General features: G+C 39.6%; 1 protein-coding gene across 1 annotated transcript; it reads left to right on the top strand.

The window, feature by feature from the left end:
* The first annotated feature begins 30,078 nt into the window (after nucleotides 1-30,078).
* Nucleotides 30,079-60,113, top strand: GORASP2 (golgi reassembly stacking protein 2). Its single transcript, XM_060106494.1, has 10 exons — nucleotides 30,079-30,274; nucleotides 43,333-43,413; nucleotides 45,189-45,392; nucleotides 46,306-46,392; nucleotides 47,169-47,299; nucleotides 50,262-50,394; nucleotides 52,091-52,214; nucleotides 56,304-56,390; nucleotides 57,393-57,503; nucleotides 59,069-60,113. Exons 1-10 carry the CDS (start codon nucleotides 30,212-30,214, stop codon nucleotides 59,407-59,409), a joined length of 1,362 nt encoding a protein of 453 aa, XP_059962477.1. The 5' UTR covers nucleotides 30,079-30,211; the 3' UTR covers nucleotides 59,410-60,113.
* Nucleotides 60,114-60,948: the final 835 nt, after the last annotated feature.

The raw sequence follows: 60,948 nt of genomic DNA on the forward strand, positions 1-60,948 counted from the left end.
CCACTGTAAGTCCAGGGCCAAGCACACAGTAGGCTGTCAGTATTTGCGGAATAAATATTGTAAATGAAGTGGGTCCCATTAGCTATGACTAAGGAGTCCTCACTAATGGCCCAACAGATGAACACTGGGCCAGGGGACCCAGATTCTACTTCCTTGTTTTCAATAAACCAAATGCCCTTTTCAGGGTGTTTTTAGCTCTTCCAAGGTATCTGTAGGACAGGTCGATACTCACCTAATGAAGAGGGCCCCCAAGCCCAGGGGGTTAGCTGTAAGAGGCCAAGCCGTTAAAAAGCCTTGGATGAGCTGGCTGGCCACTGACTGAGAATCACCAGCACCAGCTCTGACAGCCCTCGGTCCTCCCACTGATTCGGTGTACCTGGCTTTCCAGCCATTTTCAGAGCAGCAGGTCTGACCGTACTCCCAGAGTGTTGGAAAGATTTCATTGTCACTGCACCTGGTGTGGGGTTCCTGATGTCCTTTCTCTCTCCTCCCCCAGCCCTCTCAGCGCTAGAAGCTTTTCCCTCTCCTGCTGTCCTCCCTGGGTCCACAGGAGTGCGCTCTTCCCTCGTCCCTCTCATTCCAGCCTCCCCCTGCCGGGTCACACAGTGCCTCCCCAAGGGCCTCACTCTCCACCGTGTTCTCAGACTCAGTGGTGCCAGTAGAACTGCCCCAGTAACTCCCATCTCAAGTCTCTAATTTACCTCTTAGAATATTTATAGCTTCAGTGACCCCCATCCCGAGGATCACCCACAGGTAAGGTGATTTTTCCTCACAACTAGCCAGGACACAAAGCAGGGCCTAAACCTGAGGAGGACACAAATGACCTCCTGAAGAGTAGCCATTTCTTGGGCGAAACCCACGGCTTATGTGGATGAATAGGTAGCCGCAGCTATCCCTCATCCTCTCTCTCTCTGTACCCCTGCCCCCCTTTCCCAAGACCACTGGTCTCATCCTCCCTCTGCCACTCTTTCTCTCTGTGCATCTACTCTTCCTTTGTTTTTAGTCTCAACCAACTTCCTCTGTTAATTTATACAAAGCCCACCCTGTACTTCATTCTTACTTCATCCCACAGGTTACTGGGATTTCCCTCTGTATCCTTCAGCTCTAATTTTCAAGACAGCTTGTGAGAATTCGTATCATCTTTTCAGGCCAAGCTATGCCGATCCGAGGGCAGTGGCTAACCTCTGCACGGAGGCGTCAGAGGCCATCAGGGGCTGGCAGAAGTGTCCTCGGCAGACTGTGGGCAGGTACTCTCCGAGAAGGGTGCAGTGTGGGCAGGCCCCCTTAAATGCCACTGCTCCACCAAGACCTGCCCCTTAGGAGGGAAAGTGTGATTTGAGGGTCACCCAACAGCCTAAATACCTACTCCATCAACCTTTGGAATTCAAGGAATTTTCTCCAGAAAAAACACTGATACTGGAGGATGTTACGCAAGCACAGCTTACGGTCTTACAAAATGGGACTTTAGAGACCAGGAATAGCAAACTTATCTCGTGCCAACTCGCCAGCATTGTATTACAAAGAACTGTGTCCTCATCATTCTGTGATGTTTAGGTGTGAGGATTTGCTGATATCTGCCTGGATGTATTGAGTCACTCAGCATCATTTCTTCGAGGAAACCACCCCTTTCCCAGTGTGCTGGGCTGGAATGTCCCTTATGGTGTCCTGTCCCTTCCATCCTCAGTGGTGGGCACGTGATCCAGGCTGAATCTGTTCTAACCTGGCCTCAGGGATTGGTACAGAGGTGGATATGGGACCCCCAGAGGACCATTTAGTCTTTTCTCTGATAGATGTGTTTTGTTAAACTAACAAGCCCTGAGGCTTCCACGTGCCCTCTTCCCCATGACCTGAGAAAGCCTGCAGGCAGGCTGAAGACAAGGAAAGTCCTGTAGAACACAGAGATGGAGAGAGAAAGAGAGAGGAAGGGAGAACCTTAATAATACAATTTGACCTACTGGATCCAACTGTGCCCAAAGAAGCCAGTTCATTCCATTTTTTTCCCCTTAAACTACAGTAGTCCCCCCTTATCCGCGGTTTTGCTTTCTGTGGTTTCAGTTACCCGTGGTCAACCTCGGTCTGAAAATATTAAATGGAAAATTCAGGAAATAATTCATAAGTTTTCAGTTGGGTGCCTTTCTGAGTAGCATGATGAAATATTACACTGCCCTGCTCCGTCCTGCCTGGGGTGTGAATCCTCCCTTTGTCCAGTGTATCCTGCCCTTTAGTCACTTAGCCATCTCCCTTACCACTATGCTTGTATTCAAGTCACCCTTATTTTACTCACTAATGGCCCCAAGCGCAGGAGTACTGATGCTAGCATTTTGGATCTGCCAAAGAGATGCTACAAAGTGCTTCCTTTAAGTGAAAAGGTGCAAGTTCTCTACTTAATAAGACAGATTACATGCTAAGGTTACTAAGATCTTAGGTAAAAATCAACCTTTATGAAATCATGAAGGAGAAAAAAAATTTGTGAAGTTTTGCTGTCACACCTCAGATTGCAAAAGTTACGGCCACAGTGTGTGATGTGTTAAGATGAAAAAGGCATTAAATTTATACAATAAGATATTTTGAGAGAGACCACATTCACATAACCTTTATTACAGTATGTTATAATTGTTCTATTTTTTATATAGTTATTCATTTCTGTGCCTAATTTATAAATTAAGCTTTATCATAGGTATGTGTACATAGGGAAAAATATAGTATATATAGGATTCAGTACTATCTGTGGTTTCAGGCATCCAATGGGGTTCTTGGAATGTGTACCTCACAGATAAGGTGGGGGGGACTACTGTAGTTTGAGCTGGATTTTCTGTCACATGCAACTAACAGAATTTGAACTAATAATCCCTACTATATTTCAGACTTGTGCTTCTAATATATATATATATGCTTAAGAAACGTTACTGATGATGATGAGAGCATATGCCCCTTTGCATTCCAGTTCTATAGCAGGGGTCACCCTCCCAACTCCCTTCCCACTCCCAAATGTCAGACAGAAAGTAATAGACTGGGTAATGCAGTTCCATGGAAGAAAAATGAAAAGTGGTGGCAACTGTTGTGAACTGGAAAACACATCCACCTAAAAGAGAAATTGTTAATTCAGCTCCAGCAAATTGTTAAGTAAGAATATCAGCTCCATGTTGACAGCTTCTCCACTTCTCAAAAGCTGAAAATCTGTGTGTTAAATGTACTTTTGAAATGTCAAGCCAACATTGTGTGTTTTTTTGTTTGGGAACATGTTGAGGTCAGACTCTTTATCTGTATAATCCCATTTCATTTTACAGAGGAGACTGGGAGTCCAAGAGAGTAACTGATTTGCCTAAGACCACTCATCTAGTTAGTTATATGGCCAATCAGAAAGCAGGTTCTAAAAGACTGTGACATGAGCCACCTATCCTTCTGGGTCAGAGAAAAAGACCCTGTTGAAAGCTACCTGGATGCTGATTCTGTCACTAGCTCTCTCCTCCATTCCATGTCATTGGAAAATTTGATAAGCATCCTATAAATGTCTAAGCTACTATTAATATTCTTAAACAACACTAGATCCTAACCACAGAAACCTCCCCCCATTATGACAATGACCCACTGACCAATCTTTTTTTTTTTTTTTTTCTTTTTCGGTGTTAGAGCTCTTTCTTGATTCTTCTAGCAAGCCTGACACCTACATAGTAATCCAGACACAAGATTTTCCACTGTACTTCTAACCTTTGGGTCTACAAACACTGAATTAAGTTTGTTTTGTTCTTTTCTGCTCCCTTAAAAAATGACATTTTCCCATTTTTTAATGAAATTCTTTTATCCTATTTTTTTAACATGTTTATTGGAGTATAATTGCTTTACAATGGTGTGTTAGTTTCTGCTGTACAACAAAGTGAATCAGTTATACATATACATATATCCCCATATCTCCTCCCTCTTGCATCTCCCTCCCACCCTCCCTATCCCACCCCTCTAGGTGGTCACAAAGCACCGAGCTGATCTCCCTGTGCTATGCGGCTTCTTCCCACTAGCTGTCTATTTTACATTTGGTAGTGTATTTATGTCCGTGCCACTCTCTCACTCCATCCCAGCTTACCCTTCCCCCTCCCCATGTCCTCAAGTCCATTCTGTACATCTGCATCTTTATTTCTGTCCTGCCCCTAGGTTCTTCATAACCATTTTTTTTTACATTCCATATATGTGCATTAGAATACGGTATTTGTTTTTCCCTTTCTGACTTACTTCACTTTGTATGACAGACTCTAGGTCCATCCACCTCACTACAAATAACTCAATTTCATTTCTTTTTGTGGCTGAGTAATATTCCTTTGTATATATATGCCACATCTTCTTTATCCATTCATCTGTCGATGGACACTTAGATTGCTTCCATGTCCTGGCTATTGTAAATAGAGCTGCAATGAACATTTTGGTACATGACTCTTTTTGAATTATGGTTTTCTCAGGGTAAATGCCCAGGAGTGGGATTGCTACGTCATATGGTAGTTCTATTTTTAGTTTTTTAAGGAACCTCCATACTGTTCTCCATAGTGGCTGTACCAATTCACATTCCCACCAACAGTGCAAGAGAGTTCCCTTTTCTCCACACCCTCTCCGACCAATCTTTTGATACAGCTGTTTGATTGCTTACTAACCCACGAATTTTACTATTGTGCAGTCTACACCCTTGCTATTCAAAGTGTGGAGTCTGGACTTGGGCAACAACCTGGAGCCTGTGAAAATGCAGACTCTCAGGCCCTACTCCAGACCTTCAGAATCTGCATTTTAACAAGATCCTTAGGGGATTCACTGCACAATAAAGCTTGAGAAGCATGGATCTTCCTTACCTAAGGATCCTTACCTTAACACAAACACACATACACACTTTTGCCGTATGCCTTCTGAAATTTAATGAACTTATACACACACACCCTTTATCTAAAAATCAGGCAACCCTGTTGCAATAAGGAATATAGTTAGTTTGGTGCATCGTTTTCTTGCTGAAGCTGTGCAAGTACATATGGGTCCCTGCTGTTAAACCATAATTTTAATAAAAAGAAATATTGCTGAGGTTTAATGCCAGAACTACAGATTAGAGCACCTTCTTTTTTTTGACTTTTTGAATATTGGGATCATATTTGCCCATCTCAAGGCTTTCCAAAACCACTCCTAATATTCTTCCAACACATTCTTCACAGTTCCTTAAAGATGATCAATGGAGTTCAGCGATTTCATTAGCAAGTGTTTTCAGTATTCTGGAACTCCTCTGAGTCAGGTCATTCAAGCTAATTTAGAGCATCGAGGTCAGTGGATTTCAACCCTGGCTGCACATAAGTGTCACCTGAAATAGCTTTAAAACTACCGGCACTTGGACCCCTCAACAGGCCAATTGAATCAGCATTGCAGGGTGGAGCCCCAGCAGGGCATTGCTTTTTTAAGCACCCCCAGGTAATTCTAATGTGTCACCAGGGTCAAAAGCAATTGAACAGAGTGGTTTCTTTTAATCTAGCGCCCAGGGCCCATGGAATCAGAATCTCTGTGGCTGAGGCACAAGCATTGATAGTTTTAAGCCCCCCAGGTAACACTCAGATACAGCCAGGACGGAGAACCACTGATGAGAAACTGTTGTCAGTTTAAGCCAGGTATGCGTATTCTTCTGTAAATGCAGCCTAACCTAGCCCAAACTAATGCAAGTAGGGCTCACCATTTGGATAAGTTCCCCAGACATCCTTGAGCCCTCCTAGCCCAAGGTCCCCTGGAAAGCAAGGAGAAACGATCAATTCAAGGAAAAAGTACAAAAGACCAGTTCAGGAAAAATATATAGCTGCCAGATCAACTCAGTAACTGAAGGTTTTATCGTTATTGAGCTGAAAATATTCCTCTAACCAGCGCAAAGATGTTAAGATGGCTCTTTGCCTGACCAGAGGAAAATGATTTTAAATCTTACTGGATTTTGGTCCAAGTCCCTGGAGGAAGCCTAAGGGGGCTGGGAGTAACAGGAAGGGGGAGGCTGGGTGGAGGGATGAGGGGAGGGTGCCCTGCCTAAGAGCTCCACCACATGTAGGCTAATTGCCCCCTATATAGATGTAAAGATGCAGGGATCAATTCAAAGTGTCACCCAGATCCCAAAGCTGAATTAGTGAGGCCTCTCGATGTCACCTCAAGAACTAACCTCATGGCAGGGGCAGCACACATCAGTAAGAATCTCTAATTACTTTTTTCTTTTATTGATCTTAGCTGATCTGTTCATGTGATCCAACCTGCACTGAATGGAGGCTGGCCCGTTTAGTCTCCTCCTGGCTGAGGGGCTTGCTTAATTATTCTTGCCATCCACTTTATCACCTCTGAGCCTTCCTTATGAAAGATGTCATTGACACCTCAGAGAAAGGAGTTCTTTATAATATAGCATTTTTCGGGAGAGGATTTCATCTGCCAAATGGGAAAATACAGCTTGTCAGGCAGACTGGTGGAGCATTTTTCATGCTCTGAGAGTTTTCTTTCAGCTGTTCAGCAGCCTGTGGTCTGGGTCATTTTCAAGATCTACTGAGAGCCAGTGAGTGGCTGTGCCTACAGACACGCAAGCCACACAAGCCCTCCTGGCAACACACGTGTGTTCGGGCCCCCTTCAGAGGTACCATGTCGCTTTAGAAAGAGCAATGAGCTGCCGCTGGGTTCAGATTCTGACTCTGCCCCTGTGCGGTTGTGATGTGTAGTAGAAATATGTATATTGGTCTCTGCCCCGGCTCCCACCCCCCCTGCAATCAGGCAGCTCTGGGTGGGCTCCTGGATGGCTCCTGGATGAGGGCTGGTTACCAGAAAGACCAAGCCCATGATTAGAAGCTTGGCATTATCAGCCCCACCCCCATTCCCTTGAGAAGAGAAAAGGGCTGAAAATGGAGTTAGTGATTGATCATGCCTATGGGATGAGGCCACCATAAAATCCCAAAAGTATGGAGTTCGAAGGGTTTCCAAGTTGGCAAACACAACCACACAAGGAGGATGACGCACTCCAACTCCATGGGGACAGAAGCTCCTGTGTTCGGGACGCCCCCCCCCCGCCGCAGACTTTACCCTTATGTATCTCTTCATCTGGCTGTTCTACTGTATCCTTTATCATCTCCTTTAATAAGCTGGTAAATGTGTTTCCCTGAGTTCTGTGAGCACCTCTAGCAAATTAATCGAACCTGAGGAGAGGGTTGTGAGAACCTCTGTTTTGTAGCCAAATTGGACAGAAGTTGTGAATGATCTGGGGACCTACTACTTGCAATTGACATCTGAAGTGGGGTGGGAGCAGTCTTGGGGGACCGCGCCCTTAACCTGTGGGATCTGATGCTAGTGTCAGAATTTAGTTAAGTTGTAGGATACCCAGCTGGTGTCACAGAGAATTGCCTGGTGTGGAGAAAAACTTCCACATATTTGGTGACCAGAAGTAAGGTATTCTGGGTGAGAGTAAAGAAAGACTCAAGAGTAGAAGAGAAGACATATTTTTTTGAGGCAGGAACCCTCTTTGTCCCCCTTTGCCTGACAAAGTAATAAAGCTATCCTTTTCTACTTAAAAAAAAGAAGAGTAGGGGAGAACTGGATTTTTCCCAGTTCCTAAGAGGGGAAAATTGGGTGGGTTTTTCCTTTTCAGCCCCTCACTCTGACTTGGTCTCTAGGTGACACTTTGGGGCAAGTCAGTTAACTTCCCAGGGCCTCGGTCCACTTATTTGTAAAATAAGAAAAAGTATTCTTTAAGAAAGCTTTCAGCTTTAAAATACTATAATTTTGTGGGTTTTCTTATTAGAAATAGAAAAATGAAAATGTATATTTTTCACTACACGTGAGCAGTTATTTTTTATTACTCAAATAGCACACATATTTTGCCAGAAAGTAGAAATACATATTAGCAGAAAGATTAAACTGTAAATCTTCTGTACTCTCACCACCCTGAATATTTTGTATATATCCTTCCAGACTTTTACCTAACCAAAACATGCTAGAAATCTTTCTGCAAAAATATGATCCCTGGGCCTCCCTGGTGGCGCAGTGGTTAAGAGTCCGCCTGCCGATGCAGGGGATACGGGTTCGTGCCCCGGTCTGGGAGGATCCCATATGCCGCGGAGCGGCTGGGCCCGTGAGCCATGGCCGCTGGGCCTGCGCATCCGGAGCCTGTGCTCCGCAACGGGAGAGGCCACAACAGTGAGAGGCCCGCATACCGCAAAAAGAAAAAAAAAAAAAAAAAAAAATATGATCCCATCCAACCAACTGTTCTGTGGTCTGCTTTTTCACTGAGTACAATATTTAAAACATCTTTCCATGTCAAAAAAAATATATATATATATATGCTAAGGATTACATAGTATTCTAAGAATGTAGCAAAATTTATTTAACCAAATTCCCATTTTTGCTATTATAAATATTGCTGTATTGAACATCCATGGATATACACTTCATCTCATTTCTTTTTCCTTAGGAAAATTCCTAGAAGTGAAATCCCTGAATTTAACAGTAAACTTCTTTTAGGGATTTTATACATAAAATTGTCCTTCAGTAAGTTGTATAAATTTACATTCCTCAAACAGTATTTTGCATTTTCCCCATCCTCTCCCTCAGTCGTTTTACTTTTTGTCTTTCGTAGGTGTATCCTATTACTTTTTTTTTTTTCCTTCGGTATGCGGGCCTCTCACTGTTGTGGTCTCTCCCGTTGCGGAGCACAGGCTCCGGACACGCAGGCCCAGCGGCCATGGCTCACGGGCCCAGCCGCTCCGCGGCACGTGGGATCCTCCCGGACCGGGGCACGAACCCGCGTCTCCTGCATCAGCAGGTGGACTCTCAACCACTGCGCCACCAGGGAAGCCCATCCTATTACTTTTAATTTTGCATTCTTTGATAAGCAGTGGGATCTGTTCCCTCTGTTTATTTTTCTTGGAGATTTGTGTATTTTCCCCTAGAAAACTGTCTGTGTCCTATGTCCATTTTTCCATTGGGGCTGTCTCTGGACGCTCTTGTATAGGCATAGCTGCTGCCACCTTAAAAGTGACAGATGGATGAGATGTGACAGGTGAAGGGGTGAAGAGGGAGGGAGTCACCATGGAAGGTTTCTAGGGTACCTAGGGCTAACAGATAGGCCCATGTGCCCCCCACAGCCGCACCCTGTACCTCTAGCACCTGGATGACCCACAGCAGAACACAGAGGAAGGGATGCAGAGCTTAGGCTCCTAACGATGTGGGAGGAACTGAAGCAGCTCTCCAGGTGACTAATGGAAACTTGGCTGTCATAGCAGGATCAGGGCACAGAAGGATCCAGAGCAGTCCAGGAGGCATCATTGAGAAAAAGTGGCCAGAAGACAATGAGTGATGGCTTGGGCTTGGGGCATCTCCAGAATATCTAGCTGCATCGCTGATACCCACCACACATTTCTGCTTTAGTTATTTGATAAATATTTATTGAGTATTTACTATGAGCCAGGGACTGCACTTGCCAAAATAAATAAATACAACAGAAATATTGTTACGTATATAACTATTTGGTTTTTGTTTCTTCGAAAAGATTTGATTTTCAGCATTCAGGAGACTAGGGCTATTTCATTTGAAATAGTTAGAAAACATAATCAGAACACTAAAGGGAATAGGATCTGAATGGATGGAAATGGACTCCTCTGAATGATACATTGTTTTTATAGAACCATGTGATTAGACAGGACCTGGAGATGACATGCCTTAAATGGTTTCCTTGGAGTGGGAAGAAGTGATATTACCTTATTCCCAGCCAACTCACCAGAGGGGAATATGCTTTCACAAAAGGCAAACTTATCAAGAGTTTGTGCTGGGTAGTGATGGAAGTAGTACTAACAGTGGTAATGGAACATCTATCCGTTTTTACAGTGATGTGTGTTATAAGTTTTTAATGTGAAAATCTCCAGACTGCTGACATGAGAGACATGGAAACTTCCGGATGTTCCCTGTGGCAGCTGTCTAGTAATTCACTACAACGGACTCAGATTTCAAAATCAGTAGAGTTCAGCCCCTCTTCCTTGCCTGCCCCCAAATACCTGGCACAATCCAAAATCAATAATTCAGTTATGTGGATTATCTCAAAGGTATGAAGTAGCACAATAAGTAAGTCCCTCATTTTGTGTGTCTCTGTATTTGTAAGGCAAGTTTCACATTTCACCCCGGGCATATCACTTGCCTGGCCAGATTTTCCTTTCTGTCTGTTTTGTTCCATAGGACCAGCGGCTAAATACCACAGCTTGCAGGAGGTGGGTGGAGGTGGGAAGCAGATTTTGCAGTATCTGTAGCAATCTTCCAAATAAATAATAGCTATTCAGGACCATAGACCTTTGTTTCATCAGTTCAGGAGAACTCATTCTCAGTAGAGAAAACTCATTTGCTGGTGGCAGTGATTCAAGCTGCTAACTTCACAGAAAATATTGCAGAAGCCAAATTCTTTCTCAGTTATGGAGGTCAGAGGTGAGGCAACCGTGCTTACAGGGCAAAGCTCTTTTATGGATTCCCTTAAAAGAAGCTTTCTGCTTTCTTCTTTACAGCTGATTAACACCCAACGGCCATTTCTTTAAAAAAGAAAAATTCAGTTCCTCAGTTTAATTAACTTTCCTAATGCAGTATTCACCACAGCCTGCCAGAATTCAGATGATAACTTGAGAGATTTCATAATACTTGATTTCAGTTCAAGATAAATGGTTGCTGTAGTTCGCTAAATTCCAAATATTGTCTCAGGGCTGTGTGGTCAAGATCAGGCCTGGACTTAACTTGTGGCTGGCCCATGTGAGGACTCTTGAGTAGTGCATCCATCGTAGGTGATTTTTGGAGAGCCTAAAACTTTTTGTCTTGGTTTGACATTTTGCCTTGACTTCATGGTCAAAGCTTTTTTTAAAAAATATTTATTTATTTGTTTGTTTGTTTGGTGGGTCTTAGTTGCAGCACATGGGATCTTCATTGCCATGTGTGGGATCTTTAGTTGCAGCATGTGGGGTCTTAGTTGCGGCATGCGGGATCTAGTTCCCTGACCAGGGATTGAACCCAGGCCCCCTGCATTGGGAGCTTGGAGCCTTAACCACTGGAAACCAGGGAAGTCCCCAAAGCTTTAAGATCAGTCTTCCAACCCTCTCCAACGCATTCGCTGCCAGCGTGGGTTTTGTTATTGTTCATTTTAAAACACTGTGGGGTACTTTTTTCTACCTCATTCTTAGAACTATCAATAAACAAATGTTTATTGAAAATCCAGGGAGCATGGTTTACTTTGTATGTTAACTGAGTAGCTGTGTATTTAGACAATCGTATGCATTTCTATTCTTTTATTATAGCTCTTCAGTATTATATGGTAGAGGCAATAAAGTATAATGGCTAGGTGCATGAATGCTAAGTCAAATTGCCTGCGTTCAAATGTAGCTCTGACATTTCAAAGGTATGTGATCCTGGGCAAGTTAACTGACGGCTCTGTGCCTCAGTTTCCTCATATGTAAAATAGGGATAATAACAGGATCTACCTTGGGGTTGTTAAGTAGTAAATTAGTTGATAAATGTAAAGCAGTTGGAACAGTGCTCTGGCTTATAGTATGTCTTCATAATGCTCACTCATAGTGAGCATTTATTAAAGAATATCACTACTGAAAGATCATTATTTCATTGAGAAGGGAAATTGTAAATTGTCTACAACTAATTGTCCTGTCAACTATCGTTAGTCTATTACCTGTTTTGTGCAAGGCATGAAGCCAGAGGTGAATCCTGCATAAATTCTACCCTCAAGTTGGCTGGGAATCTTGCATGTACATCACAATTGTGTAATGAGTTGCTGCGTGAAGAAGTCTCTCCATCGCACCAGCTGGGCTATGACTGAGTCAGGACCCTGTACATCACACGATAATATGAAGTGTCACAGGGCTCTGATATCTAACTCATTATTTCCTTTAAGGCTTTCTGAATTACCTTACCTTTGTTGGTGATCTCTGCTCTTGGGAAAAAAAAGCCTGGGGCACAAGAAAAGAAACAATTCCTAGTGACCTTTAAAAAGGTGTCATTGTACGTCACTGATTCTAAGGCACACATTTTTTTCACCTCTGAAATTGGATGCAGCTAGAAAGCTTTGCCATTGCCTTCTCATGAGCAGCCGTGATCAAAGGAGCTCAGCTGTCACTTCAGTTCAGTTAGGTACATTGTCAGTACCATAAGACTTGAAATTTATCATCGTTAAAATGTCTTCAAAAAGATTACACTATGATTTAGATCAAAAGTTACTGTACAGGGACTTCCCTGGTGGTCTAGTGGTTAAGAATCCGCCTTCCAATACAGCGGATGCAGGTTCGATCCCTGGTCAGGGAACTAAGATGCCACGGGGCTACTAAGCCCACACTCAGCAACTACTGAGCATGCGCTCTAGAACCCACACACCACAACTAGAGATCCCGCATGCCGCAACAAAGACGCGACGGAGCCAAGTAAATAAATAAGTAAATAAATATATATTTTTAAAGTTACTGTACAAACGGGAAGGCACAGAAACAGAGTACTGCAGTATATGATAAAAAAAAATTGTACCTAGTGAGAATAAAAGAGAGCTTTCACTGAATACAAAACAAAATTCTAAGTACTAAGAAAGAATGGGCCATAGTTTAGTTAGCAGCATTCTCTGTTTCTTCATGATATATTATATAATGGTTCACTGTATGATTAAAAGCTTCTTAGATTTGATGAAATGTAGTACATTTCAAAGCCCTGGAAATAATTAGAAGCTCCTAAAGTAGTTACCTTGAAATTTTCCCCAACATTCCAAATTTTCAATTTGGGACAGAACCAAAATTCCACCTATATTACTATTTAATTAATTTTTAAACTCATCTCATTTTTTAAACCTGAATACATTATTTTGAAAAAAACTATTATTATAAATATGAAATGAAGGTTTTGATGTGCTAGTCAAATGGTTTAAATATGAATTACAATAAATCCATAAACATTAAAATGAAAAAGACACATTTGACTTTTTATCACCTAAAATCATCTTAAAATAGAATGCAGGATCCCTTGGGGGAAACCCCACATTTAGATGAGATTCCACCTGCTCAGATTCGTCACTTCCTCCCAGCCACTGAGCCATTGCCAGACTTCATTTGCATTTGCTTCCAAGAACTCTACACTGAAAAATCATGCCCAGTCTGAACTCACAGAGAGCGGCTGCCAATTTAGTGTTTGACTCCTCAGTACCCATAATTCCCATGTTTATTTTTGTTACCAAGGGACGGAAAGTCAATGCCCTACTTTGGGCTGTCGACTGTAATGACCGACTCTCTAAGGTTGCCTGAGACTTACCATGAATTGTTACCAACGTTTTGACACATTAATTTTGCTACTTTGGGGGAGGAGTCTGATTTTAGCCTAGGGCTATCATTTTCAAGATTGGTACTTGTTCTTCAATTTACTTGCAATTTGTAAACCCAGTCATACATCTTCTTTGACTCAGTAGAGCATCTCTTTCACATATGCGCAGGATTCTTGTATCTACAAGATGAGGAAATTCTATTTATCAGCAAGTGACACTTTCCCCACTTTGCACTTCCTACTAATTATGGCTGTTAAGTTTTCAGCATCCTATCACAAAGAGCAGCTCATTAACTTTAATTATTTTTGAAATCTGTTGGCTCCAGTACAGTAAAGCTGGCAGGTGCCAGAGGGTTAGAGTTGCAGAAATTAATTAACAAAGAATGAAAGATCTTATTAGCTGATGTTTTTTGCTATCTTCCTTTTTCTCATTTAACCAGTTTAGAGTGGATCTAAGACCCTTCAATCTGGAGGTAGAGAAAAGTTAAGAACTGAATGTTCAAGACCCAAGAAACCCAAGTCTCAGGCCTCGGCCAGGAACAGAGTAGAGTACTTGGCTTGTCTTTTCACCATTTTCCAACTAGTGTATCACTATCAGGTCTGGATTTAGAAAATCCACAGGTCAGTTGGGTTCCAAATCACCTCTAGCTGGTGTCAATGTTTAGTTGATTCCAGATAGAAGTTAACCCTTGAAAGCATGACTGGGATCCCTCTGCATGGCAGCCTGTTAAAACTAGACCTCAATGGCCCATGGAAGTCCTCTTCTCTGTGAAGATGTGGTACTTTGCTGTTATTCTTTAAACAGCAAACTAGTTAGAATCGATTGTGGTAGATTCCAGTATTAAGTTCATGTCTGTTCTAATTTCTCTTTTTAAAAGTAATTTCCTGATGCAGCAAAGTAGTACTCTCCAACACTGCTAAAGGCAGTGTAAATTGGTACAATCTTTCTTTCTTTCTTTTTGTACAATCTTTCTTGAAAGCAAGATAGCCAAAGGCATAAGATGCCATCAAATGCACATGCAGCTTGACCAAGATTCCGACAAGTATTTTGTCCAAGGAAATAATAAGAAATGTGAGCAAAGACTTATCAACAAGGAAGTTCATGGCAGCATTAATTATAGAGTGAAATATTAGAAAAACCTAAACATCCCAGCCACCTGAATATTATACAGCCTGCAGAAGTGATGTCATAGAATATATGACATAGGAAAATGTTTACCTTACGTTGTGAAGTGAAAGAACTATGTCACAGAACTATATAGTGTTATTCTAATTTTTAAGATTTGTATACATTTGTAGCACTTATGAGGGGTAGAATCACCATATATTTAAATTTTCATCTCCATATGTTTCTATATTTTTCAAACTTTCTACATTGAACAACTACCACTCTTGTAATCAGAAAAGAAACATTAAAGGCTTTAAAGAAGAAATAAAAGAAAGCAAACACCTCCTCAAGGCAGAGCACAATTGTTGTAATTCAAAGTTTATCAAAGTCAAGTCCTTATTCTTCCTGAAAGTTCAGGAGGGAGGAAACTATGATTGGCCATGTTCTTGGCACTGTGCTAGGACATTTTGCATATTATCCCAGTTAATCATCACAATAGTCTTGAAAGGTAGACACTGTTATCTTTTTTTTTTTTGCGGTACACGGGCCTCTCACCGTTGTGGCCTCTCCCCTTGCGGAGCACAGGGAGAGGCCACAACAGTGTGTGTATATATATATATATATATATATATATATATATATATATATATATATATATATACACACATATATATATAAACACACATATGTAATTATGAGGATGGCTAAAATAGTTCTGGCATATGAAATAGTTCTGGCATATGAAAAAATAGATAATCATATAACAAACATACAGAATAATTTAAAATATCCATATATTCACTTCCCAGCTTAAGAAGTTAAATATTTTAGATACAGAAGATGATGCCTATGTACTTATCCCTAATTCCATTCTGTTCTTTTCTATCCAGAGGGAACCGTTATCTTGAACATGGAGTTTATCATTCCCATGCAAGTTATTGTTCCTTTGCTACATATGTGCATATCCATAAACTATACTGAATTAGTCACTGTCCAGTCAGGAAAACAGAAACTATGTAGTAGACACAAGGGAGATTTAATACTGAGAATTGGTTATAGAAGTATAGAAAGGGCTGGAGATGTAAATGGGATGAGGAGGCTATGATCAGTTTCATCCACTTGCCCCTCCAGGTCAATTCCGCACCTTTCTTTGAACTCAGAAAGCTGAGATGTACAGACTGCCCCACTGGACTCTTGACCAGATTTCAGGTCAGTTTTGGACAGTGGAAAGTGCTGGCCAGAAGCAGAGGGAAAGAGGAAAATGAGATCAGAGTATCTACTTACCTGCCTTCTTCCCTGTTGGGGTGCTACAGGTTGGCACTGCCACTGCTAAAATAGCCACCGATACTACTGAAATGCTCATTTTCAGTCACCTCCTGCTATTGCTGCTGCCACGTGTGCTGGAAGCACTGCCAGGAATGGAAAGGAAAATGGCATCTCCCTTTCTTTGGTTTTGCCTGGCACTGGCAAAACCTAACTAGAAGCCAGGTGACAAGGGAACCTGCAACATGTAGTTCACAGGTTTCCAGCCCTTTGCAATACAGAAGGGTGCACAGAAAGGGCTGGAGTGGGGTTGAGAGCCAACAGCGCAAGTGCACAATATTGTTTACATTTTAAAAACTTTCTATAGAGAGTGTTATGCTATTCATATTCTTGCTTTTTTGTTTAACCTTATACTTTTGAGATCTATCCATGTTGATATATGTGGCTCTAGTTTATTCATTTCAACTGCAATATTGCATTCAATAATGGTATTTCTTCAAGGGAACAAGTGAAGATAGAAATACGGCATTGGAAGAGGTATAAAGAAAATAAATGGCTAACTACCAATACTAGGTAAAATTAGATGAAAGGAAAATGTTTCCCAAAGCTGTTGATTCCTTCATTCAACACAGATTCATTGAGCTTCTGCCATGTCCTAGGCATTGTGCTTGACACAAAGAACAGAAAATCGAATACGACCTGGTCCCTGCTCTCCACTTGCTGATGCATACACAATTAGATATACAATTTTCATCATGGTAATAAGTACTATGTAGATGTATGACTATATGCTATACTATATGTGCTATAGAGGCACAGAGCTTGATAAGTAGAAGAAAACTACAGAGCAATTTCAGTTATAGGTATAGATTTTAAATTTCTAAATAAATAAAATACAGTATTACCAATGGAATGCAGCAGCATAGTGAAAAAATAATACCATATCCAAAAAAGACTTATTTCAAGAATGTAAAATGCTTCAACATTTTAAAAAACCTATAAACATAACAAGTTAAATGAGAAAAATCATGGATTAAGTGGAATTACATCCAAAGGCATTTGACATAAGCTGAAATTCAGCAGCTTTTCCTAATAAAAACTTGAAGTAAAGTAGGCTTAGCGGGATTCCATCTTAACATGATAAAGATTAGTTAGCAAAAACTGATAGCAAACATCATATTAAATAATAAATTGTTAAATACATTTCCATTTAAACCAGGAGTAAGATACCACTAGTAATCACTTCCTTTTGGAAGTCTTAAATAATACAGCAAGTTTTTTTGGGTTTTTTAAATCATTTTTTATTGAAGTATAGTTAATTTGCAGTGTTGTATTAGTTTCAGGTATGCAGCAAAGTGTCTCAGTTATATATATATACATATATATACATACACACATATGTATATTCTTTTTCAGATTATTATCCATTATAGGTTATTACAAGATATTGAATATAGTTCCCTGCACTATGCAATAGGTCCTTGTTTATCTATTTTATAAATAGTAGTGTGTATCTGTTAATCCCAAACTCCTAATTTATCTCCCCCACTGTAATTTATTTCCCCTTTGGTAACCATAAATTTCTATGTCTGTGAGTCTATTTCTGTTTTGTAAATAAGTTCATTTGTATCATTTTTTAGATTCCACATAGAAGTGATAACATATGATGTTTGTTTGATTTACTTCACTTAGTATGATAATCTCTAGGTCCATCCATGTTGCTGCAAATGGCATTATTTTATTCTTTTTTATGGCTGAGTAGTATTCCATTGCATGTATATATACCACATCTTTTTTTAAAGTTTTTTTTACATCTTTATTGGAGTATAATTGCTTTACAATGGTGTGCTAATTTCTGCTTCATAACAAAGTGAATCAGTCACACACACACATATGTTCTCATATCCCTTTCCCCTCACGTCTCCCTCCCTCCCACCCTCCCTATCCCACCCCTCTAGGTGGTCACAAAGCACCAAGCTGATCTCCCCGTGCTATGCAGCTGCTTCCCACTAGCTATCTATTTTACGTTTGGTAGTGTATATATGTCCATGACACTCTCTCACTTTGTCACAGCTTACCCTTCCCCCTCCCCATATCCTCAAGTCCATTCTCTAGTAGGTCTGTGTCTTTATTCCTGTCTTACCCCTAGGTTCTTCATGACATTTTTTTCCTTAGATTCCATATATATGTGTTAGCATACGGTATTTGTTTTTCTCTTTCCGACTTACTTCACTCTGTATGACAGACTCTAGGTCCATCCACCTCACTACAAATAACTCAATTTTGTTTCTTTTTATGGCTGAGTAATATTCCATTGTATATATGTGCCACATCTTCTTTATCCATTCATCTGTTGATGGCCATTTAGGTTGCTTCCATGTTTTGGCTGTTGTAAATAGTGCTGCTATGAACATTGGGGTGCATAGATGTTTTCAAATTAGAGTTTTCTCCAGATATATGCCCAGGAGTGTGATTGCTGGATTATATGGCAACTCTATTTTTAATTTTTTAAGGAATATCCATACTGTTCTCCATAGTGGCTGTACCAACTTACATTCCCACAAACAGTGTAGGAAGGTCCCCTTTTCTCCATACCCTCTCTAGCATTTATTATTTGTAGACTTTTTAATGATGGCCATTCTGACCGGTGTGAGGTGATACCTCATTGTAGTTTTGATTTGCATTTCTCTAATAATTAGCGATATTGAGCATCTTTTCATGAGCCTATTGGCCATCTATATGTCTTCTTTGGAGAAATGTCTACTTAGGTCTTCTGCCTATTTTTTTGACTGGGTTGTTTGTTTTTTTGTTATTGAGTTGTATGAGCTGTTTATATATTTTGGAAATTAAGCCCTTATTGGTCACATCGTTTGCAAATATTTTCTCCCAGTCCATAGGTTGTCTTTTCATTTTGTTTATGGTTTCCTTTGCTGTGCAAAAGCTTTTAAGTTTAATTAGGTTTCATATGTTTATTTTTGTTTTTATTTCCATTATTCTAGGAGACAGATCCAAAAAACATGTTGCTGTGATTTATGTCAAAGAGTCTTCTGCCTATGTTTTCCTCTAGGAGTTTTATAGAAAATAAAAATTAGACATTGTCACAAACATCTAATTGGGAACTATGATATTGCTATTAAAATAGAAGTATGTTCATCACATATTAAATGAAAGGAAGAGGGAAAGCAAACTGCAAAATCTGGTGTTTAAAGTAACCCTTTTGTGTGTGAGAGAGAAGAAAAGAACAATGCATGTGTATGTACATAGGTTTGTATCAGTTTGTACTTGTCTAGAGAAAGAAATGGTACTATACATACCCAAATCTTAACACTGGTTATCTCAGAGGGGTAGAGTTAGAGTATGAGAGTTAGTGGACTTTTTATTACTTTAATTATACACCTTTGTAGTATTCTTAAATGAGCATGTATCACTTTTATCATCTGGTAAAGTAAACAAAACTTTTCATCAGATGGGAGGTAGTCAAGGGAGGCTTCCTGTAGTGAAGCTTGAGCTCAGTTTAAAAGATGAGCAGTAGTTCACTGAAGATAGAAATAGTAAGAAGGGCTTTTTCAGCAGGAAACAGCGAAAGCAAAGGCAAGGAATATATTAGCATGAGAACTCATTGATTTTCTCTACCTGGACTGAACTTTCTCATTGAAAGAAATTTTCCTCCAGGATAGGGCTGGAGAAGCACTTTCTGACTGACCAGCAGAGATATACCCCCAAAGAGAGAGTCTAGGCCAATGGTGGGGGTGGCCTAAGGAACATGGCATCCTTGGCTCATGCTGGAGGGGGTTGACTGAGGACGTAAGCTCTCTGGGGGCATGGACCCTCCTGTCCCTGCTTGGACAACTCTATCCCTGAGTCTGCTTAATGGCTGTCTAAGGTGGCACTCAAAGTCAGAGGGAGACCCTTTGGGGTGCTCTGCCCTGAGGGTCCTTAACTCTTCCCCCTTCACCCATGCAGATGTCCACCATGCTAGTGCCGCTCTCTTCTCTCCTCCTGGTCCCCACCCTTCCCCAATATTCTAATCCTTTGCCTATATTACACAGAGCAGTTCACCTCTCCCAAACCCCTTCCCCAATCTGCACATCCAAACCCATCCTGATTTGGGAAATCATTGAGACTTTTTCTTTAGCATAAGCCAACCTCTTACAAAGACTCATTTGAAATTATATGTAGCAAAACATTTAGTTTGTTTTGAATTACAACTCTGGTTATTTTCTCTATGAAGTGTTTCCTGATTTTTTTCTATCCACATTCCATCTTTTCACTCTCTATTGGCCTCTCAATATTTTTTAAAAATCATATATTTCATGGAAGAATTCTAATTTTCTAATAAAACAATGTCTCACTCAAGAAGTCCAACTGATATGTTATAAAATACCCTCCCATGCAGTTAGATTCATATGAGATGGAGAAAAGTATGCCTGTAGCCAAGCCGACACTTTAAGCAGGAATTGTAATCAATTTTCTTCCCTTATCCCCACTCCCTGGCAAGGACTAATCTGTTTTCTGACCCTGTAAAATCATCTTATCCAGAATGACATATAAATAGAATCTACAGCTTGTAGCCTTTTACATCTGGCTTCTTTCACTTAATGCTTTTGAGATTCAACCAGGTTGTATCAGTAGTTTGTTCCTTTTTATTTCTGAGTAATATTCCACTGTTTGGATGCACCACAATTTGTTTATCCATTCACCAGTTGATGAACATTGGGTTGTTTCCAGTCTTGATGATTATAAACAAAGCTGTTGTAAACATTTGTATATAGGTTATTACATACACATTTTGTCTAGACATTTATCTTCTGTAATTATCTAGGACTGAGATCACTGTATCATAAGATGTTTGTTTAACTTCAAACAAAACTGTCAAACTGTTCTCCAATGTGGCTGTACCACTTTACATTTCCACCAGCAATGTTTGAGCATTGCAGTTACTCCACATCCTTGCTAGTGCTTGGTATTGTTAGCTCTTTTTATTTTAGCTACTCTGATAAGTATGTAGTGGTATCTCATTGTGGTTTTAGTTTTCATTTCTATAAAGCTAATGATGTTAAGCATCTTCTCATATTCTCATTTGTCATGTGTACATTTGTGTGTGTGTGTGTGTGTGTGTGTGTGTAATATCTGTTCAAGCCTTTGGGTCTTTTAAAAAATTGGGTTGTTTTCTTATTACTGAGTTACTACAGTCCTTTATATATTGTGTGTATATTTATTAGGTATGTGTTTTGCAAATATTTTCTTCCATTATATGACTTATCTTTTCTTTTTCTTATTAAGTGTCTTTGAAGAGCCAAAATTTTAAACTTCGATGAAGTGTTATGTACCATTTTTTAACTGTTTACATTTTTTGTGTCCTATGTAAAAAATCTTATGTTTTCTTCTAGAAGTTTGAATTTTTAAAGTTTTGCACTTAGGTATATTATCTATTTTGAGTTAATTTTGGCACATAATGTAAAGTATGGGTTGAGATTCTTTTTCCTTTCTTTCTTTTTTGGATGTCCAATATGGAAGTGCAATTGTTCCAGTACCATTTTGTGAAAAGACTATCCTTCCTCCATTGAATTTCCTGAGTACCTTCATCAAAAGTCAATTAACCTTATATGTAGGTCTCTCTATTCTATACCACTGATCTGTGTGTCTATACTGAAGCCAACATCACTGTGACTTGATTGCCAAAGCTTTATAGTAAGTGCTTCATGGGCCCTTCCCTAGTCCCAAGGGTAATTACCAATTCGTCTAAATCAAGTCTGGTATTTCTATTCTCTTTGTCAGAGTCTGGTTCAGGCGTGATACAACCTTGGCTGATAAAACATGTGTTCTGGATGGCTTCTAAGAAAGTGTTCCTTGGTCTTAAAAAAGATACAAAGCCAAAATATGTTCTCTTCTCATATGCTGTCACATGACAATGTAACGTGTGGAGCTGCCACAACCGTCTTGTTTTCACGTGTGAAAAACTAAGAGAAGCAGAGAGAAGCTCACCTTCCCTGTACCCTGACATCATTGAGACCATGAGTTAACCAACTCTGGAATTTCTCTGTCTCCAAACTTCTTATTATATGAAATAATAAAAGTTCCTCAACTTATAAGCCACTTTTAGTTGGCTTATGTTACTTGCAACTGAAAGCATTCCAACACAGCCCACATTGAGGGCAACACAAAGGAGAAATACTTTACTGGAAACATTGTAAGAAACATGAGGACAGGATTAAGAAAAGCAAGAAAAATGAAACAGAGATGAGCAGTGATAAAGAGGATTCAAGAGAAAATTATAGATATAGAAAATAGCCAAGGAATATCTTAACACGTAGACATTTAATGTTCTAATAATGAGAACTAAAATATTAAATCTGAATGTATATTTGAACAGATAGGAAAAAATTAAATATTACTGAAGGATACCAAATGAGCATTAACCAAATAGTCATTTTCCCTTCTATGATAGAAGGACTCAACATCATAAAGGTATAGATTAATTCTCTCTGATTGATCTATACATTTAACAAGATCCCAGTAAAAATACTAAGATTTTTTTTAACTAGGCAAATGAGTTTGTCTACTTCAGGGGCCAGCAAACTATAGCCTATGGGCCAAGTCTAATGCATCCTGGTTTTGTAAATAAAGTTTTGTTGGAACACAGGCACATCCACTGACTTACTTATGGCTGATTGCTGCTTTCACTATACAATGGCAGAGATGACTAATTGCTATAGAGATGTAGTGGCTGCAAAGCCTACAATATTTGCTCTCTGGCCTTCTATGGAAAAAGTTTGCCACTCCTTGATCTGGTTCATTTGGAAAAATAAGCAAGCAAGGATAGAAGGAAAATTCTGAAAAGAAAGAATAATAAAGTGACCACTCTACCAGCTATTGAAATGTATTGGAAAACTATAGTAATTTATGCAATGTGACACTGGTTCGTGAAAAGACAATGGGACAAAAGAGAAAGATTATATACAAAATAGAATGAAATATATATTGGGAATTTAGTATTTGGTAAAGGTTGTATTTCAAGTTATATTTCTTCTGGGAAAATGTGAATAATGCACTAAATAGTTTTAGAACAACTGAGTAACTATTTGGGGAAAAATTAGGTTGGATCTGTTACTACTCTCATCAAAATAAATTACATCGAGTGATTCCAACAGGATACGTATTGGTTGCCTCCAGGGAAAGGAACTTCCTGGGTGACTTGGCCACAGTTGTGAAAGGGAGACTTAGTTTTCATTGTTCATTCTTTTTATCTGTTGAATCTTGTTACAAACGAGCGTATTACCTATTCAAAAATTAATAAGTAAAAGTTATTTTTTTAAAGTAATAAGATCTAAAAAAATCACAAATGACACAGGGAATTTGGAAAGCCCAAAGCCCTCATAATTTTGTATGTATTTCTAAAAGAATAATTATTAACATACCTAAAAAATTTACAATAATTCTTTAATATTATCAAATATCTAGTCAGTGTTCAAATTTCCCAAGTTGTCTTATAAATGTCTTTACAGTTAGTTTGTTCAAATCAGGAGCCAAACAAGAGCCACACATTGTGTTTTGTTTATATACCTCTTAAGTCTTTTTTTTTTTAATCTATAGGTTTTCCCTCCCCTATCTTTTTTTTTTTTCTTGGATTTTATTCGCTGAAGAAACCAGGTTGTTGTCCTGTAGTTGCCCACAGTCTGGAGTTTGCTTGCTTAACATGTTGCTCAGTGTGCTGTATTTACTGAAAATGTGTGGTTAGTTTCCAGAAGCTTGATCAGAGTGGAGGGTTTTTTTCTCACAATATCTTAGAAACATCAATGTAGCAATATTGCCAGTAACATGTTCTGACTAAAACCTAAATGTAGTCTCTGAACTTTTCTAAAATGTATTCTATGGGAATTCCCTGGCTGTCCAGTGGTTAGGACTCCATGCTTTTACTGCCGAGGGCCCGGGTTCAATCCCTGGTCAGGGAACTAAGATCCCCACTAGCCACGTGGCCAAAAAAATAAAATAAAATGTATTCTTCAATAACAGGGCTTCTCCAGCTAGCTCTGAGATTTTTAAAATGTTAATAGTGAGGTCCCTAGTTTAACTTCCCTATCCTGCTCCACACAGGACTATGAAACAGGACAAACCCTCCAGCTACCTTCAGTGTTCTCCTATGTAGTCCTGGGCTGAATTCTCCCTCCTCCAGCTTGGAAAGAGAGGTAAGCGCGTAAACTCAGCTACAACCCTTTAGTTCCACTTCCATTCCAGGGAGAGGCAGCATGGTGTAGCTAAAGGGCATGAACTTTTAAATCGATAGGTCCGGATTTGAACTCTGATTTACCATTTACTAGCTGTGGAATCTTGGGCAAATCACTTAACTTCTCTGCATCCCAGTTTCTAAAAAAATGAAGATACCACCTTTCATTAACAAAGTTATTTTGATGATTAAAGATAATGCTTATAAACTGTTAAGGGTGTAAGATATATACAGCTGTCATTCAATAAATGAAGGCTACTATTAGTGCTTTAATTGTTAGTGCTCTAATTATTAGTGCAATAGAAGGATTTCTGAACATATGGTCAAAGACTTTGGTACCATATCTGGTTCTGACACACCAGCTGCTTCAATTTAGGCAAGTTACTTAGCCTCTCTCTTCCTCCACCTGTATCCAGCCCAACTCATTCCCTCCATAAACAAATGAGTTTGTGGCCCCTGGTTACATCAGTAATATGTTACTGTTCCTAAAGTATCAATATTTGCAAATGACATTTTATATGCACTAAAGTAAGATCAAAGTTTTCCTGGAATAATATTACTTCCAGCCACTTAGATTTCAATACACTTTTTAAAAAAAGGACTTGAGAGGTGTGGCCAAGGTGAAAGAGTAGGGAGACCCTGGGCTCACCTCCTCCCACAGGCACACCAAGATTACAACTGTTTACAGAGCGGCGATCTATGAGAATCACTTGAAGACCAGCAGGAAAGATTCTACCACTAAAGATATAAAGAAGAAACCATAATGAGACAGATAGGAGGAGCAGAGACACAGTATAGGTGAGACCCACACCCCCAGGTAGGCAACCCACAAACGGGAGGATAATCACAACTGCTGAGTTTCTCCCCAAAGAGTGAGGGGTCCAAGCCCCACATCAGACTACCCAGCCTGGGGTTCCTGCATTGGGAAGAGAAGCCCCCAGAATGTCTTGCTTTGAAGACCAGTGGGGCTTGAGTATGGGAGAGCCAGAGGCCTGTAGGAAACAGAGACTCCACTCTTAAAGGGCACATGCAAAACCTCACACACTCCAACTCCCAGCACAGGGGTGTTAATTTGAAAGGTGCCTGGGTCAGAACAATCTACTGATCTTGGAGGACCTCCAGAGAGGCAGGAGGCAACTGAGGCTCCCCTGGGAACAGAGACGTTGGTGGCGGCCATTTGGGGAACTCATTCTACCATGAGGACACTGGTGCTGCAAGGCTATCATTCAGATTTGAGGAGAGATAAAGAGCTTTACAGACAAGCAAAAGCTGAAAGAGTTCAGCACTACTAAACCAGATTTACAAGAAGTGTTAAAGGGACCTCTATAAGTGGAAAAGAAAAGGGTACTACTAGAAATATGAACATTACAAAAGCAAAAGTCTCATTGGTAAAGGCAAACATACAGTAAAGGCAGTAGATCAACCAACTATAAACCAAGTAGGAAGGTTAAAGGCAAAAGAAGTAAATCATCTGTATCCACAATAAAGAATACACAAAACAAAAAGATGTAAAATGTGATCTCAAAAACATTAAACATGGGGGGAGGTGTAAAAACATACAGCTATTAGAAAATATACAGATAACATTTTATCCAAAAGCAACAGAATACACATTCATTTCAAGTCAGCATGCAACATTCTGCTCGGTAGATCATGTGCTAGGCCACAAAATGAGGCTCAATAAATTTAAGGAGAATAAAGTTATATGAAGCATTTTTTCCAACCACAATATTAGGGGACTAGAAATCAACTACAAGAGAAAAACAGAAAAAGACACAAATACCTGGAGGCTAAACAATATGCTACTAAACAACCAATGGGTCACTGAAGAAATCAAAGAGACAAATGAAAACGGAAACACAACAATCCAAAATCTATGGGACTCAGCAAAAACAGTTCTAAGAGTTCCGGAAGCTTATAGGGATAAAAGACTCTCAAGAAACAAGAAAAATCTCAAAATAACAATCTAACCTTATACCTAAGGGAACTAGAGAAAGAAGAACAAACTCAAAGTTAGTAAAAGGAAAGAAATAATAAAGATCAGAGCAGAAATAAGTGAAATAGAGACTAAAAAACAATAGGAAAGATCGGTGAAACTAAGAGCTGGTTCTCTGAAAAGATAAATAAAATTGATAAACCAGACTCATAAAAAAAAAGACCCAAATAAATAAAATCAGAAATGAAAGAGGAGAAGTTACAACCAACCCCACAGAAATAAAAAGACTCATAAAAGATTACTATGAATAATTATATGCCAATAAAATAGACTACCTAAAAGAAATGGATAAATTCTTAGAAACATATAATCTCCCAAGACTGAATCAGGAAGAAATAGAAAATATGAACAGGCCAATTACCACTTATGAAATTGAATTGGTAATTTAAAAAACTCCCAAGAACCAAAAGTCAAGCGTCAGATGGCTTCACGGGTGAATTCTACAAAACATTTAAAGAAGAGTTAACATCTATCCTTCTCAAACTATTACAAAAAATTAAAAAGGAAGAAATGCTTTCAAACTCATTCTGTGAGGCCAGCATCAGCCTGATACCAAAACGAGACAAAGACACCACAAATAAAGAAAATCAAAGGCCAGTATCACTGATAAACATAGATGAAAAAATTCTCAACAAAATATTAGCAAACCGAATTTAACAGTAAATTAAAAGTCTCCTATACCATAGTCAAGTGGGATTTATCCCAGGAATGCAAGAATGGTTCAATATCCACAAATTAATCAACATGATAACACCACATTAACAAATTCAAGAATAAATATCGTATGATCATCTCAATAGATGCAGAAAAAGCTTTTGATAAAATTCAACATCCATTTATGATAAAAACTCTCCACAAAGTGGGTTTGGAGGGAACATACTTCAACATAATAAAGGCCATATATGACAGACCTACAGCCAATATACCCAGCAGTGAAAAGCTGAAAGCATTTCCTCTAAGGTCAGGAACAAGACCAGGATACCCATTCTTGCCACTTTTATTCACATAGTATTGGTAGTCCTAGCCAGAGCAATCAGACAAAAAATAAAAGGAATCTGAATTGGAAAGGAAGTAAAACTGTCACTGTTTGCAGATGACATGACACTATATATAGAAAATCCTAAAGACACCACCAAAAAAGTATTAGAACTAATAAGTGAAATCAGTAAAATTGTATGATACAAAATTAAACACAGAAATCTGTTGCATTTCTACACACCAACAATAAACTATCAGAAAGAGAAATTAAGAAACCAATCCCATTTATAATTGAATCAAAAAAAAAAAAACCTAGGAACAAATCTAACCAAGGTGAAATACCTGTACTTGGAAAACTGTAAGACACTGATGAAAGGAACTGAAGATGACACAGACAAATGGAAAAATATACTGTGCTCATGGATTGGAAAAATTAATATTGTTAAAACAAGCATACTACCCTAAGCAATCTGCAGATTTAATGCAATCCCTATCAAAATACCAAAGGCATTTTTCACAGGATTGGAACAAATAATTCAAAAATTTGTATAGAAACACAAAAGACCCTGCATAGCCAAAAGAATCTGGAGGATTAATGAAACCCAGAATAGACACACAAAATTGCGTATCAGATGCTTCTTCTTCCAGAAAAATAGATTTCATCTCATTTGACTTTTTTAAGTCTGTAGATATTTGCTTTTGCTGGGCTTCGTTTTTCTGCTGCCTGTGATGTTTCAAAATACCAACTTGCCTGCAGCAGATTCCAACTTCAACTGAGACTGACTTGGACAATAATTTCCCATGTGTTCCCCTCCATCATGTTATATTAATTTATATTAGCTTTGGTAACATCGTTGGTTGTTCTTTTATTTATTCTATTCTCTTCCCTCTGAGCATATTTCCCAAGTAAAAGAGGAAAATGAGTGGCACCAGGAAAAACAGGAGCAATGGTTATCACATAGTCTCAATCCCAAATTAGGTGAGCCTTGCACCTCACCCCCTACCAATTGCCGATAAAGAAGTAACACAGGTTTTGATGAGGCACAAATAGGAACAGCAGAGGTAACTTATTAACTGATCCTGAAAAAGAAAAGGTTTGGAAACTCTTCAATCACACACATTCAATTCAAATCAACAAACAATACTACCATGTTCCCAACTCTCAACGAGGAACTGGGAATCTAAAGGTGAAAAATATGGTCCCCACCCTGAACGAATGGACTATAAATGGTGGAAGACAGGCCTGTGATGATGATGATGCTACCAGAAATGAAAGAACTAACTATTCCAGGAACTCAGGGTAAGGAGAGAGTCGTTCTGAATTTAAGGATAAATAAGTAACATTTGAGATAGGCCTTAAGGGATTAGTTAGAATTTTCTGAAGTAGAAAATGTAGGAAAGAGCATCCCAAGATGTATGGATGAGCTTGAATAAAATCAAGAAGGTAAGAAAGTAAATGGCTGAGACACATTATAGCTCTAAGGAAGGGCTGGAGTTGCTCATAGGCTGCTTCAGGTCCACAGCCAGGGTTCTGCAAACCATGGCTCGTGTTAGGCATCTGGGAAACAAAAATTTTGACCACTCAACATAGCAACAGCTTATGACCCCATCACGAAGAGGATTATAATTGCCAAGCAGAACAAATATATTATCATCAAACCTAGCTCTTACACCTATTCCTTTGTGTCAAATTCATTAATTCATTAATTTGCATCAAATTCATTAAATTAGCTGCCAGGCACTCTGCTGAGTATTAGAAACACAGAGCTGACTCCACGGCATTCTCTGTCCTTGACGAGCCTAATAACTGGAGAATTCATTTATGTATGTACTAGGTCTCTTAAAAACCTTGTATTGGTTTATTGACAGCAAAGAAAGAAAAATGATTTTTTATTTTAAAATACTCTTTTATTGTTACAAAAGCAGTCCATGAGCATTTTAGAATGTAGAACCAGCAAAAACAGAAAATAAAACATCTCTGTCACCACCCAGGGATCACCACTGTAACCCTAAGCTGGCATCCTGCCACATCTTCATATACATACTATGTATTAACACATATTTTATTTACAAAAATGTTTTCATATTGTTTACAGACATATCCTGTCTTATAACCTTTTTTTTTTTAGCCAATAATTTCCACTTTTCTATGACAGTAAATGCTTTTCTTCAAACACTTAGTATTCACATTTTCCCAATTGAGCCCAGAATGTCCGACTTGATGAAAAGAACTGGCCAGCTGCTCTAAAGAACAGCCCATTTCTTTTATTTTTGCCTGGTTGTTTCCTTATGAAGTCATTTTACTTGTTCTTCTCTCCTTTGTATTCCTGTAAACTGGAAGATCTAAATAAAGGTGTGAGAGGAGCAAGGTAAACAGTTTGGTCTGGCATACTTCGTGGGTGATAATAGTTACTTCACGTTGCTTCACATCAGAATACACATGTTCTTCTGATATCTGGTTGATCCACCGTTAGTGGTGGCCAAATTGACCCCTGGGCAATAACTGGTGATTTTGGAGGGAAGGGACAAAAGGAGCAACCGAGTAGGAAAAGTGTGAATACAACTTGGCTACCTAAAGGAAGTGGAATGGGGAACCCAGCAGCAGGCGGTGCAACGCCAAGGTCATCCAACTGTGTTTCCCACTCTGGCATCGCTCAGGTTGTGATAGACTGATATTGTTCTCACAATTAGGGAAGACAAAAAACAAAAACAAAAAGAGAACTTTGGTGGGCCCTCCATAACTCTTTAGGACATTTTCCTTTATAAAACTGAGCTAAGTTGAGCGGACACGGTACTCCCCCCACGGAGAGCCACTACCACGATCCTCTGTGCAACCTGGGGACAATACCTAGAGGTTCAGAAACCCAGAGATTAGGGAGCTCGCTGTGTTTGCATCCGCCCCTATTCTTTTCAGCAGGAGCCCCTTCCCGGCCTCTGGCCACCAGGGGGAGCTACAGTCAAGCGACCGTTCTTTCGGGAGAGCGGGAACGCGTCTAGATGAATCTTGTCAAGCCCAGGGACCCGTAGTAAGGTGTAGAGACTGGATGAACCGTATTTCTGCTCTCTCGCGAGCACGAATAGGCCTCTCCCCGCCCTCCACTCCAGCCCTGCCTCCCAGGCTCAGACCCCTCCCGGTGGCTCGCGGCAGGTGGCGCTGTCTGCGGCGTCGCAGCGGCCCTGGCTGCCGCGGCGACGATCTCCCAGCGGGCAGTGCGGCCCGGCTCTCCTGAGGCTGCGAGTGCCACGTCCCAAGTGCTACGCGGAGGAGCGGAGAGGGCGGTGCGCGGGGAGGCGGGGAGCAGCGCCGAGCCCGGCCTGGCCACAGTGATCGCCCGCCGCCATGGGCTCCTCGCAGAGCGTCGAGATCCCAGGCGGGGGCACGGAAGGCTACCACGTCCTGCGGGTAAGGGCTTCGACGGCGGCCCGGGGGCGGCGGGCTGGAGGCGGGGCCCGGCCGCGGGGAGGCGGAGGCCCCGACGGGATTCTTCCCGGGGCAGCCAGGCCCGACACCGCGAAAGACAGGCGACCGCGGGCGCTGTTGGCCGAGGCCGGCTCAGGAGGCCGCTCACATCTCGCCTCCCCGGAGCGCCCCGGGCCCGGGTCCGCCGCTCCGGGAGGACTGGCAGGGACCAGAGGAGGCAGCCGGCGACTTGGCCAGGAGCGGCCCAGGCGAGCGGGCAACCTTGACTCCTTTCCTCTTCACGGCCTTCTCTGCCCCCACCCCTTCATTCTTAGCTCCCAAAGTTAGGGAAGGCTCGGGTACAGTCTGCAAAAGAGCTGATGGTGAAGGTAGCATTTGAGTTTTCCGAGAAAAGGAAGCCTGGAACCCGCAGACTAGAGGCGGTGGATGCGACGGCAGGTGTTGATTCTCCTCCTCGCTGTCCGGGTGTCCGAAAAGGCCAATTAACCAAACAAAACGAAATGGCCTAGAAGTAGGTTTGACGGACTTAAATCTACTTGATTTTGACTGTGGTTTTTTCTCTCCTGTGTCGCTCCTGACCTTCCGAACCCTCCTCTTCCACATTTCCTGGCGGTGGGAACTTCCGTTCTCTTTTTTCTAAGGCTGCTCAGGGTGTGGTGGAGATTAAGGTTTAGATTCACAGTGTAAAAGAGGTAATGGAGAGGAACGTTTTTTTTTTAAAAAAAATCCAGGTAAATAAAGGAAAGCAACTTCGGTCACCAGGATGCAGAGAAACAGTATTTCGAAAAGCGTTAGCTAAGCCCCAGTTATGAACAGCCTGGGTTGTACGGAGCGTGTGGTCCTTTCCTCAAGGAACTGGGAGTCTTTAAAAGAGGCAGTGTTGGTTGTGTGCTGTGACACCTGCGTTGAGTGATAACATGATGGACTGTCAACAAAGTGGCCCCAATCTGTAGCACCATTTCAGGACATAATACAGTGTAAATAGATAGCTCCTCACAGGCAAGAGCATTTTCACTGAAGGTGGGAAAGTGCACTTCCTGGTGCTAGTCATCTTCTTCCTTAGGTCCCATGTTTTAGGTGAGACAGCATTCTTAAACTAAATTACCAGACATCTGCTTGATAGGGCCGTTATCAATCACCTTTCTGATCTTCAGGATTATCACGTCTAGTTATCTCTCCATTCTGCTAAAAATCCCTCTTGAAGCCATACGCTTGGTGGGAAAGGATGATTTTCCCAGAAAATAAAGGGAATCTATAAATAAACCATAATACCTTCCTGTTCTCTTCAGCTAAACCAACCCCCAAGTGCCACACTGATAGGGGAAATGGAAGGAGAATTGTCAGATCCCAGATGTGAAGTGAAAGTTAGTGGCAGTACTTTCTCTATTCTCTGGTTGGATTCTGAGTTCTCTGCTTTGCGGTATGTTATCCAGTATTACTAGCTGATTCTCACAGTTGCTGATTGTGGCCATGAATCCTTGGGGATTCGTGATATTTTTATAATAACGCGCTAGGTAAAGCACAGTATTAATGAGTGTTAAAAGTCTGTAAGAAAGGTGTACACATCAAAAGGATTCCAGTTCAGTGACTTCTGTTGACTTTTGTTAATGACTACGTTCGTCGTTAAACAAGTTGAAGTGTATTTCTTTACATAGGTGCACCTCCGAAAATCAGCACTCATACATATTCAGTAGTGCAGATGCTGTTATTCTATAAATATGATTTTTAGAAGCACTAGGGACAACCTTAGTTTCCAGTCTGCATCTGGAGCATAAATGTTGCAAAAGATGAAATAATTCTTTTTTCATTTGAATTTTATTAGAGGGAGCTTTAAAATAGTAATGATCATCTAGTTTAGGAGAATTTTTAAAAATGTTTCTGAGTTCCTAACCCACTCTGCCCTGATTCTGTAATTGGTTTCTTTATCTTTGTTTTTAGAGGGGAAAAGTACTCTGTTAAATCTCAATATATAAAAATTCTTTTTATTTGTTATTGCCTAAATTATGGTTGTATATTTCATCTCTGGATTACTGAGCTTGTAAACCAGAGTAAATATGGCAGGATAATCATGGAATAAAATCACCCATGTTTAACAAGTTCTAGAATGATTTAATTAGAAGTTAGTTTTCTTTAACAATTCCCTGGCCATTTCCTTGCTAGTGATAAAAACTTGTATGATTGTGTTTTGAAATACCAATTTATAGTGACACCCATATTCACTGCTATTTTATTACTGTTATTTTTAAATTGTATTCCTACAATTCAGAGATTGACCTTTATGTTTTCTCTGTTATTTTTTTCATATCCATTGTTACATTCTGCTTTTAAAAATATTTAGAGGACAACCTTGAAATGTTTCCAGATTTTCTGCTTAACTTTTTTTTTTTTTTTTTTTTTGCGATACGCGGGCCTCTCACTGTTGTGGCCTCACCCGTTGCGGAGCACAGGCTCCGGATGCGCAGGCCCAGTGGCCACGGCTCACGGGCCCAGCCGCTCCGCGGCATGCGGGATCCTCTCGGACCGGGGCACGAACCCGCTTCCCCCGCATCGGCAGGCGGATTCCCAACCACCGAGCCACCAGGGAAGCCCTATCTATTATGTATTAATGCACATTTTCATTTTGTGATCATATTGTATACCCAACTCCCCATACTCACCCTAGAAGTAACCAACATAGTTTATGTATCATAGTTTATGTATCCTTTCAAAAATGTTTTATGCGTGTAAAAGAATCCACCAGCACCCCCAACCTTTCACTGTTTCTTTTTGTTTCCTTTTGTAACTGTTAGAATAACATGCTACATATGGTTAAACACCCTGGTCGTCTTTTTTGGCAGTGTCTTGTCTATCTTTCCATAGCAGCGCACAGAGATTTGCCTCTTGTCTTCACCTAGCTCCATAGTAAGGCTGTTTATACCATAGTTTGGTTAAGCACCACCTCCTGGTGTTAGACATTTAGTTTTTCTAGTCTTTTGCTGTTACAAATACATATCTACAACCTTAAATCCTACCTTTCGTTTTCACTTAAAATGTATTTTCCCATATTATTGAATTGTAATGTCTTTATATAAACATTGGTCTTCATTTTAGTAAATTACTACATTGTTTTCTGATTATCGGCTCGTGTTCATTAGAGAGCATTTGGATAAGTTCAGAAAGTATAACAAAAAACCTAAATTACCTGTAATCCTACCATCTAAAGGTAAATACTGTTGAAGTATTTTTCCTCGTCTTTTTTTCCCCTGTGCCTACCATTGCCCTTTAGCCATGTTTCACAAAGATTTTGAGTAATATGATATAATCAAGTACAGTATGGCCAAAAGTTATCATAGGATGTTGGCTTTACAACCTAAATATCCAACAAATGAGGAATTGTTAAATAAATCAAGGCCTAACTACAGATTGGAATTCTGTGCATTCAGTGAAAATTATGTTTCAAAACACTCTGTGGTCACAGGTATGCCTCCGTGTGTGTGCATGTACACTTGAGTGCCTAGGGAAATAAAATGGAAAGGTAATAAGCCAGGATATTAAAAGGATTATTGATGGATGGTGACATTTTTATTCCTTTTAAATTTTAATATATTACCCCAAATTTTCACAGTGACTATGAAATATTTGTATATTTACAAATAATATAGTTATAAAAATTATTTTTTGAAAGTGGACTCCTAGTGAAAGATTTTAAAATTTGTTCAGAAGCTTTCTTTTGCAAATAACATTATAGGGAATTCCCTGGCCGTCCAGTGGTTGGGATTCCTTGCTTCCTCTGCAGGGGGCACAGGTTGGATCCCTGGCTGGGGAACTAGGGTTCCACAAGCCGCAGGGCATGGCCAAAAAAAAAAGAAAAAGAAAAAGAAAAAGAACGTTGAATTTCTGATTCCCTTATGCATTGGGTCCGGTTCCGCATTCACCATGCATACCACTTTTATTCCCATTCTCTAATCCTAACATAAGGCAGGAGAAATGTTAGCCAGGACTTCTCAGTTTTGTTAGAAGTTACTACAGTTGCAGTATGTTGAATACAGAATTCTTGTCTAGGTTTTCTATTAATTATCAAGTAAACCCAACAAGACCATTTTCAAAATTACGTTTTTGGAGTTGCCTCATGGATGCCCATTATAAGATGTTTCTAAATTAAAATATTCAAATTAATTACACTCTACACTTAATATTCTTTGAAACAGAGGGTATCTGAGGACATTCTGGAGCCAGCGTTCACACCAGTATGGGGATATGGAAAATGTCATGTTCACTGTTCCTTAGAATTTCCTCTGAGAGAGATTTTGAGATGATGGATGTTTTGAAGGAAAGGCCATTGAGATGAATTGTGTCTCCAGTGTAATAACAGGCCTTTATCTTCTGAGCCATTTGCTGCAGACTGGGCAGCATTAGGTACTCTCCTTAGAGGAGAAAGTGAGAGTAAGTGGAATTATTTCTATAGAAAACAGAATACCTAGACCGTATCTACTGTTATATAGATGTGCTCTTTTTCTTTTTTTTTAAGAGTTGCCTATACTTTTTTAAAAAATTAATTGATTGGGCTTCCCTGGTGGCGCCGTGGTTGAGAGTCCGCCTGCCGATGCATGGGACGCGGGTTCGTGCCCTGGTCCGGGAAGATCCCACATGCCGCGGAGCCGCTAGGCCCGTGAGCCATGGCCGCTGAGCCTGCGCATCCGGAGCCTGTGCTCCGCAACGGGAGAGGCCACAACAGTGAGAGGCCCGCGTACCGCAAAAAAAAAAAAAAAAAAAAAAAAAAAAATTAATTGATTAATTAGTTAACTTTATTTTTGGCTGTGTTTGGGTCTTCGCTGCTGCGCACAGGCTTTCTCTAGTTGCGGTGAGTGGGGACTACTCTTCGTTGCGGTGCGCGGTCTTCTCATTGCGGTGCTTCTCTTGTTGTGGAGCACAGGCTCTAAGCGTGCAGGCTTCAGTAGTTGTGGCACGTGGGCTCAGTAGTTGTGGCTCATGGGCTCTAGAGCACAGGCTCAGTAGTTGTGGCGCACGGGCTTAGTTGCTCTGCGGCATGTGGGATCTTCCCAGACCAGGACTCGAACCCATGTCCCCTACATTGGCAGGTGGATTCTTAACCACTGCGCCACCAGGGAAGTCCCTAGATGTGCTATTTTTTAATGGAACCTAAGTAATCTACATGAAATCCTGCAAGATTTCAACTTGGTACTTGTTCTGAGAAAGTGAAATCCCATTATTTGATAGTCATAATTTTTTTTAAATTCTAACCCAGTGTTTCTCTAACTTTTTAAACTCATGCCCCCACTTGAAAAACATAAAAATCTCACTATTATCCCTTCTCTTCTCACTCATTCTGAAACAGTGGGTATAAAAAGAAAACAGTTGGGTTATTTGATGTTTTCCAAACATAGTTATAATTGAAAAAGCTTTATAAACAACATTTGAAGATTCTAACATGCTCCCAAAATTGATCTCTTCTAATAAAAGGCTGTGAAATTGTTTAATACACATTCTTTGATATTGCTTTCAAAGGTAGGAATCAGAATACTTCATTTTATTATGAATGAATGTTTTATTAATGCCATGAAATACAATGTTTGTGAACCTTAGGACACGTTTAGGAATTGTCAGTATAATTAGACATAAACTTTTCCTGATATTAATAAGCCTCGAACAAATTAATAGTGTCATGTTGTTTGTATACCCTTATATATTTTTGTGATGAAGTGTGCTTTAATGTATGGATCTTCAGGATCCTCATTTGGGGAGACCTGCTCTTGGTAGGTAATTATGGTTTCTGTCTCTGGTCAGTAAGTAGTAGAGTGCACAGAACTGGCTTCAGTGCCTTTCTGGGTCAGATACTGACAGGGTTTTTTAATAATTCCCCTGAAATTTTCAGAAGAATTGAACTTAGAGTAACCACTAATATCAGTACATTCATTTTGGTGGCTTTAATATTCTACCAAAAGGATTATATTGATTGATTTACTAATAAAAAAGCAGTTAACAATCTAAACTAGAAAATATCCATAAAGATTTGATATGTGCTTTAGAATCTGACTGTAGATTGCCTTGGGAGTTGTGATTCTCAAGTAAGATGACTTTTTTCCAAACAACATATGCAAAAACAAAGTAGTTACTTTGAGAGACTGTATAGGTCCTCTTGGCATCGCATATCAATTTACTACAGCATGAAGAGAATAATGCTGGGGTTTTTTGGGTTTTGCTTGTGTGTTTGTTTTTTTAAGCATCAGTGAGAGATCATGTAAGCACATTATCAGCAGTAAGGAACCTTGTCATCTTGTGGACATGGATACATTGAGAGACTATCATAGTAGACCACTGGAGACCATCCTTGTGAATCACTAGATTCTAGTGTCACTCCATCACTTCATTGTCTTCCCTTGGGCAAACCTTTGAACTTCTTTGAGCTTCATTCTTTTTATCTGAAAAGTGGGGATAAGAGTAGTGCCTCCTCCACCTTTTTTTTTTTTTTTTTTTTTTTTTTTTTTAACTAAAAACCACATTAGATAGTATACATGAAAATATTTTGAAAAAAAATTGAGCGCATTAAATTTCTTTATTAAAAAATGCTGTCGGGCCTCCCTGGTGGTGCAGTGGTTGAGAGTCCGCCTGCCGATGCAGGGGATACGGGTTCGTGCCCCGGTCTGGGAGGATCCCATATGCCGCGGAGCGGCTGGGCCCGTGAGCCATGGCTGCTGGGCCTGCGCGTCCGGAGCCTGTGCTCCGCAACGGGAGAGGCCACAACAGTGAGAGGCCCACATACCGCAAAAAGAAAAAAAAAAAAAAAAAATGCTGTCTACTTCATTGGTTATTCTGAGGATTAAATGGAATATTCCATGTAAAGCACTTAACATAGCATCTGGAATATGATAAAAACTCAATAAATGTTAGCTGTTACCTTTATTATTAGCATTTACGTTATTGTGTCACCTATTGAGAACAACTATTAGTCAATACTGCTTAAAATATACTTGTTGTAAACATTTTAATTAGTATTTCCATTTAATTAGTCATTCAGCAGCTACTTTTTGTCCATGTACCTAACCCTGTACGTCGCTGCTGTTTAAGTTTTGGATCAAATCTGACCCATTAATTTTATAAATGTCCCTGTTAATTTTTAAAGATCCTCATTTTTGAGGAAATTTTACATCTGTATTTTAAAAGATAGGTGAGTGCCAGTGTCTTTTCATTGCTTTGCAAGTGTTACTAAACACCTGAACTAAAATGACCTACAGTCTGTATAATTAAAAATGATCTTGTTGGGTTTGATCTACACTGTAAAATCTATAGATAGCTTAACAACAGACTTCTTTCATGGTGAGTCATTCAATCTTAGAGACTATCTAGTCAGCCTCCTCACTTTACAGCTAAGGAAAAGGAGCACAGAAAGATTATTGCCTGAGATCACACAGCAAGTTTTCTTTCCCTAAGAAACAAATACCTGAGTTGGTATTTGAAGAGTATAAAATGAGATGGCATGTTGTCAGAGTTTTAGTTTCTTTTGGAGCAGACCAGTTCCTTTCAGCATCGTTTTTCTAACATGCAGATCTTTTCTAGGAAGCTATGATGTAGTGATGGGTTTTTATTTCATTTAATTAGCTTTAGAATTTTATTTCAAATTTCTTCATATGTCACGAGTTACATCATTGGGTCAGAATCAGGAGAACATGCTCTTCGAGTTATTTTGATAAAACATGTGAAGAGAATGTTTTAACAGGTGAGCCTTGAACTCCTCCAGTCTAGCTTGGGGCTGTTACAAATAGTGCTGCTGTGAATGTTACATTGTATATGCCTTTAGAGAACATATGTATTCCCATTCCTACTGGGTATACTAAATAGTGGAATATTTGGCAAAGGTGTGTGTATTTTAGTATAGATATTGCCAAATAGCTTACTAACGTACATTCCCACTAGCAGCAATTAAGGTTTCTGATTGTTCCATATCCTCATAACACTTAGTATTTTCCGTCTTTTTCATCTTGGCCATTCTGATATGTGTGTAGTGGTATCCCATTGTGGTTTTAATTTACATTTCCTGATGACTATTGAAGTCGACCACATTTTCATATTTATTGACTACTTCAGCATCCTCTTTTGTTTAGTGTCTGCTAAAATCTTTTCTCCATTTCTTTAAGTTGTCTGTCTTCTTTTTTAAACAGCTTTATTGAAATATAGTTTACATACCATTAAATTCAGTCTTTTAAAGTTTACAGTTCAGTGGTTGTTTAGTATATTCACCGAGTTGTGCAGCCATCATCAGTATCTAATTCCAGGACCTTTTTGTCACCCTAGAAACAAACTCCCTACCCATTAGCACCTGCTCCCTTTTCCTCCTACTCCCAGCCCCTGGTCACCACTAATCTACTTTCTATGGATTTGCCTATTCTGGACATTTCATATAAATGGAATCATACAATATGTGGTCTTTGTGACTGGCTTCTTTCACTTAGCGTAATGTTTTCAAGGTTCACTCATATTGTAGCATATATCAATACTTAATTCCTTTTTATTGCCAAATAATATTCCATTCTATAAGTGTACCACATTTTGTTTATCCGTTCGTCAGTTGAAGGACATTTGGGTTGTTTCCACTTTTCAGCAGCTATGAAATTTGTGTATAAGTTTTTACATGGACATGTTTTCATTTCTTCTGGTTATATACCTAGGAGTGGAATTGCTAGGTCATACAATAACTCTTCGTTTGACATTTTGAGGATCTGCAAAACTGTTTTCCACAGAGGCTGCACCATTTTACATTCCCACCATCAAAGTATGAGGGTTCCAGTTTCTCCACATCCTTGCCAATCCTTGTTGTCTTTTTTACTTTAGCAGGTTTTGTGAATGTGAAGTGGTATCTCATTGTGGTTTCACTCTCCTTAATGATTTGCAGTAATTCTAAATTTGTTCTGAATACAGTTCCTTTGTTGGATATTATGTTGTATCATTTCACTCTCTTAATTGTGTCTTTTGATGAGCAGAAGTTCATAGTTTTAGTAAAGTTTATCAGTTTTCTAAAAATTTGTGGTTAGCTTTTTGTGTTCAGTTTAAGAAGTCTTGGGACTTCCTGGCGGTCCAGTGGTTAAGACTCTTCCAGTGCAGGGGGCACGGATTTGATCCCTGGTCAGGGAACTAAGATCCCGCATGCCATGCAGCCTGGCCAAAAAAAAGAAAAGAGTTCATACTTGATGATCTCAAAGATATTCTGTGTTTTTCTCTAAAAGCTTTATTGTTTTACATTTGACCTTTAGATCTGACATCCATATAGAATTGATTTTTGAGAGACAACATTTTTTAAATGATTTTATCTCCTCTTCCTACCTGACTAGCGTTCTATGTCTTTTTTTGTTTAAGAGGTGAGAGATAATTAATACATGGTTAGAAAAATAATGTAGTGTCCAGGAATTAATTGGTTATAAAGATTTGCCACCTTTATAAAGGTGGTGATTGTGGAGTTAGGAAGAGGAGCTTAAGATTGGTAGGACTCCTATCATATGTCAGAGACTTCGCTAGGCATTTCATGAGCTTAAATTCATTTAATCTCTACAATATTCTCGTAAAGTAGATGGCATTTTCTCTTCCTTGCAGATGAGAAAATTGAGGCCCAGGAAGATAAACTTTCCCAAGCTCAAAAAGCTAATAAGTAGGCAAACCATGACTCAAAATCAAGTCAGTTTGGGTCTAAAATTCTATTATCTTTTCACTGTACATTTTTTCAAAATTATGTAAAATCTTAATTATTAAACTTTCAAATTTAATCTATTCATCTTAAATTGCTGTGATATTTGGCCCAATAAAAAAATTAAATAGCCCATGGAGCCGGGTATGTATGTTTTCTCTTTCCTTTTTTTAAATTAAGATGGTTTGAAGGAAGCAGATGAATCAACAATCATGAGATCTCATAGGGGACAAAGTATTGAAGTGGTAATCTGATGCTTGAGAGATTAGGTGCCTAAGAGATTCTTGTCAGTGGGTAACACTGCCAGAGGAACTTACCTTTGTGGATGTTTAACTTGTGGTGTAGTAGAATTTATTTTCCATGCTATGAAATGTCGGAAATTTTCTTTAAATGAATTAGGGTCAAAGAAAGCATTTTCTAGGGCTCCCTCTGCTGGCTTCCTAGAAGTAATTAAGATACCTAGATGCCAGAATTGTGCTGGTACTAATGATGTAAATAAATGTAGGAAAGGGGCTTCCCTGGTGGCGCAGTGGTTGAGAATCTGCCTGCTAATGCAGGGGACCCGGGTTCGAGCTCTGGTCTGGGAAGATCCCACATGCCACGGAGCAACTAGGCCCGTGAGCCACAACTACTGAGCCTGCGCATCTGGAGCTTGTGCTCCGCAGTAAGAGAGGCCGCGATAGTGAGAGGCCCGCGCACCGCGATGAAGAGTGGCCCCCGCTTGCCACAACTAGAGAAAGCCCTCGCGCAGAAACGAAGACCCAACACAGCAAAAATAAATTAATTAAATAAAAAAAAAATAAATGTAGGAAAGAAATTAATTTCAGGGTCCATTAGAAACAGAGATATCGATGTTTCTAGCAAATGAAAATAGAAAATAGGGAAAGGATTATTTACATTTATTTTAGAATCCAAATTTAGCTATTAAATCTTTTTAGAGTTATGGGGAAGAACAATTCTAATGGTATTGGAAACTTTCCATTTCAAACAAATAGTGGTAAAACTTGATCCTTGGAGGGTGGCATGATAAGAATCAGTGTGTGGGATCACCTTTCTTGGTTGGTGATGATATTACAAAAGTATTGCCTTTAGCCCTTTTTAACTAAAAGGTAAAGTGTTGGCAGTCTCAGTGGAGAAGTCTGAAATTGATCAATGGACTAGTTGGTTTCTAGATAAAATGGTCATTTGGAAACATTTCCAGTCAGAGAATTAGGTGATTAGATGTGGACCCGGTTAAATGAGAAATTCCCTTCTGAGGGGGCTTCTAGGGTCTGTGCTAATTATCCTCTTTTCACACCTCAGGCATTTCGAACCTAATTGATAGGAACCTAATAGACAGGCATCTTACACCTAGAGTATTATGACTTTTTTTTGCCAGCTAGCTGTGACTTGACATCTCTTTTCTTCTCATAATAGCTCCAGGCAGCCACCATTTTCCTTTCAGAGTTGCCATTTGAGGAGAAATCTATCTGCCATTTTGGAATATAAAATAGTCCCCATTTAAGAAAACTGAGTATAAAGAAAATAAACAGTATGTACTGATTATTTTTATTAGAGAGCCAACACCTTTAAATAATAAGTCCCTTTGATATTTAACTCATTTAATTTACAAAACGATTTAACCCCACATTTGCAGGAAATTTTACATAAAACAAGGTCAGACAGTTTTAGCAAGTTAAACATTGAGCCATCTTTATAATGGACAACTAACTATTCCTTACTGTGACAAATGAAGAAAATCTAGTTTTACTTCTTCAGAGGCAATGATAGTATAATTTGGCTTTAAATGAATAAAAGGTAACATTAATCCAAATAGTAATGAATGTATCGTTAATCCAAGATCAAGTGTCATTAATCCAAGAAGTCTGGTATAAGAGGGACATATTCTGGGAACAATTTGGGTTCCATTTTGAAAGCATTAAAATGATTTGTTACTGTGTGAATAGCTACAGATTGATGATGTATGGATGGATGTGGATATATTATTTGCATTAGCCTCAGAATTGACTATTAAAACTGTTTAGACTATTATATAAGTTCAGCCTACAAATATCAATGCAAACTCTTTTCATAGGATAGTTTTGACAGTATTTAGTAACATCAAGCAGAATAAAAATTCCTTAAAACATGAAAATATTTTAGAGAAAATGCAAAATGTTCTGTATTAACTTTTTGCTCTTTTGTCATATTACTACCATTACTAGCTACTAATATTTATATTACTGCAAATTTAGGAAATTTAATAGTTTATTTTAATCCATTTCAAATTGGGGATGCTAAACATTTTAGTTGCTGAGAAACTAGGTAATCTTAATCTTCCATGTAAAATCTTCTATAAGTCTAGCTCCAATCTTTCCTTCCAGCCTTCTTACTGGACTAATAGTTATATACTTTTGAGTTTCACCTCTACCACTACCCAGCTGTAAGACCATAGGCAAGTCATAAGATGGTTTCTTCACCTGTAAAATAAAAGAATTGCACAAAATCCATGGTTTTAACACTTTATTTGGGTTGAGGAGAAACCCTTTGAGAATCTGATGAAAGCCATGGATCTTTACACCCTGAAAACTGCTGATTCATACAAAATGTTGCATACAATTTATTTCTATCCCATACCACCCTGTTGTCTCTAGGTATACGATATTATGATCCTCATTTTTCAGACTCCCCCTGGGTTTTTACTCATATTATGTCTTCAACTTTCAAATGTTTTTTCTCATCCCCTTATCCATCTGCACCTTTGAAAGTTCTACCCCCTTTTAAAGCACAATTCAAATGTCATTTTTTTTTCTGTGAAACTTCTTCAGTCAGATTTAATCTTCCCCTTAGAACTTTGTACCTCCATTATAACCATTAACATCTTTGGTCTTGTATTACAGCTATTAGAGGTCTGTGTCCTCCATCTCCCCTTCTTCTTGCGTGTTCCTCAGCAGGTTATAAATGTCTTGATAACAGCGGCTATGTTCCTACATTAGTTTTGTAATTGAATAGTGCCTTGCTAGTAGTAGTCATGTAATAAGTAGAATAAATTAATTTGAATTTGCTGCTCAGTTGTAATGATTAACTGTCTGCTATGCCATGTACTAAATGCTGGGAGGATTGTCCCCCACCCCCCAAAAAGCAGAAAGTGGTGTGAAATAGAACCATAGAGGAAAAACCTCATGTATGAGATGAATTTAAAGAATGAGTAGAATTTAGGGAGCTGCAGGGGCATTATCTGGGAGATAAAGAGAAATAAGAGAACTAGTGGGTACCTGTATCAATGAAATTAATCTATTTTTACCGAAAAGTGATGGGTATTAAAATTTAGCTTTTGATTCATAATTAAGCTTTGCATTTTTCATTTTTGGCATTTTTGTTTTTACAGGTACAAGAAAATTCCCCAGGACATAGAGCTGGACTGGAGCCATTCTTTGACTTTATTGTTTCTATTAATGGTTCGAGATTAGTAAGTTCAGCTTTTTGTAGTTACGCCTATGGTATTTTGTAATCTTTTGAAAATTGAATTTTTTCAGATTATCTGGGATGGATGTTTATTCATTGGTTACAAACATTATTTAGAGTATGATACCAATAAAATAACCCTGTGTTAGTAAACATGAGAATGTCAAATATAGAATACTATACCTCACACTCCAGTGATTATCTTAGGAGAAGAAAATCACTGGAGACTTTTACTTTATATGTTAAATATTTAATTTTTTTAAGCAGAAAGACGTGGTTTTGTTGCTTTTTCAAAGGTGTCAGACTTTTGTAGGTTATTGACAAATGGATTAGTAAAGACTCATTCTCAAGTAACTTGTCAGTTTTCTTGTTGCTCAATTCCCTGATATATCAATAGAAATAATGTTACAAAACTATACAGAGATGTGTTCCAGAAGTGCACAATTAAAACCACTTTTTATGGGCTTCCCTGGTGGCGCAGTGGTTGAGAGTCCGCCTGCCGATGCAGGGGACACGGGTTCGTGCCCCGGTCCGGGAAGATCCCACATGCCGTGGAGTGGCTGGGCCCGTGAGCCATGGCCACTGAGCCTGCGCGTCCAGAGCCTGTGCTCCGCAACGGGAGAGGCCACAACAGTGAGAGGCCCACATACCGCAAAAAACAAACAAACAAAATAACCCCCCACTTTTTATAAGTTGCTTTCAGTTTACATGTAGTAAAGTCCAATAGGAAGGAAACTATAATTTCAGTAAAGGAAATTCTTATGACAATGGCTGCTTTGTTGGTTTATTTTTTCACAACAGTCTTAAGTTTTTGTTCATTACTACCAACATCACCTACGTAATGGCCTTTATTCATTTGTGTAATGAAATATTTAACATACTGTTTCTGTTTTCTTTTCCTGCCAGTTTGTAATAAAGTGTATTTGTAGGAGTAGAGTCCAAAATTAAACTTCAACTCTAGCAAATGTTTTAGATTTTTAAAATCAAAGTCATACCAACTCTGTTAGTAATATGTCTTCTTGTGGAGTATTTTGATTTTTTACCATTGAAGCCCCGGATCATTTCAAATAATGTTGGCTTGCAAATTCTGTAATTCCATAGTCAGCTATGGAGTTGTTGCTAATGTTACTTGAACACAAGTTCACGTGCCTGATGCACAGTGGGGCCAGACAGTACCGAAATGTCAGAGTCTGGAGCAGAGAAAGGTTTATTGCAGGGCCAAGCAAGGAGAATGGGTGGCTCATGTTCAGAAAAACCCGAACTCCCCGAAGGGTTTCCACAAAGCATTTTTAAAGGCAAGGGGAGGGGAGGGGTGTCCCAGGGTATGTGATCAGCTCATGCACAATTCTCTGGTTAATGGTGATCAATCCTTAGGCTCCAGTAGGTCTGGAGGCTACCTGCTCATGATCTTCAGGTAGTTAATTTCTTCCTTTTGGTGGTGGTTTTTAGTATTTGAAAAACTCAGGAAATATGCATGAGATACTATTATCTGGGTACTTCAGAGAGGTACTACAGCAGAGGATAGGGGGAAAGGCCTGTCCCAGGAAGGCCCCATAGGGTCCTGCTCTGTTACACTAACATAAGTTCTTAATTTCTTGACATTCTTTTACTTTGAGGAGTATTTGAATGTTAATGAAACCTCCACCTATTGAATGTTTTATTTATGTTAATAATATTATCCCAATAGGGCCATGGGATGCTTAAGGTAAGATAACTAACATTAGATTTTTACTGTTAAGTAAATGTTTTTTATTAAGAAAAATTTCTATGTGTTTACAGAATAAAGACAATGATACTCTTAAGGATCTACTGAAAGCAAATGTTGAAAAGCCTGTAAAAATGCTTATCTACAGTAGTAAAACACTGGAGCTGCGAGAGACCTCAGTCACACCAAGTAACATGTGGGGTGGCCAGGGCTTGTTGGGAGTGAGCATTCGTTTCTGCAGCTTTGATGGGGCAAATGAAAACGTTTGGCATGTGTTGGTAGGTATCAACTGTGAACTGTTACTTGCAGTTTAAGAAACAGTGTAGAAAGGTGTTTTAATAGTGGTTGTCTCCAATTTGGTGAGATTGTAGGGGTACTATTAGGCTATATTTAGTTTCTGAAAATCAGAATTGATTGCTTTTAAAATATGGATTAGTAAAAAAGAAAAACAACTTGAGGAAGAGAAGCAAATATGATACCTAAGAACTATTTTTCTTTTCTTTTTTTTTTTTTTTTTTGCAGTACGCGGGCCTCTCACTGCTGTGGCCTCTCCCGTTGCGGAGCACAGGCTCCGGACGCACAGGCTCAGCGGCCATGGCTCACGGGCCCAGCCGCTCCGCGGCATGTGGGATCTTCCCGGACCGAGGCACGAACCCGTGTCCCCTGCATCGGCAGGCAGACTCTCAACCACTGCACCACCAGGGAAGCCCAAGAACTATTTTTCTAATGATTTATCCATTAGAAGAAGGTATTTTAAAGCAAATAGCTACAGGAACTTCCCTGGTCGTCCAGTGGTTAAGACTCTGCATTCCCAATGCAGGGGGCCCGGGTTCGATCCCTGGTCAGGGAGCTACATCCTACGTGCTGCAACTAAAGATCCGCATGCCGCAACGAAAATCCCAAGTGCTGCAACTAAGACCTGGCGCAGCCAAATAAATAGATAAATATTAAAAAATAAAATAAAGCAAATAGCTACAGAAATGTTTTAAATATTTGTTAAATATTGTGGGTTGTTTAATGCTTGGGAGATTAAATATATATATATATATCCTATAGTTTCTGATCTGACATCTCTAACAAGAAAAATATAGGGGGGGTTAAATTACTATAATTAAGGACTGAACTATACAATTTGGAAGATTATTTTATATGCAATAATTTGATGGGGGGGTTGTTTTTGTGTCATCCTAGGAAGTGGAATCAAATTCTCCTGCAGCACTGGCAGGTCTTAGACCTCACAGTGATTATATCATTGGAGCAGATATGGTCATGAATGAGGTAATTCATTTGTTTATTAATACTAACAATTATTTAACATTTTCTCATTTATGGTTAAGTTCCATATTTGCACACTTTACATTTAAAGTTGGAATTTAGGTCTCTGCTGATCAAGATAGCTTACGCTCCAGGGTGTTAAACAGAAATCTGGGAGGTGTCTTACTAGGTACAGCTGTTAGGAAAAACATACACTCTGTGGCAATTGCACAGATTTTGTGTATGGTATATATTAGAAATCTCTTGTACCTCAAGATAAAATCGAATCCTCGTCTTGATTATTGATTTCCTTTTCTCTTCTCCTTTCTAAGGTAACAAAATTGGCTTCGCTGTATTTGTTAGATCCTTTTCCTTGTCTCTTAGCTAGTGGAAGTATATATTGCTAAATCACAAATGAGAGAAAAAATAAGGTGCCCAGAGAACCAGGTCTTAATAATGGATAGTAAGCAGAGTATGTAGAATTTGGGTATAGAAGACTTTTACTAAAATTGCTGACTAGGTCTTACAGAACTGGACATGAGGCCTTGCATTGTGTGGATAGGTAATATATTGAATTAAACCTCATTTGGAGTATTGGTTTTAAGAAATGATTTTTATGTCTAGCAACAGGGCCCAGAATCTGGTTTTTGTGTATGTGGTTTTTTTCGTTCTTGTTGTTTTAGGTGTGTTTTTTGTTTGTTTGTTTTAGATTTTTGTTGTTTTAGATATTAGTCAGGTTCGAGACCTACTATTCTAAAGTTCAGTAACAAAAACATTTTTCTCCTGTAATGCTTTTGCAGTCTGAAGATCTGTTCAGCCTTATTGAAACACATGAAGCAAAACCATTGAAACTTTATGTGTATAATACAGACACTGATAACTGTCGAGAAGTGATTATTACACCAAATTCTGCATGGGGTGGAGAAGGCAGGTAAGGTCATTTTTTAGACTAAGTTATGACTACTTAAATTTACTAGTCAGATATGTTATAAACATTGTTTTTATTTTGAAACAAGTTACTGGTTTATTGTAAGACTTCTCTTGAGAAAAGGAAAGAGCTGACCTAGAATATTGAATCCAATAATTCATATTTTTAAAGCACATATTTAGTGAGCATGGTACACATACCCAGTCATTTTTTTTCTGATCTAAGAACTAACAAACTTTTTTGTTTTGTTATTTTAGTAAAATAGTTTTCAGTTTTATTTTATTTTCCCAAAATTCCCTCCTCAGCAGTGGGACAATACAGTATAACTTTCTCTAGCTGCTGGGGAAATTTCTTAGCACTTTGTGGAAACTGTTACCTTTTAGAAATGGACAGGCTGATTTTAACCAAAAGTTAGACAAAATTGCAACAACAATAAAAAGCAATTTAGAAAGAGGATCAAGCCAAGCAGAAAAGCAAACTTTATAAAATCAGTTTTCTGGGACTGTTCATCAAGTCAGTTCCCTAATTTCAAAAGGCCAGACCAAAGCAAAGCATGACTTAACATGGTATCTTTAGGTCTTCTGTCTACTGTTTAAATTGAAATTTTTCATTATTTTGAAAGTTCTAAGAACTTTTTTTAATTTGAGGAATTGTTGAGTGTAAACCAGAATTACATGAAAGCCTGGAGTTTAGAAACTTCTACCAGTGTTTTATAAAAGTTCCAGCACTTGCTGGGAAAAGGATGACTTAGTTGATGCAGACGGAGAAAGCCTGTTTGCTCACAGTACCTTTACCCACACTACCTGAGGTTCTACAGCTAAATGTATATAGCCACCAGAATGCTAACTTGTTGCAATTTGAGAAAATGAGATAGAAAATGTGGCCTTTCTGGGGGCCATACTTGACCAAGTTATCATTGTCCTTTGTCCAGGTTTGTAAACACACAGAAAGATGATATTCTTAAGGTATTCAAAGTTGATTCCATTTCAGAGGACTGCCTCATACAAACTAAATTTGCAAAGAAGCTTCTGTCTTCATTAGAGTGGCAAATTTTCAGTTTACAATAGAAAAATACCCCCTCTCCAGTTAGAATAATACTTAGATCCTATTACTACCACAAGATTGCTTGGTGAGCATGAAATCAAAGTCTTAAGGAAGAGATTCTAGATGGTAAAGTTCAGCAGCAAAGAACATTACTAGTTCATTCATTTTTAATTATGCTGACTAAATACTGCTACATTCTTGTTCTTGGAGCTCTTCTTTTCTAGACTTTAGCAGTTATTCCTTTTCTATGAAAGACATTTTTCCTATTGACATGGTTTAGTACCACTGATAAGCCATTGCTTTAGACAGGCCCATACAGACCACTTTCTTGAGTCCGCCCCCATTTGGCATATGTGTGCTTCTGGTTTTCATTCCTTCCTCAGAAGCTGACCACATTGCTTTCATTACAGCACATTTTTCTTAGCTTCATTCTTGGGCTGTCTTTAAATTTATGGAGGTCTCCCTCTTCCCTCAAGTGCCTTCCCTACCACCACTTAGTTCTTTTGATTAATAAGCACCTTGTTTTTCAATGTAACTACCTCTGAAAGGCTTGTATTGATCAGTATAAATTATTTAATCTTTCTTTCTTCCTCTAAATCTGTCTGAGATCCAGTTCAGTAAAATTTGCAGCTTGATGGTATATAGGGAGGAAAAGTGGGAGAAGAGGGAACAAGTAATTTTTTAATATGAAGCACTGTTATGAAATCAGATTTGGATCAGGAAGAGCCGAAGTTGGCCACTGCCTGCTCTCCCCGCTTTTGGTGGTGGTAGTACCCATGGAAATAACAGATGCCCTGGCGGGAGAGAGGCACAGTGATTCCTGTGCACGTCCTACTCAGAACGTGCACGTAGTTGGGAAAGTAAAGGCAATCGTGATGGAAACATAAGTTGGAACCTGATTGTGAAAAGCCTTAAATACCACGGTCAGGAATTTGGATATACTTCAGGCAGTATTCTATAATATTGTAACAGTGAGGGTTCTTTGGTTCCAGACAGTAGAAGCCAGCTGCAGCAGACATGAATTTGTAGCTGTGGAGTCACTCATATAATCAAAGACTCAGAATGGGAAAGGACAGGACTCAGACACCTTTAGGGATTTAGAAAGGAAGAACTAATTGGCAATTTCATCACTTTCTACTGAAGGGATAAAGCCATTTTGGTTTTTTCTGTCACTTCCAAGATGTACAGCCCTGGGCAAGAGAGGTAAATTGGCCTGGCTCTGGTCATGAGCCACTCCTTGTTTTGGGCAGGACAGGCCCCCTGATTGACAGTCCCACCCGTGCTGCACAGAACGGCAGAGGAGTAGTTCTCCAAAGGGAAGAAGGAAAAGGGAATGTTGGGAAGACAACAGACTCTGGAAAGAAGACAACAGACTATGGGAAGATCACTCTGGAAAGTGATTGTATCTTATTAGAAGTATATCTCTGGTGTCATTGGGAGGATGAATTAGAAGGAATCTGGATTAATTTGGATTGATATGTGTCAGGTTCTGAAATAGACCTATAGGTTGTGTAAATGACATCAGCATGCAAAAGTGCTTGGAGCTCTTCAGTGGAAAGGCTATATGTCATTCATTGAGCAAATAATTATTTAGTGTCTGCCATGTGCCAGGAACTGTTAAGGCAGTAAACATAACAAGGTCTCTGCCTTCAAGGACCTTACCATTTTATTGGGGGAGACAAAATAAACAAATAAATATGCAGTATGTTGGATGGTGATAAATACTTGAAGAAAAATAAAGGAGGGTATGGTTAGTGTCTGTGGTGGAGAGAAGGGTGCTATTTAATAAAGGGTTGTCAGAGGAGACTTCTGATAAGATGACAGTATTTAAAAGAATGGAGATTTGTTTTTCTGTTTCAAAACCTCAAAAATGCAAGCTGTGATTGATAACAATAACTTTAAGAAAAAAATATCTTCATAGCCTAGGATGTGGCATTGGATATGGTTATTTGCATCGAATACCTACACGCCCATTTGAAGAAGGAAAGAAAATTTCTCTTCCAGGACAGATGACTGGTACACCTATTACTCCTCTTAAAGATGGATTTATGGAGGTAAGATAACTTTACTGCCTGATTATACCATAACTTCCCACCCAGATGAATAGATGTGTGGGGTGGTAGCACTTATTTGAGACTGGGCAGATGATGAGTTAAATATTGACATGTTGGATTTGATGTTCCTATAGGATATCCAAATGGATATTTTCTGGTTCTGGATTTCAGGAAAGAGGGCAAGGCTAGAGATACAGATTTGGGAATCAGCAGAGAGAGGGTAATTTAATCCAATGAACATTGATAAAAATCATCAAGGGACTGGGCCTGGGTGGGTCAGAGGACCGAGGTGAGAATCTTGAACATACCTAGTGTTTAAATGGATGGGCAGAGAAAGGGCATTCAGCAAAGGAAGCTCAGGAGAAGGCCAAAGGGAGAGAACAGAGCTTCAGGAAAGGGGGCATAGGCAGCTGTGTGAGGTACCGCAGAGAAGTCAGGTGAGAGAAGGAGTGAAAAAACATGTCCTGGGCTAGAGCAACTTAAGGCTTGATGGAATGCAGATACCATCGTACAGGAGATAGAGGGTGAGTGGTGAGTGATAAGGTGATGATAGCTGCTGCTTCCTAGTTCAAGAAACTTGACTGGGAAAGCAAAGAGAGCTAGGGGTGTGGGAAGTATTACAGGATCAAAGTGAGGCTTTTTAAGGAATAAGAGGTATTTGTGCAGGCTTATAGGCTTTTAAAATGTTTCCTGTGCAGGCCTTACAGGACAGTTAACTCTTATGTATGACTAAATAAAAACCAAACATTCAAAAAGAAAATGCTACAGTTGTAAAGAAAGGGCTGCTGCCACTGTCATTTTATGGTGCATGGTTGGGCCATCCCCAATTCTAGAGGAAGTGAAGGGGAGCTGTGGGGAAGTGTAACCTCTCCTCACCCCCATCCACCATTGGCTCATGACCAGAACCAGTGCTGTTGTATGTTCAGACTCCTGCTACCATATCTGCTGCCCCAATCAGTGCTTTCTGCCTCAGATGAGGCGCTATGGGTAGTCTGAGAAGACCAGAGGGTGAAATGGCAGCTAGGGAGGACCAGAATACAAGTTTTGTTGGAATGTGCCAGAGGGCACTGGAGCTGGCATAAGTTGGAGGATTCAGAGGTGAAATCACACATCCACCCATCTGTAGAGTCCATATAGATTCATTCCCACCCCCACCCCATGCTCCCAGAAGGTAGAGATCTGGCTGCCACATTCATTCATTGATGAGAAGAGGTAAGGAGGACTCATGAGGTTAGACATCTTAAGAAATTTGTAAGGAATCTATCATGGTATTAAGACTTCAGCTGACTTCTTCCATGAGCAGTGAAAATTAAAAACACAAAACTGGCTGAGAATTCAAAGAAGAAGAAAGCAGTGGTGCTTTAAGGGTTGAGTATAATCTTTTTTGGCTGGCTAGGAAGGAGGAGAGAGAATCTCTTCCTGGTGTCGAAGTGGCTAGAACAGTGTGTATGGTGGGCTAGATGCCGTGTGTTAAAAGACTGGAAGTGACAGGAGTGGGAGATGTTTACAGTGCGTGGTCCTTGGCACGTATGAAAATTAGGAAGGAGTGTCTGAAAGCCAAAGTGCCAGGTGAAAACTTTTGACAGTTAGTACATGATCGAAAAAGGTATCTGTAGGACCGGTGAGAGCCAATATTTATATTTTCTTTTAAGTAAATTTGAGTAATTTTCCTTTTTTCTTTCTTTTTTTTTGGAAGGTCCAGCTGTCCTCAGTTAATCCCCCGTCTTTGTCATCACCAGGAACTACAGAAATTGAACAGAGTCTGTCTGGACTTTCTATTGGCTCAACTCCACCAGCTGTCAGTAATGTTCTCAGTACAGGTGTGCAGAAAAATAGATTCTGTTTTCAGTCTACTTTGTTTTACACGATACTGTTTTCTGTCCCAAGCTGTAGAATTTTAAAAGTTGATGCCAGTGTACTTTGAAAACTGTAAACGTGCTCTGCATTGACAGGCCCTGTCTGAAAGCTGGTACTAAATCATCACAGGCATTTGAACCTCTTCTCAGACAATTTTAGACCTTGGGCTTATCTTGTTGTAGAGTCAGGATTCTACCTTTAATTTCTGTTTAATAGCTCTGTTTACTCAACAAATGTTTGCATATCCCCTAAGTAGTAGACACTGGGGATACAAAAGTGAGCAGTTTACTGTTCCTTTCCTAGGGACTCAGTCTTGCTCAGGGGACGTAATGCCTTTCTCCTCTTTTTCTGTACTCCTTGTTCTACCTAATATACCCCTTGTTTGTTTGTTTGTTTTGGTTTTTTTCAACAGCTTTCTGGAGATGTAATTCACATAGCATTCAATTTACCCATTTAAAGTATACAATTTAGTGGGTTTTGCAACCATCACCTCAATCAATTTGGAACATTTCATTACCCACCAAAAACACCCTGTACCCGGTCACTCCCTGTTTTCCCCCAATCCCACAGGCCTGGGCAATTACTCATCTACTTTCTCTTTCTAATCTAGACATTTCATATAATATGTGTGGTCTTCTGTGACCTTCCTCTCTGGCTTCTTTCTCTTAGAATAGTGTTATCCAGGTTCATTCATGTCATAGCATATATTAATAATTCATCTTTTTTATGGCTAAATAATGTTCCATTGCATGGATATACCACATTTTGTTTATCCATTCATCGGTTGAGGGACATTTGGATTGTTTCTACTTTTTGGCTATTATGAATAATGCTGCTATGAAGATTTGTGTACAAGTTTTTGCATGGACGTATGTTTTCATTTTTCTTGGTTATATACCCAGAAATTAGAATTGCTTGGTCACATGATACAGTTCTTAACTTGGTATGTTGATAGAGTTTATTTTTCCCTTTCCTTTATTTATTTATTTATTTATAACATCTTTATTGGAGTATAATTGCTTTACAATGGTGTGTTAGTTTCTGTTTTATAACAAAGTGAATCAGCTATACATATACATATATCCCCATATCTCCCCCGTCTTGCGTCTCCCTCCCACCCGCCCTATCCCACCCCTCTAGGTGGTCACAAAGCACCGAGCTGATCTCCCTGCGCTATGCGGCTGCTTCCCACTAGCTATCTGTTTTACATTTGGTAGTGTATATATGTTCATGCCACTCTCTCACTTTATTCCAGCTTATCCTTCCCCCTCCCCATGTCCTCAAGTCCATTCTCTACATCTGCATCTTTATTCCTGTCCTGCCCCCATGTTCTTCAGAACCATTTTTTTTTTTTTAGGATTCCATCTATATGTGTTAGCATACAGTATTTGTTTTTCTGTTTCTGACTTATTTCACTCTGTATGACAGACTCTAGGTCCATCCACCTCACTACAAATAACTCAATTTCGTTTCTTTTTATGGCTGAGTAATATTCCATTGTATACATGTGCCACATCTTCTTTATCCATTCATCTGTCGATGGACACTTAGGTTGCTTCCATGTCCTGGCTATTGTAAATAGAGCTGCAATGAACATTGTGGTACATGACTCTTTCTGAATTAACCTTTCCTTTTTTTAAATCTCCTGTTTTCTGGTTTTCTTTCTTTATACCAAGAGTATATTATATACTCAACTAATGTTGAGTAAGTGGATGAAATACTGTGACATGGTTTAGTTTTATTTTATTAATAGCCTTTTATTCTTGAGCTCTTTTTTAAAATTTTGATCATTTTGTTCTCGAATGGATTTAAAACAGCCCATCAGGATGCAGTTAAGGTCAACAGTATGATCCCTGGAGTTTGTCCCCTAGGTTCAAATCTCAGATCTTTTCAGAGTCTTTGTTTTATTTCCCAAAGATACGTATGAAATTTAAATTTTTTATTTTTTACAATTAAAAACTTGAAACATATTCAAAAGTAGATGACTATTAATAAAGGTTCATTTGCAAAACAAGTAGAACAACCAGCCCCCACCACCCAGCATTGCCAGTTATCAGTACGATAAGGTACCTCCCTACCCCCTGCTCTTTGCTGGGTTTTTTTCCCAGCTTTATTGAGGTATAATTTGCATACCATAAAATTAACTCACTGCAAGTATAGAATTCAATGATTTTTAGTAAGTTTATGGAGTTGTGCAATCATCACCACAGTCCAGTTTTAGAATATTTCCTAGATGACATTAAATATTAATGTCATCAGTATCAAGTCATGGATACGTTTGGAAGAGATTTTAAAGTTTATTTCATCCAAGCAGTGTTTGAGTTCTTTTTATGATATTAAGATTTTTTTCTTATATCCCATCAGATATAAGAAATGTTTTTTACTTTATTCCTGAATAGACTTCCCAAGACAGCAATCCAATCTGTGTCTGATAACTCTCACCTGGCTTTACAGTGAGTGTTCCAGTGCAAAGTGTTCTGGCTCTAGGAGACAGCTGACATCTCTCTTCAAGTTCCAGTTTCTTTTGAGAGGCATTTTAAATCTTCCCTAATTACATTACAGTTATACTTATATTGTCATATAAGCACATGCACTGAGATCCCTGGTCTTATTACACTGTAGAGAAATAGTTTCTTGAATATTAAAAGACAGAGACGTAAATAAAGCAGAAATTGCTCAAAGGAGACTGAAAGAAATCAGCATTTTCACTTTGAGTAAATAAATTTAAAAACACTCAAATGTTCTAGCATTATAACATGTGAGAAACCACTTTTCGTTAGGCATTTATTTTTCTGTCTTTGCTCTAATTATATTGCTGCAAAGTAGCCCAAACAGTAACTGTAGAAACATTAAAGTATGTGGTTTAAAAAAAAAACCTCTGTGGATTTGAAAATTTTGGATTAAGAAATTTTCAGAAAATGAATATATCATTTTGAAATGACATTAATTGATGTGACCCTCTCACACTTCTTGTCTCCCTTTCTTTTTCTGCCCCTTTTCAGAATGTAAATTTCCAGAAGGTAGTGATTCCTATTTTCTTCATGCTGTAAATTTCCTCAGTGCCTAGAACAATGTCTGACATATAGTAGGTGACCCCCCACCCAAACTTTAAAGACTGAACACACCAACCAACCGTCCAATCCCTTTGGGAATCTGATAAAAACAAAGAACCCTCTCCTATTTTTGCATGGCTCCAATTTCTGCAAAAAAGTAAACACATGACTAAATAAATTTTAAAAGCTATCTGAAAATGGTTGCTTCATACTTTCAGGCACAATTCATTCTTGCTACCATATTTAAGCAGATCTCTGTAAGACAAAATCTAGAATCCATGTGCAGTATTACTATTGTTTGGACATCAGCGAAACCTCCCACATGAGTAGGTGGTAAACATTAATAGATAATCTTTATTAGGTGGTATCGTAAGAGTTACTTGAATGTAAAGAACATGACCTCTTCAAGCTAACAGCCGTAAAAGTGGGAATGTACTAGACTTCAAAGGAGTCTCACAGAACCTAAGGTCAAAAGGAAATGAAGATTCAGGAAGCCAGGTCATTCTCCCCATCTCTGGAGGTCCACATGCTCTTCTGTCTCTTTCAGGCCATCTACATCATTCTCTTTTACAGACCAGAATTCACTGTTTCATGGGGCACATAGCCCCCCAGCAGCCGCAGGTGTACGTGGCCTTTTAGGTCAGGAGCCCAATAGAGACTGATTAGGATCCTTGTGTCCCATTTCCAAATTTCCAAAACAGTTTTCTAATCCAGCCCCGCTTAGGTCAGGAGTAAAACTCTTACCCGGTTTTACTTAGCTGCAGAGGGCTTGCAGAGCCCCCCGCCCTCTTGGCTCACGGTCTGCTAACAGCCATAGCGAAGGGCCAAGGGCAGAGCAGGTGGATGAGCTGCGGCAGTGATGCAGCTAGAGACCAACTGACTAAAGTCACACTGAGTGAAGACCTGACCACGGCGGGAGGAAGGGATGGAAGACTGTCCGAGATAGTCTGCTCGTTCCTTATCAACTGAAATTGTTAAAAGGTTGTGCTTTTGTTTTAGGTGTACCAACAGTACCGTTACTGCCACCACAAGTAAACCAGTCCCTCACTTCTGTGCCGCCAGTGAACCCAGCTACTACATTACCAGGTAAGTAGCAGGAGACCTATATGTAATAACAATAGCTTTACTGATATTGTGCATCTTAGAGAAAAATGAAAAAAATGTCTCCCTATGCGGTGACTATTTATGTCTTTTACTCTCATTCTGTCTCTGCTGTAACTTTGTGATAAGTGAGACCAAGTGGCAATTAACTGCTGTCACCAGCTAGTCAGCTGCCGAGCCTTGGGCTCCTTAACCCCAGCCAACCATCCTCCCTGCCCCCAATGCAGCCGGAGGCAGGAATAAGGAGTATATAGACTGTCCGTCCTTCAGCACAGGGCTTTCTGGTTGTTGTTTAGTGAATAAGACATTGTGTCCTGGAGGAAAGCACTCCTTACTCGAGTCTTCAGTGGCTCTAACGTTAGGTTAGATTTTCGTTTATTTCACTTACTGTTCCCAGTGAAGACCAAGTCCCTTCATCCAGCAGATAACGATCAGATATACTTGCATTGTGAGAGCCTTTAACTGTATGGCTAAAGATGTCATTGCACAGGCATATTAAGCCATTAACCAAATGTGTGCACACACAGAATGATAAAGCAAGTGTGGTAAAATGTTAACATTTGAGAAATTTGAGTGAAAGATATACATGGGGATTCTTCATATAAATTAGCATCTGTAAGTCTGAAATTAAAAAGGAAAAAGAAAAAAAAAAAGCCTGAGAAACTGTGAATCTCAACCATCAAAGAAAATCAGTTCCATATTTGCTGAGATAAATCAGCCCCTTCTCCAAGACACAGGCCAGCATCATTCTTGCTTTCGGGTTCAGAAGTGTGTGTTTGTTTTAACCCTTGCCCACTTAGCCATCTAATCACTTAGGTATAGAAGGATGCTTCACTTGGGAGAGATTTTGTTATTGTTGCTGTTGTTATGATACAAAACTGCCACACGGTAAGTGGACTTCTGGTATTCTCACTTTGAAGTGGGTAGTATTTTTTTCAATATGCAAGGATTGGATGATTTATCTTTTGTTCTCTGCCTTCTTTTCAGGTCTGATGCCTTTACCAGCAGGACTACCAAACCTCCCTGCCCTCCCCAATCTCAACCTCCCTGCCCCGCACGTCGTGCCAGGTGTCAGCTTACCAGAACTCATGAACCCGGGTATGTTGCCCATCTTGCCTTCCTAGGACTCTGTCTAATAAAAAGCTTTATCCAGGAAAGGCAGTCCTCTATTTCAGTCTTTTCCTAGCAAGGACAGATCAGTTTAACAAATTTCAGCTGCTTCAAATAAAAATCAATCTTTTTAATTTAAAAAGCTTGAAAAAGAAGAGGAGGAGGAATGTCTTCGTGATGCTCCTCTGCCTGGCTGCCTCTCCTCCCCCTTTCTCCTCTCCTGCACCTGACAGCTCGAGCACCACAAAGGCCAGCTGTAGAAATAAAGAGCAGTGGCGTGGCCTTGCTGGGCTGAGTTGGATGGGAGGTGTGCGCAGTTCACTCAGTGGGGGCAGATGAACTCCCTGTGATTCTCCTCATGTTTTGGGCAGCTGCCACCCGGGGAGTAGTGATACCTGTTCTGCGTGGCTGAGGCTAGCTGGGCTTGCTACTTGATAAATATTCTTCGTTATTAACACATTTTTTATAACAAGAACTGTGAGAGATTTTAGCTACAAATAGTTAAGTTCACAGATATTCAGAGTGTTTACACTCATATTCTATGCACTGATGAAAATGAAGCAGCAGAATGTCCCCACAAGTCTGCTCTTCTGGTTAATGATTGCCCAGATTATCTTTAGCTTTGAGATGGCCACAAGTCGGGTCTGACTTTTAATTGCTAATCTCAGGAATTTGGCCCATCAGTGATGTCAACGAGTGATCTTATTACACCGTGGCATTGTCACATTTCTAACGGCCCCAACGTTACCCATCCTCATTAACCCATTTGCTTTTCAGCGCAATGGGTTAAAAAACAAATGAAGTCAGTAAGTTCACACGAATGTTTACTGTCTCAGCGCTCCCTTTGTCTTTTCTTCTGTGCCCTGTATTCTTGGCTTCTGGCTCTGCCCTTTCCCCAGACTGACAGACTCTAAGAGTATTAAGGGTTTCACCAGGCCCCAGGTTACCCCAAACCTGTTTTACAACCTGCTTTTCCTTTGTTTCTTAAAGAAGTAATACTCTTCCCCTTCATCTGCATTTTAAAATCATTACAATAAACCCGCCAAGTGTACTATAAATAGTTGTACTATAAATAGTTATAAAGGCTGAGTATTTCTGGTGAGGCTAATGCCAGGGGCTACACAGCAGGCTCTTCCCTTGCGAAACCTTCACAGGAGGCCTGGCCCCTGTGTCTCCTCTTCCTCTTGTCTGTCCAGAGGGCAGCTTAAATCCACCTGCAGCTTGCCCCCGAGAGTGGAGTCCTCCTGCTGGGCACTCCATGTAGCTACATCGCAGGCTGGGTGGGCTCCTGTCCATCCTGGCTGGGAGAATCATTTCCTCCCTGAGCTCTGGGCTGAGTCACATGAGGGAACCTTTCCTCCTGGCCAGCTGGTCCTGCAGTGAATATTTAACTCTGTCCTGGCCTCCAACTGAGGATAATCAGAAGTTGTGATTTGTATTGTCTCTCCTCAGCTTCAGTTTCCTTAACGAGATGCAAATTAATAGTCGTGTGATGCTGACTGCTGCTCTTCTAGTGCTGGGAGGATGTGTGATCTATGCCGTTTTTGTCCTAGGTTTGCCACCTCTTCCTTCCCTGCCTCCCCAAAACTTACCTGGCCTTGCACCTCTCCCCATGCCATCCGAGTTCCTCCCGTCATTCCCTTTGGTTCCAGAGGTCTCTTCCGCGGCAGGCTCCACAGAGCTGCTGTCCTCTCTCCCACCCACCGGCAGCCCACCCTCCGACCCTGTCCCGACCGCTGCAAGGGCAGATGCCGCGTCCACACTCACCATGGGTGTGACGCCCCCCACTCCCAAGGCTCCGGCCACTGTTGAGGACAGAGTCGGCGAATCCATCCCAGCCAGCAAGAAGCCTGTCTCTGCGGTTACGGATGCAAATGCCTCTGAGTCACCTTAGCTTTGGACCAGCCTTCGGAATTGGTGTGGAGCGCTTATTTCACCACAGGATTGTGTCTGGAAATGCAAACTATAGTTAATTTCATACTAGTTTGTACCGTATCTGTAAGCATCCTGTAAATAATTCTAAGGGGAAAACTAAGCAAGAGGACGTGGGTTTGTATCCTGCCAAGTGGGGGTGGGGCTCATGGTCCGGGGAGGGGAATGTCAGGAAGTGCTTGTATTTTAAAACAACCAAAAAGAATTGTAAGGGTGGCTTGCTGCCGGGTTTCCACCGCCATTCTTGAGGGCGTATGTCCTTGGGAAAGGTGGCAACAGGGTGTCCCTAGGCTCCCTGTCCTTCTGTAAGAAAATGAAATACTTCACGCCTAATACCCACATGCGGCACTTCTTGTATTTTGTAAATCATTCGCGAGAATGCAGACCACCTCAGTAAACCATGAAAGGAAAAGATATTTTACTTTTTGGTCTCCGTGAGTCACATCTCTATTAAGGTTTACACGAAAATTCCAATGAAAGATGTTGTTAAAGTTACACTATGTGCACTATTAATTGAACATCTTTTTATTCAGCCTATACACAGATCTTTGTTTTGAGCTCTCAAAAGTACTCAGACAACATTTTGTAACTGCTGCCGTTGTTATACGTCCACCAAAAAATGGCATTTAAAAAGAAATAAAGATGTTCCACAATTTTAAACCAGAAGGTGGCACTTTGTAGCTACTTATAATATTATAGCTATACTGGGAAGCATAGATACAGCAATAAATTACAGTAGTTTTGCTTTTCTTCTTGTGGTACATTTAAATTACAACTCCTGATTGCCATGGTGCATTCGTTCCTCTCCAGTGCATCACACTGCGTTCATGTAATTCTTCATGTCTGACGTTTGCTGTCTCCTGGATTTTCTAAGAGATGGTAAGTTATGTGGAATTGATTTATTGAATGAAATTAAATGCATATTGTATCTCTGTTTTTTAAATAAGATGAAAGATTGATCGGTTATTGACCTGGCACTAGCATGAATGTTGCCAGGGGAGCAGCACGTGGAACTGGTCTGTGATCACTAGCTGGGAACTAGAGTTATCAGCGCCCACCCGGTGCCAGCCAGTTTTTAGGATAGGTCCATTTCTGGAGCCAGGTTTATACTTAAAGCTAAACGATAAAAGAAGGCTCCACCTCTAATCATAGCTCCTTCTGTTTGCATTATAAATATTTCTAGAATATTTCTTGCAGTTAACAATCCTGTTTTTTTTGAGATGGAGCTTATAACAGGGAAAATATTCACAAGCATACTTAACTTTTGTTATGTTACAACTTTTTACTTTCCAGGATAGGAAAAGTTGGAGCAAGTTGTTATTACTTTCTAAAAGATGTTCATATATTTTTTTAATGTTACGGAGATACTTCATGGAAAGCAAGTAAGTAATTTTTAAGCTTTAAAGACAGTTTCTTTAACAGTAGTTTTTCCAGTGCAGTGATTTTTTTTTTTTTTTTTTTTTTGCGGTACACGGGCCTCTCACTGTTGTGGCCTCTCCCG

This window comes from Mesoplodon densirostris, chromosome 8, assembly GCF_025265405.1.
Source record: "Mesoplodon densirostris isolate mMesDen1 chromosome 8, mMesDen1 primary haplotype, whole genome shotgun sequence".
NCBI classification, from domain to species: domain Eukaryota; kingdom Metazoa; phylum Chordata; class Mammalia; order Artiodactyla; family Ziphiidae; genus Mesoplodon; species Mesoplodon densirostris.

Coding starts and splice junctions, on each gene's coding strand:
- GORASP2 (XM_060106494.1), top strand. CDS start 30,212: ATGGGCTCCTCGCAGAGCGTCGAGATCCCAGGCGGGGGCACGGAAGGC. Junction 45,393..46,305: donor AAAACGTTTGGCATGTGTTG/GTAGGTATCAAC, acceptor GTGTCATCCTAG/GAAGTGGAATCAAATTCTCC. Junction 46,393..47,168: donor CAGATATGGTCATGAATGAG/GTAATTCATTTG, acceptor ATGCTTTTGCAG/TCTGAAGATCTGTTCAGCCT.